Source organism: Aegilops tauschii, chromosome 1 (assembly GCF_002575655.3).
Source record: "Aegilops tauschii subsp. strangulata cultivar AL8/78 chromosome 1, Aet v6.0, whole genome shotgun sequence".
Classification (NCBI taxonomy): domain Eukaryota; kingdom Viridiplantae; phylum Streptophyta; class Magnoliopsida; order Poales; family Poaceae; genus Aegilops; species Aegilops tauschii.
Window position 1 is genome coordinate 401,778,630 of NC_053035.3, and position 72,089 is coordinate 401,850,718.

At 50.3% G+C, this 72,089-nt stretch overlaps 1 non-coding gene and 1 pseudogene across 1 annotated transcript; both read left to right on the top strand.

Annotated features, from left to right (window-relative positions):
* The first annotated feature begins 25,123 nt into the window (after window positions 1-25,123).
* LOC120972942 (small nucleolar RNA R71) lies at window positions 25,124-25,230 on the top strand. The gene has a single exon (XR_005767075.1). It is a non-coding gene; the product is annotated as a small nucleolar RNA R71 (small nucleolar RNA).
* Window positions 25,231-28,373: 3,143 nt separating this feature from the next.
* LOC109737883 (uncharacterized) lies at window positions 28,374-30,076 on the top strand (annotated as a pseudogene).
* The last annotated feature ends 42,013 nt before the right edge of the window (window positions 30,077-72,089 follow it).

Genomic DNA, 72,089 nt, shown 5'->3' on the forward strand with positions numbered 1-72,089 from the left:
ATGTTCATATGTATGTTTATATGCAAAGCATATGCAAAGAAAATGTATGAATGATCATATGCAAAGAAAAATGTATGTATGGTCATATGCAAAGAAAATGTATGTATGTATGTTCATATGAAAGAAAAATGTATGTATTATGTTCATATGCATATGCATATGCAAAGAAAATGTATGTTCATATGCATATGCAAAGAAAATGTATGTTCATATATATGATGATATGTTCATATAAAAAGGAAAATAAGAAGAGGAAGAAAGGAGAAGAAGAGGAGAGGAAGAAGTGGAGAAATAAATAAGAAGAGGAAAAAAGAAGAGGAGAAGAAGAAAGGAATAGAAGAGAAGAAGAAAAAATAGAAAAAATTCTACTTTTTCTTCTTCTCTCCTCTATTCCTTTCTTCTTCTCCTCTTTTTTTTCTTCTTTTTTTTCTTCGATCTTCTCCTCTATTCCATTTCTTCTTCATCTCTTTTTATTTCTTCTTCGTTTTCTTATGTTTTATTGGGTCTGTCGTCGTCGATATACCCCTCTCCCGATAACTTCAACACGAGGGGGGGTCGATATACCCACTCCCCGCCGATAATATTATTTTCCCATGTACGTATGTCGTCGTTGTCGATATAACCCCCTCCCGATAACTTCAACACGTGGGGGGGGGGGGTCGATATACCCCCTCCCCAATAACATTATTTTCCCATGTATGTATGTCGTCGTTGTCGATATATATAACTCCCTCCCAGATAACTTCGACATGATGGACGGTCGATATTTATACCCCTTCTCGACCGTGATAACTTATACCACGGGAGCACCCCCCGACCCTCTCGCTCGACCAAAACTCTCGAGGACACCCAAACCCTAGAAAAAAACGATGTCGGTACCCCCTCCCACCGCGCCCCTACCCTTGAAGTGTTGCCTAGGCCACCCCAAACCCGGAATAAGCTAGGTCTACGTTTGCACTAATATATCCACCTGCTGTCATGTTTGTGTAATAATTGCCATGTTGTAATATTTGCAGAAACAATGGAGCATGGACGAGACGAGCAAGCAGAAGAGGTGTTGGGGGACATAATCTTAGCCGGAGGTGATATCTTGTCGTATCTTAACGACAATGATGGTCTGGAAGAACAGGGTGAAGAAGCAGGCTACGGTGATCGAAGAGTGGAGGAGGAAAGACATGATTATGATGGCTCCGGTGACCCAATGCTGGTGCAAGAAGGAGCCCGTGGTGACGGCTCCGGTGACCGAATAGAGTCCGGCCAGGTAAATATATTAGTTAAGCCTGTGCTGACTAGCTAATTGATGCATTCATTGTTTTGGTATGTACACATATTAATTAACACTCGTGTTTCTTCTTTTTTCTAGCCCTCCGGATCGAGCACAACTGCGGTAAAGAGACGAGGCCCGAAGAGAAAGTTGCGCTCGGATGAAAGGTTTGAGATCACAGCAATCGCGCGCGACGGCCAACCGATTGAACCCATCCGGACAAAGGATGCATTTGCTGCTCAGTGCGGGGTTCTAGTTAGGGACAAGATCCCGATCAGCATTCACCAATGGTATAAGCCTAAGAAGGAAGACCCTGAGGTGTCTTATGCCAATGATATGCAGAAAGATGATCTTTGGACTGAGCTGAAGGCAAATTTCACCCTACCGCCAGAGGAGGATCCGGAGAAGCCAGTTATAGAGCAATTAATCAAGTCTCATGCTCTTAAGAAGATGGCAGACCTATTCAGGAGGTGGAAGAATGAGCTGAAAACGTTTGTCGACAAAGAAGAGACACCAGAATTCATCGGCCAGTATGAGAAGATCAGAGATCACTGGCCCGCATTTGTGGCCCACAAGACATCGGAAAAGAGTAAGAAGATGTCAGCGACAAACAAGAAGAATGCTGCAAAGAAGAAGCTTCACCACCGCACGGGGTCAGGTGGCTACCTCAAAGCCCGACCTAAGTGGGCCAAGGCTGAGAATGATCTGCTTGAAAAAGGGATCGAACCACAGACAATGAACTGGGCACACCGTTGCCGGACTTGGTTCTTCGAGGCTGGCGGAACCTTGGACCCTGTATCAGGGGGGTGCGTTTGGACGAACGAGCTTTTGAGAATACCAGTCACGAAGATTCAGCAATATATCGATGCAGCGCAGGAAGGGACGTTCGTTCCAAACAGAGAGAACGACGAGCTCACAATGGCCCTCGGGAATCCTGAGCACCCTGGACGGACACGAGGCACGCCAGGCTCCGTTCCGTGGAAGGCTGGTTTTCCGGACGCGGGCGGTTACAAAAGCCAGGAGAGGAGGAAAAAAGTGGAGCAGATGCAAATTCAGAAGCTGCACGAAAGGGTTCAAGCGCTAGAGGAACGAGACGGCAATCGACATGCCGAAACTGCCCCCGAAGCTACACCGCCATCTCAGCGGAGAAGCAGCGTGGCTTTCACCGAGCTGCTTCAGCTGGAGCATGCGGCTCCTGCTAGCTACCCCGTGGATGCTATCACGGAGTCTCAACATTGCCACCTTATGGCGGAATGGCAGAACTTCAAAGTCAAGGCGGCTGTTGGCTCTGTTTTACCTCATGAACCCGGCGCAACCTACCACTGCCGGCCGATTCCAGAAGGATATGCTAGGGTGATGGTGGATGAAATAACGGAGGGATTTGAGGAGCTCCAGCTTGACCACCCTACGGGTGAAGGGGAGGCTCTGCTGGGTTCTACTCTGAAGACTCCATGCCTATGGCGGAAGGAGCTCATCAAGCTTCCGAACTGGACGGCTCCGGTGAGTAAGGGCACTCCACCTCCTCCTCCGCCTCCTCCTCCGGCGAGTGATCAGGGCACTCAGCCTCCTTCTCCGGCGCGTGGCGGCACTCCGCCTCCTTCTCCGCCAGCGTCGGCGCGCCAGAGCAGCCAGCCTCCTTCTCCGCCTCGTCAGCAAGGGCGGAAGAGACCCGCCGCCGCTGTGGCTGCTCCGGCGCGTCGTAGTCCTTCTCCTCCGCCTCGTAAGCAAGGAAAGAAGACAGCCACGGCCGCTCCGTCTGCTCTGCCGGCGTCTAGCAGTACAGCTGCCAGAGGCGGGAGGCAATACAGATTCGGTCCTTCTCTGAAGACTCCAGAGAAGTTACCATACGAGAGGACCGAGGAGGAAACCAGGAAGATCGTGCGAGCCGAAGTGACAAACTTCTTTGAAGGGGTGAAAGCAAAGAAACATCCACCTCCGGAGGAGAAGGTAGATCCGGTGAAAGCAAAGCGCACTCTGGCTGCCCTGACAAAACCACCAAAGTCTCCGCCGAGAGGCAACTATGAGCGCATTCTTGCAAAGACATATGCCGAAGCGGAGCGGTCGGGAAGTACTGTCAGTGATCAAAGGTTAAAAGAACGACGAGCTGGGAAAAAAATTGCCCAGCTCGGCGAACAAGCGAACCAATCGTGCCCCCCGCTCAAGGTGTCAAAAGACATCGTCGCTAATGATCCGAGTATGGTGCCCGGTTATAACAATCTTGGAGATTACCTGCCCGACGATGTACATTATGAAATCATGGAGGTGGACGAACACAAATACCATTACGGGAAGCCTCTCGTCAAAGATGAAAGATCTCTAACAACGATGATGCGAAGACTACATGATTGGTACATGAAAACCTGCAGAGAGTCTGATGGGATGGATACTTTGACGCTGAGAGTTAAACCGGAGCATGACCTCGTTGGAATTGATCTGCTGAATGTTCCATTTGAGGATTTCTTCCAGTTTTACAATCAAAAGGCCCTCGATAAAACAACGATTACTTGCTACTGTCTGTAAGTAGTACTACTTCTGTCATTAAGTCTCTCTATATAGGTCAGCTCTTTCATTGCATGTATTTATAATTATCCTCACTATATTATGCAGATTGAAGGTCGCCGAATTGAAGAAAAGACAAATCGGTGATATTGGGTTCATTAACACAAATCTCATAGATGCATATACGGTTGAAAAACATCCCAAAGAAGCCGAGGCCAACTTGCTACAATCGTTGGTATTAAATCAAAACAAAGATATAATACTCTTTCCTTACAACTTCAAGTGAGTGTTACTGTCTTGTGCATATTCGGTTTCCCTTATTAGTCCAGGTTACGGTAATGTAATTGATGACTTATGCATGCATGCGCAGCTTCCACTATATTCTCCTAGAGATTAAGCTTGAGCAGGGAGTAGTAACCGTCTTAGACTCGAGACGAAAAGATCCCCAGGACTATGCGAACATGACTCAAATGCTCGAGAAGTAAGTTAAATCGATCATTATCCACCATATCAGCAACTTTGTTCATTTCCTGATATCAAGTAATTGTTTTCTTTGTCTGGCAGGGTTTGGAGAAAATTCACCTCAAAAGCTCAGGGACTGCCGAAGAAGCTGCAATTTAATCACCCGAAAGTAAGTACTATAGTAGCATGTTCCGCGCATCTCCTAGTGATTCAAGCGCTAGTTTCATCAATACCATTTAGCATGCTTGCTTATCAGTTAGATTGACCTCTATTTCTTGTAAAGTGGTTGTGGCAGGAACCCAGGAATAATTACTGTGGATACTATGTTTGCGAGTCCATCCGCTACATGACCTGTGAGCGGGGCTACACTGAAGAACAATATGAAGTGCGTAAGCAATAATATTCACAATTTTATTTGATTACCATCATTTGTGTTGAGTTTCATTTATTCATATATATATGTATTGACCCCCTTCTTCAAATTAGATGTTTCGGAAGCGGGATGAACTCCTAGCACCAGATCGTATGCGAGGAATTCAAGAGGAATTGGCGGCATTCTTCCTTGACCACGTGATCGCTGAAAACGGAGAATACTATGTGGACCCTGTGTTCCTACAATTTAATTAGGAGATTGTATTGTAAGAGATAATTATTGTATATATGTAGCCGGTAGTGTCGGATAGATATACGAGAACTTGTTGTTCGACCAATATCTCGGAGAAGGAGAGGTGGTCGATATCACTTCTCTCTGTATGCATATGTTCATGACGATCTTCTGTTTCCTTCATTTGATTAGTAGCTAGCGTGTCTACTCCTCTCCATACGTATATAGTACATAGCGTCGACCAAGCACGGAGATAAGAGAGGACACTTCTCTCTATTAATTAGCTAGCTAACACAATATATGAAACACCTAAATTAACCCCCCAAAACCCCTAAACCACCCCTTTCAAAAAAACAAAAACCTCAGCTCCTGCCAGCTGCTGACGCGTGGATGCCTATTGGTCCCGGTTGGTGACACCAACCGGGACAAAAGGCCCTGCCTATTGGTCCCGGTTGGTGGCACCAACCGGGACCAAAGGCCCCCCTGCCTGGGCTGGCAGCAGCGGCCACGTGGAGGACCTTCTGTCCCGGTTCATGTAAGAACCGGGACTAAAGGGTTAGGGTTTTAGTAACGACCCTTTAGTCCCGGTTCGAGAACCGGGACAAAAGACCCTTACAAACCGGGGTAAAAGCCCCTTTTGCTACTAGTGCACATATCCTTACCGACCATAATGGTCATGAATGGATTGACAATCTTGTCACCAGTAACACTCAGAACAACACCTCTAAACTCTAAGAGGGTGTCTGTAGCCTGGAAAGCTTGCTCCCGCTCAGCAGTTAGCTCTTCCTCTAGCTTGCCCTTGGAAGCATGAAAACAGTTCATGGTGGTAGGCCAAAGAACTGCCTTCGCACACCACCTCTTATAACTCACACCCTCAAACACAAAAGGCTTAAGAGTAGCAGCAAATGCAATTGGGGAAAATTGCCTACACACATTAGGTTTTTGGATTGTTGAAAAATTAGGCATTTTTTATTCAGTTTAATCCAGAAAAAATAGGTAAAACATTATCAACATGATAGAGAGAATAATTGATACATGCAACTGATTGTTTAAACTAGTCATCCAGTTGAGATCATAAGCAACAAGCAACATATCCAGGTCGATCACGAGTAGCAGTAAACCAAATGTCAACCCTAACATAGAGAATAAGATGACATATGGGACAACAACAGAAGATGCAGACGCGCCGTTTGTAATGTCGTCGAAGAGGTCGTCGACGTTGGGGAAGAAGTCGCCGTTGGGGAACTCGTCGTCGAGGATGTCGTCGTTCGCAGCCACGATGAACAAAAATCCAACAGTCGTGCGATGGTACTCCCCAAAAACCTAATCGCCCCTCTACCATACCGGATCACAAGAGGCAGGGTTTCGAAGGCCTGTTGTCTCACTCCCCGGTGCACGCCGGGAAGCAAGATGGGAAAAGATAGGCACCACAATGCTTTGGAATGAGACGAAGAGTTGTTTTCTTTGTGCCCGTAGAGGAGCGACCTCTTATATAGACGAGAAGAGCTAAAACCGACCTCTCATTAGTAGAAGAGTAGCGGGCGCAATAAAAACCATTAAGCTGATGCACTAAACACCTTTCAAGAGAGAAGAAACGAGCGCACTAAAAATCCCATGAATTGTTCAGTTTCTTCTCCAAGTTATGAGTCAATCGTTTCAACTTCTTTCTTGCATGACAGAAATAAAGCAGCGCATACACGTATTTTCCTCGCCACCTTGTCATGCATGAAACGGCTACATAAGCCTCTGGGATTTACCTTGAATTATTGAAAGAAAAATATGAATTATCATGTGGGCTAGACCCAATAATTCCAACAAAAACAACTAAACGTTAGTAGCATTAACATTTCACAAAGATAAGCACAACATATTGCAAGTAACATTGCATTTCCGAGGTTTGCTAAAACAAAAATGCCGCATATCTGAGATGGTTCCGTCTAACTTGCCGATGGAACGCACATCCAACTGGTTTGTGTTTTAGAAAGTTCCAAAGATATAGGAGAACATTCACCCGTCTCAAACAGAGCACCAACCAACAGAACAAGCCCAAAATTACCCCAGAATTTCCGAAGAGAGTCCATGTCCTTCAGGTATCATCAACTTTGGTGGCAGCCAATTTCAAGGAACCTGCAAGGCCAAAGAGTAATCTTAAGTAAGCAGAAACACTCTAACGGCTCCTCTCAGATACTTTAGGTTATGAAGTAGGAGTACTTGATAATATTTCGAATTTTCACGATAACAATCAATTTACAGCATGCTCACTTGGTAAGAGTTAGCAACATACTTCAGTTCAGTCTTCATTAGGTGATAACATTTCAGGATAGTAATTAGTGAAAGGCAAAAGCTTATCATGGTGAAAAGGGAAGCCAGGTAGTTGAGTAGATCACAAATTTTAGTGCCCCACCCCCTATAACCAAGAACTGACGATGGTACCAGAAAAGAACATATTCAGGCAGCATTACTTATTCCACTTAAACAAATGTAGCATGCTTTGAAAAAAGGAACAATCGGATGATGTGATCTTCAACAATTTATACAGTCCATAAACTAAACGACCATCATATTCTCAGAGCCATATATACGTAACTAAAAATAATAAAATCAAAAGAGTTTGAATCAAGGATGGCAATAGTATTTTAGTATAACTTGGACAATCAAGGTAACTAGTTCAACATAGTATCTAGGAAACATGGTCAGATTTACTTGCTTTTTCATGTAACATACAGCACGAGCCATGCAAGAGAAATGCATAATCATCGATAGAAGAAAGAATGAAACATGACCAATGTTGGAGAAAACAACAAGAGTACCCAAACAAGGAAGAATTAAGAGAAAGTGCCGCAGATAAGTAAGCTGGCGCACTTCAATTTTTCTGCACCCTGTCCGCATGAACCAGCGTCTCTGCCAAATTGTTCCTTTTGGAATTGGTCTTCTTGCTCGAAAGGGTTCCTTCAATTATGTTTGAACTTTCAAAAATAATGACAGAAAACAACAGAGAGTGATATATGTTCCTTAATTTCAGTAAGAGTTGAATTGGAAAATACAGTTTAGACATTTAACAGGACAATTGCATAGGTATACCTTGACAATAGAGGAGCAAAACACTTTTTACATCATACAAAGATCTCATACGAATGCAAAGAAAATCAGATTTTCTAGCAATTCGAAATTCCACCTTCAATGCTGCAGTACTATAGAAAGGCTTACTGATAATAATGGTCAATTAAATTGAGGAATGAGCCTACGGGCAATGAAACTCTCCACCACATTTAGGTTGCCACTGATGATAATTGAAACACTAGTTTCAGAAAATACAAATGCAGTTGGTTTGTATCGACAAAACATGATGCTATGCAGTATGCACAAGAGATTTCAAAGCGATGTTAAACAAAGATCTATGCAATCTGACAATTATAGTAGAGTAAACATCAGCACTTTGACATTCAATGATCAAACAAACATGTTAATGGAGCATAAATGTACCTGCACAGGGGATGTAGCTCGACTCTAGCCATGTTTCTTTTCTTCTTCTTTTTTGAGATCCATGGCAAACCGAATTACACCATGGTTGGGACGACCTCGTTCGTCAAAACATCTCTACAATTCGCCGGGACATCAGCTATGAGCAGGAAATCTCCAGTTCTTCGCGCACTAGAAGCCAGCTCATGGGCCAACTTGTTCAGCCCCCTGTTAACAATACTGAACTCCATACTTGCGAAGCTTGATGCAATGGTCTTCGCGTCGGCTATAGATGCGAAGCAGGCTGATCTGCATGTCTCTTCCACCTGTAGGGCTCACCCGATTCCCGCACAATCAGTTTCTAGGATCAAAGTACCCTGATGGTATTTGGCAAATTCAGTTAATCCCATCACCACCGCTGCTGCTTCAGCTTCTTCTACTGAGCTGCACTGGCCCAAACGTCGGCCTACTGATAGGAAGACATGGCCTCTATGATCTCTAGCTACCGCGCCCCCCCACGTGTCCCCTGATTCCACTAGAAAAGCGGCGTCCACATTCAGCTTAACTTTGCCGGCTGGGGGAGCCATCCAATACTTGGGATTTGCACTTGTTGGCAAGCATGCTCTCGTAGGAAACAGAGACTGTTTATTCTTTTCTCCCATCTCAGCAGTTTCGCTTGCCGCCATTAGGAACTCCTCATGTAGTCTGAGTAGGTATTGGACAGATCCTGAGACGGTATCTTTCCCATCCCCATGTATGGCATTGTTCCTTAAACTCCAGGCTTGCCACAGAATTAACATTACTTTGGTTCTGACCTCCTCAGGTTGGGCGATCAGCAGCAGTTGCAGCCAGTCTATCCCTGTATTTTTGAATTCAGATTCTCTAGGGATTTCCCAAAAGGCTCTCATAGAGTGGCGTAAAGCCACACTTCTGGTGCATGCGACAATGGCATGGTGCTCATCTTCCTCATCCCTTACGCATATTTCACATACACTGTCATCCGCAATAGTCCTTCTGAAGGCATTGTGTTTGGTGGCCAGGGAGTTTGTGGCCACTCTCCAGCCGAAGATTTTCACCTTCTCCGGGATCTTTGCTTTCCAGATGGCATCCCATATGCTGCGGTCACCCGGGTCCCTTGAGGATCTCGTAGCTTTTTCAGTACCTTTTCCCTTAAGCGAATATGCAAGTTTGTAAGCACTCCTGACAGTGAATGCGCCCGTTTTTTCATAGTGCCAAGCGATACAGTCGCCGACTCCCACCCGCGGAATTTTTAATTTGCAAATCTCATCCGCATCGAAGGAATGGAAAATTTGCTTCACTAGATCAACCTTCCACTCTTTTGTCTGGGGGTCGATCAACTGGTTAACCCACCTGAGTCTGGACCTCTTTATAAATGATGCCACCTTCAGCCCCTCTTTCCTTGGGATCCATTGATCTCTCACGATTTGAATGTTCCTTCCATCCCCGATTCGCCAGATGAGGCCCTTTTTCAAGAGTTCCAGGCCAAACTCAATTCCCCTCCACGTGGGTGATGCATCCGACGAGAAGACGGTGTCAAGCAGGTTACCATTGGGATAATATTTGGATTTTAGCACTCTAGCCATGTTGGGAGCATGCAGGGCACAAGGAAAGCCAGAGGGGCACAGGGTTTGATGCTCTTTCTGGAAGATAACGGCCCCCTAAGCTTTTCCCCTTAGCCATGTCCACAACAATAAGAAAGTGACCATAGATGAGGTACAGAAATTTGGCCCGGAATGGATCGATGGCGGCAATGCACGGTATGTGGTCTTCCAGATCTCTACACCTTTCAGGAAGAACAGGATTGAACGCTACCTTGTGCTCGAGCGTCCAGCAGCAGCCCTTCTCGTCGAGCGAGAAGGAGCTGCACACGAATGGCTTCCTGCTGTTAGACACCTCCACGTAGCACAGCTTCCCCTCGCTCACCCCCACACGGCGGTACCTGCCCAGCACAGGTGTCCCCGCCAGGTCAATCAGGTCAGGACGCACGCTGGCCGGGGGCAGCTCGGGCGGCGCCGGCGAGGCGTCGGAGCATTTCACTTGTGGGGGTGGAGGAGGAGAGGGGAGAGGGTTTTGGGATTCTGCTTTGCCCGTGAGCGAGCGGCCTGCGGTGGGGTTTGGTGCACATGGACTCGGTCCAGGCGGCTCTGACAGCTTCAGCCAAAAGGCAGAATCGTTCCAATCGTCTCGCAGAGAAGACGACAAGAGAAGATGAGTTCGAACTCCCAAAATTTCAAAATTTCAAAAGAGAGTATGTACAACCAAGTGTGCTCCTCCAACCCGCTATGAAATGTTCGTCAGGACAGCTCGATCACCGCAGGTAAAGAAATTGGCATTCAACAACCACTCGTATATAGCTCAAACATCTGGGTGCGTGTGGCATCCTTCAAGCTCGGTCCATATGTGACACTGATATGAGACGGGTCAGATACGTCTGGATGCACGTGTTATGTTGGATCGCCTCACGATGGTTCATCCATCCCCACATAAACCCCTATTTGGACCTAAATGTTAGCTCACTCTTGTCCGCTCCGTTTTGTGCTCACTCCACTCCGTATGTTCCTGTTCTCGTCCATCCCCTCCCCGCGACACCATGGCCGACTCCAGCAATGAGGCAGAACCCATCAATTGGGGCACGCTGTTGGCGGAGGAATCGAGCACCACCCCGAACGACGAGGAGCTTGCTCTCCGCATTGTCCTTTGTCGGTCATAGATGGATATGGGCGGAAGTTCAAGCTCCTCACCATCCCCGGTCGCTCGGCAAGCCTCCGTGCCCGACCGCGCCAGCCCGTCGTCCTCCGTGCTTGTCGGTGTACAAAAGTAGGGGCTCTCCTTTTGACCCCTTCACTTGTGCACGGGCAGTTAGAGCCACGCCCGCGGCCACACCAAGCAGAGCAGAAGAAGGGAGCCGGAGCACAAGACGGCCAAAGCAATGCCAAGACCAGAAACACCAAAAAAGCAGAGGGACGAGGCGGGTTCCCCCGGCAAGACCCTTGTCGGGGCAGCCTCAGCGGCCCCGGCAAGGGCCTTGCCGGGGCAGCTCGCCCCACACCAGCGGAGTGCGCCGCCCTTGAGCCCGCGGCTTCCAACGTAGTCAACCACGTTGGAGCAAAGGCTCGGGGGCACCTCCTTGATGGCATGCAGATCTTTGTCAAGATCATAAACATGTGAGATTACATGAGCACCAGAAGATGGCGGCTCTTGGCAGGATTCTAGCCAGGGAGATCCACACCCCGGCAAGCACCTTGCCGGGGACAACGACAACGCCACGGCAAGACCCTTGCCGGGCTCCCAGCAAGGCCCTTGCCGAGAACATCAGCGAGGCCACAGCCGGGCCCACGTCGACCAAGACTCCACCGACCGTCCCCAAGCAGCTGCTAGCTCAACCAGCTGGGCATGCACCTGCGTGGCAACGGGCGGCCTCTACGCCAACTCAGCAAGCACCTACGTGGTGGCATGCAAATCTTCGTGAAGGCTCCACCACCGCGCCACCTCAGCTGCCTGCCTGCCTACATGGTGCCACACGCATCGCTGGCCTGGGCTCGTGTAGAAGCCAGGCGAGGCGGCAAGATGGGACGGGCTCCGTTCCCGTCCCCGATAAAGCTAGGGGACAACTAAGCAATGCATTAAAAGCATCTTGTCCTGTAATACGGGCGATAAGCTCGCAACACTGTTACCTTTCCACCTCCTGTGTGCCACTGTGGCAACCACTTTTTCCTATAAAAGGAGGCCCGAGGTGACCAGGAGAAGGATTTCGGCTCTTTTGGGCACGTTACACCCCGTAGCTAGCTCAAGAACACTGAATACATCCACCAAAGCAGGACTAGGGTTTTATGCATCCTCGCGGCCCGAACCTGGGTAAACGAACCGCGTGCTTCCTGTTAGATCCGCTCTTCGCTCAACCCCGCGCCGCGCCAACCGTAGTAGGGATTCTTGTGATCCCATAGGTGTCATTTCCCCGACATCTTTGGCGCGCCAGGTAGGGGTGGCGCAGTTGTGAGAATCGGCTTTAGCAGCTAGTTTAGCGGTTCTTCATCGCCATGGCTCCTAAGAAGAAGACGACCACGGCGATCGGCTCATCAGGAGCCGAGCGGCCCGTCCCGAAGCAGGCGAGCAGCGGACCGGTCGCGGACAGGACCCGGGGCGCGGCCCGCGAGCACCAACACCGTTCTAGCAGCCAGAGCTTGGTGGACGGCGACGCTCGGGTGCCAGGCAACGAGCCGCACGTCGCCAAATCCAAAGACGGAGCTGGACCCCCCGCAGCCGGTGCGGGGCCCTCCAAGAGCATCGTCGCGCCACCTGTGGGCGGCGCGGCGGCTTCGAAGACACCCACGCCGACGCCCACGGCGCGCTCCTCGCAAGCTGCGCGTGATGAATGGCGTCACCACGCTGAAGACCCCGGGCGCCGCCGTGGGGAGAGTCTCGTACATCACTTGCGGGACGCAGAAGACCTGCACGCTTGCCGAGGTGCTGGCGAAAACGGCGTGCAACCGCAGGGCCGTGATAGAGCTCCTTCTAACGTGGTTAGAAGTCGGAGCGCGTCACGGTCCACGCAGGTTTCGCTGCCCGCAGAGGCCTTAGCGCGCGCGCAGTTGCTCCTCGACTTTCCTCCTGCTGCGGGGAAGCTCGACGAATGGAGAGATACCATCCAGAGCCTCGTCGGCGTCGCCAACAAGGACGAGCCGAGGCCAGCGGGGCCCTCGGGCCGACGCTCCGATGGAGCACCACACGCTATTGGCGGGAGGACCGGTGGTGCTGTGGTTACAGTACACTCTCCTCCTCCTCCTCGCCAAGTGCCGCGGGCGTCGGTCCGTCGTGACGATGCATGTGATAACATTTCCATAGCATCGTCCGACCCATGGACCCACCGCGACCAACGCCAAGTCCTTCGGGAGCGAACCCATGAAGATGCTCGAACCACCATCGAGCCCCGGCGCAAAGCGCGCCACCAGTCAGATAGGCGAGCAGGGCCCACTGTGGACCACCCAGCAATGGTAAGCCCTGGAGGTTTACCTTAGGTAGGCTGTCCGGCTTTCACCCGTGAGCTGCGGCGGTTCAAGTGGCCCACTCACCGCACGTTCAAGCCCGACATTGGCGAGAAGTACAACGGCAAGACCCACCCGTCAGAGTTCCTCAGCATCTAGACCATTGCGATGCGAGCCGTTGGAGCTCGTGACGATAAGGTGCTTGCCAATTACTTCCCGTTGGCACTTAAACCCAACGCCATGTCATGGTTGATGCACTTGCCAGTAGATTCTATTTCTTCCTGGTCGGATTTATGCCATGAGTTTGTTGCCGCCTTTACGGGAGGCCACCAAGCTCATGGCCAGCCAAGCGATTTGCATGTCATCCCCTAGAAAGAAGGTAAAAGCTTGCGGAAGTACATACAGAGGTTCAGCCGGGTACAGTACAATATCCCAGTTGTTCATCCTGCCGCTATCATCAGTGCGTTCCATCAGAACGTACGCACCCGCAAAATGCGCGAAGAGCTGGCAATGAACAAGGTGAAAGATTTGGCGGAACTCTATGTTCTGGCCGATAGATGTGCCCGGGCTGAAGAGGGAAGGAAGTACCCCGGCGAAGATGCCGCCGTGGAGACCGACTCTTCAGACGGAGATGCTGCCGCCCCGGCAAAGAAGAGCCGGCGCCGCAACAGGAAGCGTAAGGGTAAAGCCGTGCTTGCCGTCGAGGGATCTGACGACGCCGGCACCGCCAAGAAAATCAAGGCAGACGACCCCGGCAAGGAGATTGCCGGGTGCATCGCTTGCCGGGCCTTGGCATTTGCCGATAAGCCAGGAAACTCCGACAGGCAATACTGCAAGATCCATCGCACCAAGGGCCACGACCTCCAGAACTGCCGGCAAGTTGAGCTGCTTACAGAGAAGCAAAAAGCTGAATATGAGAGGCGAGACAAGGAGAAGGGCCAGGATGGTGCCGAGGGGTCCGACAAGAAGCGTGACAGCCAAACAGGCCGCCGCGGCAAGGATAAACAGCAAGAGAGGCCCGCCCGGGGCCGCGACAAGAAGCAGGAAGACGATGATCACGAAGAGGACGACGAGTCCGACGACCAAGAGTTTTAGAAAGCTACAGAGGCTATGTGCGTCGACGGCGGTGCCTCGCTGCATACCTCTCACCGCCATCTCAAGCAGTGGGCGCGTGAGATTACAGCAGTGGAACCGTCGTTCGGTGCCCAGAAACCACTGAAGTGGTCCAGCACGCCTATCATCTTTGACACTGAGGATCACCCTGATCGCACAACTGTGGTCGGGTGCTTGCTGTTGTTGGTTTCACCAACAATATGCAACCTCAAAGTGACAAAGATGCTGGTTGACGGTGGGGCCGGTCTGAACTTAATCTCGCCTGCTGTGATCAAGAGGCTGCAGATTCCCGGCGGGGACCTCGAAGAAACGGGCACGTTCCAGGGGATCAACCCGGTAAGGAGACAACCAAAGGGGAAAGTCACACTGCCCGTGACGTTTGGAAGCGATTTGAACTATAGGACGGAGAGGATCGTCTTTGATGTTGCCAAGATCCCCTTGCCTTACAATGGGATCCTTGGTCGCCCAGCGCTGGCCAAGTTCATGGCGGCATCACACTACGCCTACAACACGCTGAAGATGCCTGGGCCAGTGACGATCATCACCGTCCCCTCTGACAAGAAGGATGCGCTAATTTGCGCCGACCAACTTTACCAGGAAGCAGCTGCAGCAGCCGCTGCCGCCAAGGCACTTGCACCTGCCGCTAAAGCTTCGGGAGGGAAGAAGAAGACCGGTAAGACCTCTAGCACCCACTCCGGCAAGCGCACCTCTTCGGAGTGTAGTGCTCCCGTCGAGGACGTGCCAGAGAGCTCCACCGGCAAGAACAAGAAATCCAGAGCCACGCCGCCAGAGACCAAGAAGGTGTCCGTCAAGGAGGATGGCATGGGAGGAGCTTTCACCATAGGCTCCACCCTTGACAGCAAATAGGAAGACACGCTCGTCACCTTCCCGCGGGCGAATGTCGATGTGTTTGCATGACAAGCATCCGACATCCTCGGCGTTCCCAGGGAGGTGATTGAGCACCACCTTGCCGTCTGCCCTCATGCGCGACCCGTCAAACAGAAGGTCAGAAAGCAGGCTTTGGAACGGCAAGAGTTCATCACAGAGGAGATCCGGAAACTAGAAGCGGCAGGCTTGGTGAGAGGAGTGCTCCATCCAACATGGCTGGCCAATCCAGTGGTAGTGCGCAAAGCAAATGGGAAGTGGAGACTGTGTATTGACTACAAGGATATCAATAAGTCTTGCCCAAAAGATCCTTTCCCGTTGCCGCGCATCGACCAGATTGTAGACTCCACGGCCGGGTGTGATCTGTTATCGTTCCTCGACGCCTACTCGGGCTACCACCAGATCTTCATGACAAGAGAAGACGAAGAGAAGACAACATTTATCACCCCATGTGGTACGTATTGCTTTATACGGATGCCTTTCGGGTTGAAGAGTGCTGGCTCGACGTTTGCAAGGGCAGTCCAGATTGGTTTTGGACCCCAGCTCCATAGAAATATGGAGGCTTATATGGATGACATAGTGGTCAAAACAAAGGACAGGGCGACCCTCATACCAGATTTGGAAGAGACATTTGCGAACCTGCGCAAGATCAACCTCAAGCTGAACCCTGAGAAGTGTGTCTTTGCCGTTCCGTCCGGCAAGCTTCTCGGGTTCTTTGTGTCGCAGTGTGGGATCAAGGCGAACCCGGACAAGATCAAGGCTATCGAGCAGATTGAGGCGCCTAGACGGATCAAGGATGTGCGTCGGCTTGCTGGCTGCGTTGCCGCCATGAGCAGATTCATCTCCAAGTCTGCCGAGCGCGCCCTTCCCTTTTTTAAGATTTTGAAAAAGGCAGGCCCAATGGAGTGGACCCCAGAAGCCGAAGCAGCGCTACAAGATTTGAAGAAATACCTCTCTTCTACGCCAATACTAGTTGCGCCTAAACCACAAGAGCCGTTGCTGGTATACTTGGCGGCAACAAATCAAGTGGTCAGTGCTGCATTAGTGGCACAGAGAGAGGTCGACGCAGAGGTAATAGCAACAGTAGTGCCTGACGCCACTGGTGCCAAGACGACATAGCCAATTGAAGTGGTGCCGAAGAAGAAAATGATGCAGCACCCGGTCTACTTCGTCAGCTCCCTTTTACAGGGGGCTAGATCAAGGTACTCCGGTGTGCAGAAACTGCTCTTCGGCCTCCTTATGGCCTCGAGGAAGCTGCGTCATTACTTCCAAGCACATGAGATCACTGTCATCACCCGCCTCCCGTTGCAACGGATACTGTATAACCCAGATGCGGCTGGGAGGATTGTGGAATGGGCACTGGAGCTGTCTAGCTTTGGCCTTAAATTTGAGAGCACTTCGACGATTCAAAGCAGAGTCTTGGCGGAGTTCATCGCAGAATGGACCGCGACACCCGACGAAGAAGTTCAAGAGACTGCTCTCCCCGCCAAGGAGGCGAGTTGCGACTGGGTCATGTACTTTGATGGGGCTTTCTCGCTGCAAGGCGCTGGTGCTGGTGTACTGCTTGTCGCACCCATCGGAGAGCACCTCAAGTACGTGGTCCAAATGCACTTCCCCAAGGAGACGACGACGAACAACACTGCCAAGTACGAGGGATTGCTTGCCGGTCTCAGGATCTTGGCAGACCTCAGAATGAAGAAACCCATCGTCAGGGGTGACTCGCAGCTTGTCATCAAGAAAGTCAACAAGGATTACCAGAGCCCGTTGATGAAGGCCTACATAGATGAAGTGAGGAAGCTGGAAGAGCGTTTTGACGGTATACAGGCGGAGCACATTCCCAGAGCGGAGAACGACATCGCCGATTACCTGTCAGAACACGCTGCCCTCAAGCTGCCTGTGGAACCAGGTACCTTTGTGCTTCAACTAACTCAGCCATCCGTTGAACCATCAACAGTGCAGAACAACAGGAGGAAATCAGGGCCCGACAAGTACTTTCCCGCCGAGCTCCCTAGAGCCGCCGTCAAGGATGTTGCCGGAGACACTGAGCCGGCCGTAGGACGACTGGCTCCGGCAGGGCATCAAGCTCTTGCCGTAGAGGTGTCCGCTCCCATGGCGGAGGAAATGCCTTTAGTCCTTGCCGTCAAGCCTCAGGCTCCGGCATGGGCACAGCATACCGTCCGATTCCTCCAAACAGGGGAGCTTCCTGAGGAGCAGGAAGCAGCGGAGAAAGTAGCCCGTCGGTCTGCTATGTATCAGTTCGTCGATGACGTCCTATACAGAAAAAGACCGAACGGTATGAAATTGAAGTGTATTCCCCGGGAGGAAGGACTGGGGCTGTTGGCGGAGATACACGGAGCCATATGTGGATCCCACATAGGGTCAAGAGCCCTTGCCGGCAAGGCATTCCGGCAGGGTTTCTTCTGGCCCACTGCCCTCCAGGATGCAACGACACTAGTAACCAAGTGTGAAGCGTGTCAGTTCCATTCAAAAATACTTCATCAACCAGCTCAAGCCCTTCAAACAATTCCTCTCTCGTGGCCATTTTCGGTCTGGGGGCTCGACATACTGGGCCCCTTTCCCCGTGCTGTTGGGGGCTTTGAGTACTTGTACGTTATAATCGACAAGTTCACAAAGTGGCCGGAGGTGGAGGCAGTGAGAAAGGTGACAGCCCAGTCAGCCGTCAAGTTCTTTAAGGGACTAGTTTGTCGTTTTGGTGTACCCAATAGGGTCATCACCGACAACGGCACGCAGTTCACAAGCCGCACCTTCATGTAGTACATCCAAGACCTCGGCAGCAAGGTCTGTTTTGCTTCCGTTGCTCACCCACGAAGCAATGGCCAAGCTGAGAGGGAAAATGCTGAAGTGCTGCGAGGCCTGAGAACGAAGACTTTTGACAGGTTGCATAAGAGAGGAAGGCGTTGGATTGATGGGTTGCCGATGGTTATTTCGTCGATCAGAACGACGCCAAATCGAGCCACCGGCCAGACACCCTTTGCCCTGGTATACGGGGCAGAAGCAGTTCTCCCCACCAAACTCATATACGGGTCACCTCGAGTGCTCGCTTATGACGAGCTTGAGCAAGAGCAATTGCGGCAAGATGACGCAACGCTCCTTGAGGAAGATCGTCTTCGGGCGGCTATGAGAGCAGCGCGCTACCAGCAAGCCTTGCGCCGCTACCATAGCCGCAACGTTAATGCCCGAAGCTTTGAGGAAGGTGACCTTGTTCTTCGGTGCGTTCAATCGACCAAGAATTCCAACAAGTTGACACCGAAGTGGGAAGGCCCTTATCGGGTAATACGAGCCACCAGGCCCGGTGCAGTCCGCCTGGAGACCGAAGATGTTGTTCCAGTGAGAAACTCCTAGAACATCGAGCATCTTCGCAAGTTTTAACCATAAGGCGCGGCTTGCCGGGCCCCCCGGCAAGCCACCTTTTGTACCAGCTTTGCCTTCAAGGCATGTAACCCTCTGTACAAAGCCAGGTGCAGACCCTGAGCATAAATAAATGAAGCGCTGGCGCCCTAAGTCATAGCATGCATGCTAGGTTGAGTCTCCCCCTCGGTTAGGGTTGATAGTGCTTAGCAGCGACTAACCCCTGGCCTAGAGGTCGAGTATGCGTCTTTCTGTCCTCTTTGGTTCGCAGGGCACGTGGACACTTCTGCTGAGCCACTCGGAAAAAAAGAACGGACCGGCACTCCGGCCTCGGCAAGCCAAAACTATCGAGGGCTAAAGACACAAAGATCCGACCTCGGCAAGCCAAGGTTGTTGGGGGCTGCAAATTCAGATAAGTCCTTCATCTCCTGTCGTGCATTTCTGTATGAATTGGGACGTGCGAAAACCTCGTTTATTTTCCGGAATACCGTGCTCCCCTCTTTCCCGCACCCAAGAATAAACCCCTGGGCCGGAATTTGGTCGTAGCCGCGGTAGGAAGGTAACGAACGAGGGGCTTAACTCTACTTTGCCCCTGCCTCTGCCAAAAGCATGAGGATAGTCGGCTGAGGTAAGAGGATGGCAAGGCCTGTTGCCGGGCAACGATGTTATCTTAAAAATAACAAGGATTCGCTCCTTGGCATGGGCCTCGCCCACGCATAGAGAACCCGGCAAACACTCCTTTTCTTTAAAAACATCCCATACAGGTACAGTTCATACAGAATGAAAAACATGAGCAAGGAGATTACAAGCTTTGAATTCTACTAAGGCCCGAAGGCTTACAAACTAAAAAGAGATAAAGTGCCCATAATCCCTTTCTTGTCCCTCTCCTCAGGAGACAGAGCAAGATGGCTAAAGGGCAAAAGGGGCGCCTAGGCGAGGTACGAGCAGCAGAAGGCACCAGGAGAACATCCCGGTGGCCACTCCGAAGAGAGGCTGGTGATGATGATGACGGGGGAAGAGCTGGAAGACGAGGCGGCAGGACCGGCAATACGCTACGAAGGCGTCGGTGCCTGCATACTCTGAGTTGACAGCCCGCCACCCGCCTTCTTCACCTTCTCCGGGCCTCCTACGCCAGCCGCCCAAGGAGGCGACCCCAAGAAGTTCAAGGGGCCCGGTGCAGATGCTGCTGCTGCCGACGCCGCCCCGGGACGGCGGGTCCGACACCTAGTCGGACCCGTCATCCTCCCGCCTACTACCCTCGTCGTCGTTGTCACTGTCCTCCTCGTCACTCTCGCTCGAGGAGGAATCTTCATTGTCGGAGGAGCTCTCCACGCAGCACTTAAGGCGAGTTCCAAGATCTCCAAAGGCCTTGATGGAGAGCAGGCCGTCCTCCATTAACTTGAAGTAGAGGACAAGCCCCGCCGTCAGGCTATGGATGCGAGCGAACGTCTTCCACCCGCGCTGGAGGTACATGACCTGGGGAGCGGGGAAGTCGACGTCGACCCGCGTGCCACTATTCCCGCAGCCCCTCATGTGCAATCTGAGGGACCGGGGCCGGTCACGCTCCATCTCCTGAGCGAACGGGGTGGGAAGACGAAGATGACGACGCGGCGGCCAGCGCAGCCTGATGAAGAACTTGCAAGGCTGGTCCCCAACGTGGCCTTCCATTGGAAGAGGCATCGCTGGCGGAGGCGAGGCCGGTGCGCCACCTCGTCCCCCTATTCCCCGACCGCCACGACGACCTCGGCCTCGCCCCCTCCCCCTTCCTCTCGTGGTTGGCTCTGCCACTGCGAGCTCTTGGGAGGGAGGGATGCGATGTCGAGCAGCGACTCTCGCCGCCACCGTCGAAGAACCGGTGCCCCCTCTCGCCATGGCAAATGGAAGCTGAGACAGAAGGAGATGGATGATAGAAGAATGTGGAGTGCCGCCCCCTCCCCTTCTTATAAAGGGGCGGAGCCAGGGCTCGGCCGCCCTGTTCGACAAATCCGCCCATCGGGGGCGCGGGGAATCAGGACCGACCCGTTGCCCCAATCAGCGACGGCCCGGTTTTTCGCCTCCACCGCCTGCCACCTGCATGAGGGACACGTGGCGAGCGAGCAGAGCCGAGGGGACGGGTGAGGTGACCGTTCCCCACCCCGTGATTGTGGGGCACAGACGCCCTAAAGCCCACGACCCGAGTCATCCCAGGAAATGAGCCGCGCCTCCACGCCTCCCTCTTTTCATGGGGAAGACGCGAGCCGCCTCCTTTCCCATTAACTGCGACGTGACACATGCCTGCGGAAATCGCATCGCGCATGCCCCCCACGTCACGCACGATCCTCCATAGCGCGTGTTCAACGCGGGTCGTGGGGAAGCGCAACGGACGAGAAGTTACTGCGGTAAAAATTCGCGTCACCTGCCCGCGCACCATTCTGGGCCTGGCCCAACAACGCGTCGCGCTTATGTGTGGCCCAGGCCCAGGGGGCTCCTGTCGGTGTACAAAAGTAGGGGCTCTCCTTTTGACCCCTTTACTTGTGCACGGGCAGTTAGAGCCACGCCCGCGGCCACACCAAGCAGAGCAGAAGAAGGGAGCCGGAGCGCAAGACGGCCAAAGCAACGCCAAGACCAGAAACACCAAAAGAGCAGAGGGACGAGGCGGGTTCCCCCGGCAAGACCCTTGCCGGGGCAGCTCGCCCCACACCAGCGGAGAGCGCTGCCCTGGAGCCCGCGACTTCCAACGTAGTCAACCACATTGGAGCAAAGGCTCGGGGGGCACCTCCTTGATGGCATGCAGATCTTTGTCAAGATCATAAACATGTGAGATCAAATGAGGACCAGAAGACGGCGGCCCTTGGCAGGATTCTAGCCAAGGAGATCCACAAGACCCCCGGCAAGCACCTTGCCGGGGACAACGACAACGCCACGGCAAGACCCTTGCCGGGCTCCCGGAAAGGCCCTTGCCGAGAACATCAGCGAGGCCACAGCCGGGCCCACGTCGACCAAGACTCCACCGACCGTTCCCAAGCAGCTGCTAGCTCAACCAGCTGGGCATGCACCTGCGTGCCAACGGGCGGCCTCTACGCCAACTCAGCAAGCACCTACGTGGTGGCATGCAAATCTTCGTGAAGGCTCCACCACCGCGCCACCTCAGCTGCATGCCTGCCTACATGGCGCCACATGCATCGCTGGCCTGGGCGCGTGTCGAATCTAGGCGAGGCGGCAACAGACGGGACGGGCTCCGTTCCCGTCCCCGATAAAGCTAGGGGACACCTAAGCGATGCATTAAATGCATCTTGTCCTGTAATACGGGCGATAAGCTCGCAGCACTGTTACCTTTCCACCTCCTGTGTGCCACTGTGGCAACCCCTTTTCCTATAAAAGGAGGCCCGAGGCGACCAGGAGAAGAATTTCGGCTCTTTTGGGCACGTTACACCCCGTAGCTAGCTCAAGAACACTGAATACATCCACTAAAGCAGGACTAGGGTTTTACGCATCCTCGCGGCCCGAACCTGGGTAAACGAACCGCGTGCTTCTTGTTAGATCCGCTCTTCGCTCCACCCCGCACCCCGCCAACCGTAGTAGGGATTCTTGTGATCCCATAGGTGTCGTTTCCCCGACAGTGCTTGTCTAGGTCCATCGCCCTCTGCGCCCGCCCGCCCGCTCAGGACCTTTCCTCCCTGTCGGTGATGGGGTACTCGTGCCTGCACCACAGAGGCGGACGCCCAAATCGGAGGCACATGCCGCACACCACTCGAGGCAACAGGTGGCGTATATGGCGGCGGAGGCAGGTTGTAGCCGCTTTGGCTGCAGTCCACGTCCGCCGAGCAGGAAGACGACCTCCTCTGCGACGCCATGCGTTGGTCATTGACCTCGACGGAGATGGATGCCCACAGCCGCCGCTACAAGAAAGCCAAGACACTTCGGCTCGACAGCGAGGAGTCCAAGTGGCTCGCAAAGGAGAAGGCCACCGTGCCAGCAAAAGTCGCCTGCCTGGCGTCTTGCCAGGATCTGCTCGTCCGACAGCAGATGCACCACCAGCGACGATGACGACGACAACCCTCCTCTGGCCGTCAATGCCTACACCAAAGATTACTAAGAGCATCTGTAGTAGACCCCGCATCCCCCCCGACCCGCAAAATAACCACCAAAATGCGGGTCGGGGCGGGAAAACCTGCCCGATCAGACACCGCATCCGCGGCCGACCCAAATTTTTTTGCCGGGCGCGGCAAAACATCTCCCCCGGCCTCTAGATTCATGGGCTAGGAGGACAACCCGAGCTCCCCCACCCTCCGCCACCATTGCCCCGCCACCGCACGCTCCGGTGCATCTTCCCCGGCCGTCCTTCGCCGCCATGGATGACTCCCTGCTGTCCCCCATCACCGTCGAGGTAGCGCACGCTCAATCCCCTCAGGCGGATCTTGTCACTGGCCATGTTGGCCCCGCCGTCGCCCAAGGTACCGCCGCGCCTACCCGCAAGCGGCAGGGCAACGTGGTCGTGCAAGGCGGGAATCCGACTGCCCCCGCCGCGAAGGCCCACGCTTCGGGTGCCAACGCCGCTGCGCGATCCCGGCCGGCGGCGGAGAAGGTCGCCAAGGCCGCCGGCGTCAAGAGGAAGAGGATTTCGGCTACAAAGAAGCCGCCTCCTTCATCCACTCCCACCGCCTCGGAAAGAGGTTCCCCGACGATGCCGCTCAATGGTGTTGCTCCCCCCGCAAGTGAGGTGTTAGACGAAATGGCCGAAAGGTATGCGTCTTCAGTCATGGAAATTTTCTTTGCTTTTCGCCATTTTGTGATAGGTCGGGACTTGTTGTTGTTCACTATAGCGATGGTTCGAACAATGCAACTATCGAGTTCGTTAACTTGTTGGACACCAACGCCGTTGACATCGATCAAGCCCCGTTCGCCGCATTCGACTACAATGAAACGGAGGGCGGCGTGGATGATCATGCTTGTGAAGAAGAATTGGAGGAGATCGATGAGGTGCGTATGAGCAATTGCAAACAAAAATTGCGAGAAGTGGAAGTTGATCGACAAAGAATCCCCACCGATGAGAGGTTCACTTACAAACATGGATGAAGATGAGGATGATGATGGCCCAAGAAATTTGAACAAGCCCGATGGCGACAAGAAGACTAAGGAGAAGATGAAGAGAGAGCGCGAAGCATCGAGCTTGAGGGAGAAGATTGATGTGCCATGGTGCAATCAAATGAAGCAAGAAAAGTGGCAAGTGCTCAAGGAAGAGGGGATGCGCAAAGCGGCCATTGAGGCGAGAAGAGCACGTGCCACTGAAAACAAAGCCATGTCCAAGTTGCTCGCCGAAGAGAACAAGATCATGACAATGAACCGCAATGACATAGACGACCTCACCAAAGAATGACATGATATGGCAAGGAGAGAAATCTTGAAGAGGAGAATGGTTGCGTCGGCCAGTGCGTGTTATAGTGTCGGAGATGTTTTCTCTGCTCCATATGGTGGCAATGTCGACGATTTTGGTGCGGGAGTTGGAACAAGCGCCGAAGGTGGATTCGGTGGTGGCGATGAACTTCAAGATAGACTCGATGGCGCGGAGTGAAGATCGACCAAGATGATGCCGGACGTGGTCGTCACTTTTGCAAGACCCTCTTTTGCGTTTGTCCTACTAAACTTAAGCTTTTATTTGCACGTAAACTATGTTATGTTGTTTGAATTTGAACTTATTTTTGGGAACCTATGTCAAATTTGAGAATTGGGCATTTTCGGTTTGCGGGTCGATGCGGCGGTGCCCGAGCAGACCCCGCAAAAATCCGACCCGTAAAAAAGTATATTCCACGAATATCCTTTTATACGGGTCCGTTTGGGGGGTCTACATCTGTGGCTGTCCGAGCCATCCCTTAAAGGCCGTTTTCCGTGAACTGCAAACGCGTTTTGCGGGCCGGCCGGATGCGGGGTCTACTAGAGATGCTCTAATACTACCACAGTTGTAGATTGCCTACACCATCAAGTTTATATGAGTAATATCCTTCTTCTTCTTTGACTAAGCATGTGTACTTGTCATGTTGGGTGACACTATTATTGGTATAACTGAAAAGAGCTAACAACATGGCTGTCAAATATTTCATTGTGGTAATTGGTAAATGCATCATTTCAGGTCTGGATTGAAACCATCTTGATGGTGCTTAAACCTATTCATTATTGTCTCCCTGAGCTCGTCTTTATGCTGGTAGATACTAAATAGATCCATTTTTTCATGAATAACTTGTTCAACAGGTTTACCTCTTCAGCCACCTTCTTAAATTCCTCCATGTCTTCAACATGATACGTTTTCCCGTGTATTTAAATGGTTTCTCAATATTCCATTGCTCCCTGGCAGTCATAATTTTTCTATCAATTCTTTTCCTTCTTTAAGAGTAAGGGGCATAAAGCGTCGAGCTGCACTTAAATCAAGGATAGATTTAGATTCATCGTTGATCACACGATAGAATATATGAAGCATAACATATTCAGCAAAAACCATGATTAGGGCAAAGATTCAAGAGTTTAGAATATCTCCCCCAAGCTACATATAGGTTTTCTCTGATTTACTTGACAAAAGAAGTGAGATCACTTTGGAGTTTTTCTATTTTAGAGCAAGGGGAAATATTTAGCCATAAACTTCTCCAGACATTTTTCAGCTGGTTGTGTTGCAATAGTGTAATCTATTATACCATTCTTCTACCTTTTGAGAGAAGAGTTGAAGAGTTTCAATAAAACAAATTCTCTGGACACATCTTTGATTTTAAAAGTCGCACATAAAAGCATCAAAGAACATAAGATGTACTTGAGGGTCTTCTTCCTTAGTCCCTGAAAAGGCATGCTTTCCGACTTCCTGAATAAGATCGCGGTCAATCGAATACTTAGTAGCATAATTCGTAGGATAGACTATGGGAGATCTTGAACCCATATACGGAGCACAATATCCCCTCACAGATTTATTTTTCTTTCTGTGTAATCGTCGATTATGCAAATAAAAGTATTAAGCTTAGTAGTTTGATATTTTTGGTATTTTTCTAATAATGGATCTTGAAGCTCTTGTGGAAAACGTTGAATATAATCCGGAAAATAATTCTTCCTAGAAGGAGTTGAACCCTTGTCAGTAATAGGAAGTATCTACAATAACAACACCTTAGAACAGTTATGAAACAAATACTCTACACTTCACTACCCAGCCACAATGCGAGAAAATACTTGATGACCTGTAAGCCACACATGGTTGTGTAGAACTTCCATGTAACTATCCTAAAATAGTTATCATCCCAACTCAGAGCGGAGGAGAGTACTTATGAGCAACATTTCTTTCACACACAAGTTGTCATAGATCTTATGTGAAGTAACTCCTTGTGATTCTGTAGAAGCTATTAGTGTTCCAAGAGTCAAATAAACCAGAGTAGTGAATATTATGAGATGGTTGCAGCGAGAATAATAACGACTTGGAAGCAAAGAGCATAAAGTAAAGACCATAATAAAAGTGTTTTCCCACAGATGACAAATTAGGTGCGAAGAGATTTCAGATCATGGTATACCTCAAGTGTGCCACTTCAATGGTAATCCCAGTTACCTTGCATCGTGAGTTTAATATTTCATTTGTTTGTTCTGCAGGCGGATCACCCTAGAGTTATGGAACTCCTCGTGGGATTGCATTCCACACTATGGTCATGCTTTGACGTTGCCACAACGTGGTCGTCTTCATAATTAAGGTAGTTAAACTAGAACCATGCATTACGTTCGGTAGATAACCATCACATATTGTCTATGGCCCTCATAAATGTCTACACCTGTCATGTCAGAGGGTGCAAACTCTCTAAACCATATGTGTTACCTGTTTAGGTCTTTCGATCATGTTGTCTGGGTCCTTAAATTGGACAACACACATAGCGTTCATCATAGTATAACAACTTACTAGACAAACAATAAGACTACAAATACGAATGACAACATATAAGATAGGCACAAATGAATCTTACCGTTCACCTACATGCATCTCCCATGCTTGGAGGAATTGCTCACACATCGGAAGGGAATAACTAATCATCATAGAGAATAAGTCCATGAAAATCATATCGATAATAGCGTAAAGATCCACAATAAGACGAATGATTAAACAAGTCTCAATCTCCAGATGAGTATGAATAGAGTTATATAAACCAATCTTACAACTTGGAATTCCTCTTACAATGGCAATGATGAAATAAAAATGAGTATGGAGGTGAATGAACAAAACTAGAAGGATCTCCGGTGTGGTTCTTCTTCTCCGGATCTCTTCTCTCTCTGGATGCTTTAGCGCTAGTTATGTCTCTCTGGTGATGTGATGCCCTTTACGAATGGCGAGTACTGGCCGCCGGCGCACCGGCCGAAAGTTTCGGCCGGTCGGCTAGCAGCCGCCCGATTTGACCGAGGTGGGCTGCAGGATGTATTCCTTCTCCTTCCCCCCGCACGGGTCAAAATCCTCCCGCGTTGCTCCCTCCCCCGCAGCAAGCTCGCCCGCGCCACCATCCCTGCTCGCTGCGCTCGCCGTGGTGACCATCAAGCTCCCCGCGGTCACCAGTTCCGGCCAAAAACACGGCGTAGCTGCAGCACATCTGACACTAGGTTGTAGCCCCCGCGTAGTCGCCGCCACGCCACGCCGGTCGAGGTTGCAGCTCACCGCGAGCCCGTTGTAGCTCACCAGTGACCGGTTGCAGCATCCGCCCCTGCCCTCGTGCTGGATCTCGCCGCCGGGATTCACAGCAACCCACCGCCGGGCGCCGGCATCTCGGCATCGTGAAATATGGATGTAGCAAAAACCGTGGACGGTAGTAGCAAAAACTCACATGGTTGTAGCAAAAACGTCATCGCACCGTCGTTGCCGCCGCCTCGTGAAGAATGGATGTAGCAAAAATATCTTCGGTAGTAGCAAAAAACGACGATGGTTGCAATAAAAATGACTTCGCCGTCATCGTAGGGTCACAGCTACCATGAACGATTGCAGCAAAAAGAGTTGCCGGTAGTAACTTCATTCGTCGCTGGTTGTAGCTTCCATATTCGCTAGTTCCAGCAAAACGCTCGAGGCCGTCAACATAGTGTTCCAGCAAAATCTGTAGACGGTTCCAGCAAATGAAGTTGTTGGTTCGAGCAAAAAGTAATGCCAATGGCAATACACGGCCCACAACGGGAGTGCAGCTTCGTTAAAAAAACATGGCCTCCTCCATGAACAAGAGCTCGCAGCCATGGTCATGGATGCAACACGCAGTCAGCAGAGTTTCAGAGACATAACATTTTTTGGCCTGGTGGGAAAAAAGCTTGCTGGCCATGCCCATGGGGGAGGGTGGAGGAGAAGGCCATGGCGCGAGCATGGAGAAAGTGATTAGGAGAGGGTGTGGCCATGGCGACGAGTGTCGGAGAGAGAGAGAGGAGCGCAGGCTGCGCAGCCATGGTTGCACGGATCGGAAGAGAGAGAGATCGCGAGAGGGAGAAGAAGATAGAAAAAGGGGAACCGATGTGTGGGCCCGCAGGGACACGTGGCTCCCTAGCGTTGGTGGGTGGGAGACGCGCGTGCGAGCGAGCGAAGCGTCCGGCCGAAACTTAGGCCGGACTGCCGTGGGTGAACGTTTCCCTTTAGGAATTCCTGGATTTATTTCGGGCTTTCAGGCTTACATTATACTCCCTGTGTATCAAATACAAGACAGTTTTTGACATTGTCATAGCTTAAAAAAAACATCTTATGTTTTGATAAATCAAAAGAATGGGCGTTTCTCACCCGAGCTGCTGCAAAAGCAGAGGGGATGGCGTCTCAACCGATCATTGCTGGCTTCATGGAGCGAATTGGAGCAGACAGCCGGGTCAAAACTCAAAAGAAGGAAAGCAAAACACCACCAGCCCACAGACCGCAGGGCATTCGCTTCACTGGCACAAGTCCACGGCGGTCCTCGTGCACCGCAGTCCAAAACCAAAAGCCACAGCAAAATCCTCCTCGCTCCACCTCCACCGCACCAAATCGGCCCGCACCCCGCCACACGCAGAATGCTCCGCCGCCTCTCCGGCGCCGCCGCCTCTCCGGCGCCGCCGCTCCCTCTCCTCGTCCTCGGCCGCCTCGCGGCCCCCGTGGGCGCTCATCCAGCTCACCAACGTCGACAAGTCGGGGGCGCCGGCGCCGGGCGCGACCCTGCACCTCGACGCGCCCCCGTTCGTCACCGACCTCACCGTCCCCGCCCACTTCATCCACCCGCGGCCCCTCCCTGACCCCGCGACCGGCGTTCACGGCGACGTCCCGGGCCACGTCGCTGCCGTCAGCAGCGACGGCCTCCTCCTCGTGCGCTTCTGGGAGTCCCGCTTCCAGTTCGACGTCCCGCCAACGGCGACCACCGCGAAGCCCTGGTCTCCGCGATCCTCAACTTCTCCTTCACCGGCGTGGACACGAGCCCGGAGGTCACGCGCTTCGTCTGCAACCCGCTCAGCGGCGAGCTCTACCGCCTCCCGGACCTCGACGGCACCAAGCGAACCTCCCGCTACCGCCACATCGGCCTCCTCACCCAGTCCCAAGGCGGGCACGGCCCCCCTGACAGGTATGCCGTAGCTGAGATGTTCACTACCAGAGGCAGGGAGAGGCAAGAGGAGGGCTTCGTCTTGCGCCGGTTTCTCTCGGAGACGGGGAGGTGGGAAAAAATGGCGGGCTTGCCGTCCCCATTGCCTGCCGGTCGGCGGATGCACATCGACAGCGCCGTGGTGCCCTTCGGCGACCGCTTGTGGTGGGTCGACGAGAGCTGGGGCGCCGTCTCGGTGAACCCGCTCAGCGAGAGGCCGGAGCTCCGGTTCGTGGAGCTGCCCAGAGGGAGCGTGCTGCCTGACCTCGAAGGCGTGGTGTTCATGAGGAAACTTAAGCGCTACCGGCGCATGGGGGAGAGCGAGGGGAAGCTGCGCTACATCGAGGTGTCCAAAGAGAAGCCCTATGTGATCAGCTCCTTCACCCTCGACGACGGTGGGAGCTCCTGGACGCTGGACCACGAGGTGGCGTTTACCACAATTTGGGATGATGAACCCTTGAAGGAGATGCCGGCGATTGGCGCAATTGACCCACTGAACAGCCATGTTGTGTACCTTGTGTGCGGCGACCAGCTTCTTGGCGTGGACATGGAGAAGGAGAAGATAACAGGGAGCTCTCGTCTTGCTATACCCAGTGTCCCCATCCTACCATGTGTGCTCCCGACGTGGCTGGAATCAAGCCAGATTCCCTCTGCAGGTACCAACACTCTCATCTCCTTGATCAGTTGTTTGATTGACCTATATATGGAAGTGGTGAAAAGATAAGTATACTCTGCAATTGTTAAATTAGGCGCCTTTCGCCGTATCTTCTGAAATATTATGTGCTTGCAGTCCTCTCCTCTGTATACAAATTGTGCTAGAATTTGGGGGTAAATTGAGATGTTTTTGAGGAACTGTAATGCTCCCTTTCTATTCTGGTCAACTACAACTAGATATAAGAGGAGAAGTGCATGCATCCATGCTAGGAAGAATAGAGTATACTATACAATTGTCAGATTGGGCACATTTTGTTTTAACACATCTTCTGAAATTGTGTGCTTGGAAGCTTATGTAGGTCCTCCGTATATAAATTGTACAATAATTTTGTTGTAAATTGGGTGAATTTAAGGAACAATAGTAATTGTAGCCTTTCTATTGTGGTCCACCATTGCTAAATGGAAAGGGAAATAGCCGTAAAAAATAAATACTAAGAAGGGAGAAGTGCAGCCAAGACAGTGAAAGGCTGAATCTGTTCTAGTCTGTTCATTTGTACCTTCTTATTTTGCTGCCTTTTAAACCCCATCAGAATGGGCCAAGCTCATCCTAGTGGCAGGCACAGCTCCTGTCACTTGTAACTGCTTATTTTTGTTACTTTTTTTTTGTGACTGCTCGGCTGTGTGCATTACATATAGGGAGAAAAATACCAGCATATGAAGGTAGTGAAGATAATTACTATACAATTCTAAGATTGGGCACATATCTTCTGAAATTATGTGTATGTAGGGTCCTCTTATACAAATTGTACTAGAATTTTGTTGTAAATTGGGTGAATTTGAGTAACAATTGTGCTTGTAGCCTTTCTGTTGTGGCCCACAGAGAAGTGCAGTCAAGCTAGGAAGAATATGATTTTGAAGGAGTAGAGTAAAAGCTAGGTGACAGGCTGAGTCTGTCCAAGTGTATCTTCTTATTTTGCTGCCCTTTAAACCCAGCAGAATGGACCAAGCTCATCCTAGTGGCAGGCACAGCGCATGTCACTTGTGAGTTGTGACTGCCTATTTTTGTCACGACCGGTTTTTCAATAAAATAATTATTGAGAGACCAATCCCTTCTACGGACCAGTAAGGAAGAATTCCTTCTCACTGGTAGACAATATCTTGGTCACAGAAGAAAAATACCAGGAGTACTGAATATAATACAAGGTTGAGCGGAGACTGCCCAACAATTTATTACATGCACGCCGATAAAACAAGACTGCGGATGAGGTGGCATAACTACTAACTCACAATAATAACGGTGGTGGAAATATCACCGCGAAGCGAGTGATATGACTCCTGAAGACTACAGCTCTTCAAGCGTCGGAGTGAGGCTCGAGGAGACTTATTGCGGGTGGCGGAAGCGTATATAATACAAGTGACCAATATCCGGGATCGCGCAGGACTGACTGGGACTCCTCTAGGCGTCGGACGCGCTATCAAACTCTTCATCCAAGAGATCGCCTTCGTCAACATCTGGCCAAATCAACAAGCCAGGTGAGTACTATGAAAGTACTCGCAAGACAGTTCGGACATAAGATATAACAAATGTAAACATGAAGCATATGAACAAGTTAACCAGTGCGTTCAGACATAGAGATAATAAATACTGGGTGCCAAACGAGGGTTTGAATGACTCCTCGAGAGGAAACTGCAAGAATAGTAATACTGGTGCCAAACGAGGGTCCGAATGACTCCTCGAGAGGAAACTGCAAGAATAATAATGCCACAGTCGGGCGTTGGGGCGACACCACATAAAGGGCTTAGAACAGAAAATAAAGGCAGTGCATGCCACAGTCGGACGTCTGAGCGACATCTCATAAAGGGCTTATATTGTAAGTAATATACAAAACATGCCACAGTCGGACGTCTGAGCGACATCACATAAAGGGCTTATATTGTAGCTAAATAATACAGTAGCTCGAGAACATAAATTATCATCAATATGAACAAGAATAAGGTTAGTCCATCCGCAGGAATAACAATTAAATTGGGTTTACCACTTAAGCTTGTTCACCGGGAATATGTTTCCACGAGGATAGATATAGATGTACCGATTACCCTACTTGATCATGGATACGATGACTTGGAAGGATTTGACTCTGCAGAGTTTGTACTTAACCACAGCCAATGGATTTCAGTAGTCACGGGGACTAGTTCCGTTTACGGTGTTTTGGAAGAAACGCGTCTAACCAGTACACACCCATTCAACATTCCGAAGCCAGGGATCACCCTCGGCAACGTTCAAGAAAAACCTTGAGACGGGGAGGCTACAACCTCGCGTAGCATGGGATCAAATTTCTATACGCGCGCTCTAAGGGGGTGCCCCCCCCTCTCGGTCCCAACCGGAAACACCCATGCCCCCTGACCGGATGACTGGCTTTAATCCTGGGCCAAGGAACCATCATCCCGGCCCCTCTGTTTGGTGTGTACACGGAAAGAGGTTACCAACTTACTAAACCGCATCTTGGCAAAGAAACACGTGGTAGCACGGAAGGGAAACGAACGATAACGTGACTCCGTCCACGTTAACGTCGGAAATTGTCGGATGACGCAAGGCTGGTATGCTACAACAGTACCACCTTGCTGCCCTTCATGTCACCACATGATTAGGCCATCTCTCATCAGAGATCATCGCAACTTTGGAACATGCGGGTAGTTGCCTCACAAGCAACGAGGTACTCACCGACACTCATATGCCACGCACAAGCTTTCACGCAAACATGTAAAACACCTATCATATCAAAGGTTCAAACATGCTTGCCTGGTTCGGAGAAGTCGGAGTCTAGCTCGGCGAAGTTCGCGGCTCCGTCACCTCTTCCGGAACCTATGGCATAACGAAAACGGGCACTAACGTGAACACCAACGCGTGCACAGAAACTTCTCCAAATATTTTCCAAATAAATCCCATAAAAAACTAGACAAAATTTTAAGACTGTCAGAAAAAGAATCACTCAAAAATCCCTTTTTATTAAAAAGTTATAAAGGTTTCTGTCCAGGGACTCATCTGTAATGAAACAGAAAAGTTTCAGGGTTTAAACTGAGAAAACAGAAAACGCTTCAGACAGAATGCGCCAGCTCAAAAGGGAAAACGTATTTTGCCCGAAGGCGCCAACAGAAAACGGTTCGAGAGAGAATAGAACAGAGGCTGACATGGGGGTCCACATGTCAGGTTTAAAAAGCTCGCCGGCGCTCGAAGACTGCGGTGGACGCCGGCGTCGAACCACGGCGAGTTAGGGGGATCGGAGGGTACCAAGAGCTTCAGCGTGTCCTTCCGCGTTGGTGGGTGGTGGACTCGACCGTCGGAGAGCACCACGTCGACGGCGACACTTTCTCCGGCGGACGGCGGTTCGGGTGATGGTGGGGAACTCCGGTGGTGAGCTGCAAACCTCGAATTGAAGCGCGGGTCAGAAGGAGGGATGCAATAGAGGGCTACTGGCAAGAAATGGGAGGCAGGGGTGCACACACGGGAGCGAATCGAGCTGGATCCCGTGGCGGGTCACGGCGGCCGGAGTCGAGGAAGGAGACCTCCTCGGGGCTCTTCCAGTGGCTAGGCAGGGTCTTGGTGGAGTGCAGAGGTGGTGTGGGTTCGAGTTGAAGCTCGGGGCCTCTATTGATAGGCGGATCGAGGGGGTGGCCGTGAACGGAGAATCTCCGGCGAGCAATTACGGCGATGTCGTGGATTAGCAGGTGGTTTAGGTGGCAAGGCAGCATCAGTGAGGTGCACTGGTGCCGTTCCCCCGCAAATCTCGGTTGGTCTTGGCGTAATGGCGTCAGTCCACGGTGGGGCGGCCGCACGGGCACGACGGCGGCAGAGAGCGCGCTCCGCGCCCTGCGGTTCACGACGAGAGTGGCAGCGTGTTCTGGGGAGTGGAAGGCCACGCGGCGAGCTCCGGTGGTTTGGGCGGCGCTGGGTAGCGCCGTCTGCGCCGCACCTCCCTCTGGCGGCCGCAAAGCCGCCGCTGGCGTCGGTCACGGGGCGGCGCACCTCTTCCTGCTCGTCGCCGACGTCCGCAAGGCTCCAGGCGTTCGTGTGGTGCAGGGACAAGGGGGAGGGGACGGGGAGCAAGGTGACATCGGGGCACTGTCGAGATCGACAACAAGTTCTGAAGAAAACGACAGTAGCACTGAAATGTTCTCTGAACTTTTCTGAATCTGATTTTGACAATGCACTGCAGGTGTTCGACAGAATGATTTGGCAATGAGAAAAAATTTCCTGGGGCTGGGACTTGGTGAGGTGACCACTCAAAGCACCCAGAGGCTGCCTGATTTTACTTGGAATTTTTGGAGAAAGATTTGAATGAATTTCACCAAATTTGGCAAATCTGGTCCAAACTTGTAGCAAGTATAGTTTGAAAAATTTGAACTGAAGACGAGTGGATCTTCCTGGATCTTGGTCGAGGGTTCAAAGGACTAGGAAGGGGAATTGGTTTGAGGGCAAAAATCAAAGCAGAGATGGTAGCTCCTTTGTAAATCTCCAAGGGCTAGAATAGAAGGCAGAAATTTATTTGATAAGTTTTAAATGGAAAAATAATCATAGGGGGAGGTCCAACTTGCTGGATTTGATGCAAAACATGATCCAAAGATGAGGGGAGGGTTAGGAGAGGGGATATGCACTAAGGCCATGGCAAGAGAGAATTGTTGAAAGTGGTAAAGGTTTATTCCAAAAGCCATAGTGCATTTTCAAAGAGATTTTCAAAAGTCACTTTCCCCAAATGAAAAGCATTTTGTCTTGAGTCAAAATAAAAAGAAGGAACCTCCAAGACCAAAAACAGATCTTGGGTGAATCCAAATAAAACTCTTGCCATAAAAATATTTGAAAGGTAGAGTTCTTCTGAAAAATTTAAATCACCTCCCTCAAGTCAAATAAAATCTTTTGAAAAATCCAAATAAAAACTTGGGTGTCACAACACCTACCCCCTTTGAAAAATCTCGTCCTCGAGATTTCTGCTGATCCTCAAATAGATATGGATACTCTGTCTGGAGAAAATCTTCCCTTTCCCATGTAGCTTCATCCTCGGTGTGGTTGCTCCACTGAACCCTGAAAATTTTTGTCGTTTTCTGACGGGTCCTCCTTTCAGACTCTTCCAATATCTTTACTGGCCTCTCTCTGTAGGTGAGGTCTGGTTGCATATCAATGCTCTCATGAGGTACATGCTTCTCCGGGTTACTCACACATTTTCTCAACTGTGAGACGTGGAATACGTCATGGACGTCTGACAGCTCCTTGGGCAAGTCTAGTTGGTAGGCTACCGTGCCTCTTCGTGCCTTTATACAAAATGGTCCAATAAATCTCGGGGCTAGCTTCCCCTTAATTTTGAACCGTTGCAGACCCCTCATAGGAGATACTCGGAGGTATACGGAATCACCGGGTTCAAAGCTGACCTCTCGATGTTTTTGATCATAGTAGCTCTTTTGTCGGCTCTGTGCTGTCTTGAGTCGGTCCCTGATCTGCTTAACTTTCTCCTCGGCCTCTTTAAGCATGTCTGGGCCGAAGATACGGCTGTCACCTGTTTCTGACCAATTCAGTGGGGTACGACACCTCCGTCCGTACAATGCTTCAAAGGGTGCCATTTGCAAGCTGGCTTGGTAACTGTTGTTGTAAGCAAATTCGGCATACGGCAAACTCTCTTCCCAGCTGGATCCATAGGTGAGCACACAGGCTCTTAGCATATCCTCTAGGATTTGGTTTACACGTTCCTTTTGTCCATCAGTCTGAGGGTGGTACGCTGTACTGAAAGCTAGTTGCGTGCCCAGAGCTTGTTGTAGGTGATCCCAAAATTTGGAGACGAATTGTGTGCCTCGGTCGGATATTATAGTCTTTGGGACTCCATGCAAGCAAACTATACGGGAGAGATAAAGTTTTGCCAGTCTTTGGGTGGAGTAGGTAGTCTTCACGGGAATGAAATGAGCAACCTTGGTTAGTCGGTCTGTGATGACCCATATGGCGTCATTTCCGCGTTGTGATCGGGGTAATCCGACAATGAAATCCATTCCTATTTCATCCCATTTCCATTCCGGTATCCGGTTTGGCTGGAGTAGCCCCGCGGGCTTTTGATGCTCGGCCTTGATGCGCTGACATGAATCGCAACAAGCAATAAACGTGGCTATATCTCTTTTCATACCGTGCCACCAAAATCTTTCCTGAATGTCCTTGTACATTTTGGTCCCTCCAGGATGGATCGAGTATGGAGCGGTGTGGCTTTCGGTCAAGATTTGCTGCTTGAGTTCCTCAATGTTAGGTACGCAAAGTCTGTCTCCGTACCATAATGTTCCTTCACTGTCTGTGACGAACTCTGAAGCCTTACCAAGGTTCATTTTCTTCTTTATACCTTCGATGTTGGGATGTCCCTGTTGAGCCTTCTTAATTTGTTCCACCAGGGTGGGTTGTATCTCCAGATTTGATACGGTGCCCTCAGAGACTAACATCATGTTGAGCCTAGCAAACTCTTGCTGAAACTCAGGCCTCAAGTTTTGCGGACCGTCATTGTCCGGGCTGGGGTTTCGACTGAGGGCATCGGCCACTACATTTGCTTTCCCTGGATGGTAGTGAATGCCGACATCATAGTCCTTGACCAATTCCAACCAGCGTCGTTGACGTAAATTTAGTTCTGGCTGTGTGAAGATATATTTGAGGCTCTTATGGTCTGTATATACTTCACAGCGATTTCCCAACAGAAAGTGCCTCCACTCTTTGAGTGCATGAATGACTGCTGCTAGCTCCAAGTCATGTGTTGGGTAATTTTCCTCATGTTTTCGCAGCTGCCTGGAGGCATACGCGACCACTCTGCCATCCTGCATTAGCACACACCCGAGACCTTTTCGGGATGCGTCACAATACACTTCAAAACTCTTGTGTATGTCTGGCACAGTTAAGACCGGTGCGGTTGTCAGCTGCTTCTTAAGTTCTTGGAAGCTCTGCTCGCATGCTTCCGTCCATACAAATTTCTTGTCCTTCTTGAGTAACTGTGTTATAGGTTTTGCCACAGTGGAGAATCCTTCAATAAATCTCCTGTAATATCCGGCCATTCCTAGGAAACTCCGCACATCTGTAACATTGGCGGGTGGCTTCCAGTCAAGTATGGCTTTGACCTTTTCTGGGTCTACGGCCACGCCTTCTTGGTTCAATATGTGGCCTAGGAAACCAACTTGCCTTAGCCAAAATTCGCACTTGCTAAATTTGGCGTACAACTGGTGTTTTCTTAATTCTCCCAAAACAATTCTGAGGTGCTCAGCATGCTCTTCTGGTGTCCTTGAGTATACCAGAATATCGTCAATGAACACCACAACAAATTTGTCCATGAATTTCATGAACACTTTGTTCATGAGGTGGACAAAATATGCGGGGGCGTTTGTTAGACCAAAAGGCATCACTGTGAATTCATATAATCCGTATCTGGAAGTGAATGCTGTTTTGGGGATATCTTCTGTCCGTACTTTCAGTTGATGATATCCCGACCTCAAATCAATCTTTGAGAACACCTTGGCTTGTGCGAGCTGGTCAAACAAATCATTTATTCGTGGCATCGGATATTTGTTTTTGATAGTGACCATATTGAGGGCATGATAGTCTATACACAGTCTCAGCGTTCCATCCTTTTTCTTGGCGAACAACACAGGCGAACCCCATGGTGAGGAGCTGGCTCGAATAAATCCTTTGTCCAATAATTCCTTTATCTGCTTCTTCAACTCCACCAATTCTGAGGGTGCCATTCTATAAGGCTTCTTATAGATGGGAGCGGTGCCAGGTGCTAGTTCAATGCTGAATTCTATCTCTCGGTCTGGTGGCATGCCTGGTAGTTCTTCAGGGAACACATCAGGAAACTCGCATACCACTGGAACTCTTCTCAGTTCTGCAATGTCCATTTTGTTCAGTTTTGGTTGCTGTGATCGTGGCCTTTCTTGAGCGGAAACCCTTATTGTCTTGCCGTGATGGTGTGTGAGAATCACTGTCCGATTGAAACAGTCGATGAATCCTTTGTTGGTGGTCAACCAGTCCATCCCTAAAATGACATCCAGTCCTTTACTCTCTAACACGATGAGATTTGCTTGGAATTGTAGTCCTTCGAACTCAATGACCACTCCTTGGCAGTAACCCTGAGCGATTTGCTTATTTCCGGGGGACTTGATGATCATAAATTTTTCCAAGGGAAGTATCGGAAAACCATGTTGTAAAACAAAACTCTTTGAAACGAACGAATGGGAAGCTCCAGAATCAAACAAAACCGTGGCAGGTACTGTGTTGACAGGGAACGTACCGAGCACGATGTCTGGGGCATTCTGCGCTTCTTCCCTGGTCACATGGTTCAGGTGACCCTTCCTGTGGTTGTTGTTGGGATTGAAATTGTTGCGCTTGGGGGCTGGATTGTTTCCACCATTGTTTGGCTTGGGGGCCGAGTTCCTCGGCTTTGGGCACTGTTTAGCATAGTGGCCTTCTTCACCACAAGCATAGCAGGTGACCCCTGGACGGTACGTGTACTCCTTGTCTCTGGCATGAAATTGTCTGACGGGCCTTGGATCAGTAGTCGTGGATCTCCTTGTCTCTGTCCTTGGGACCTCAGTCTTGCTTCGGTTGCTGCGGGCAAGAGTCGTCTTGTCCCTCTTTCGCTTACGGATATCTTCCAGACTACGGCACTCATTCTCCAAGGTAATGGCCTTGTCCACCAGAGTCTTAAAATCCGGAAAGGTGTGTACAATCAGTTGGCATCTTAGTGCTGGTGCCAGGCCGTCCAGGAATTTTTCCATCTTCTTGTTTTCCGTCATGTGTTCGTCGTAGGCATAACGAGATAGCTGGGTAAATTGACCATTGTATTCTGTCACTGACATGCCTCTCTGCTTCAGGTCATCAAATTCTTTCTTCTTGATTTTTATGATGCTCCTGGGGATGTGTGCCCCACGGAAGCCTCCCTTGAACTCTTCCCAAGTGATGTTGTGTTCACTGGGATGCATGTGTGGGAAGTTTTCCCACCATGCTGCAGCTGCTCCAGTAAGGTAGTGCGGTGCATAAAGCACCTTCTCATGATCTGAACACTGAGCAATGATCAGTTTCCTTTCAATGTCACGGAGCCAATCATCGGCTTCCAGTGGCCTATCGGTGTGAGCAAAAGTTGAAGGGCGAGTCTTCTGTAGCTCAGATAACTTGGAATGTGGTTGATAGGGTTCGCGGTGGTTTCCCATATTGATGACATGATTCATCATCTCTTGGTGCTGTTGTTGGCTTTGTTCGAAGAGACGGCATACTTGAGACAGGGCTGCTTCGCTGTCCTGTTGACTGGACTGACCCTGAGTGAAATTGTTGCTAGTCTGTGTTCCATAAACCTCTTCTGGCTGATTGGGCATGGAGCGAGTCCACGGACGAGACATTTTTCCAGTCTGGGGTATTATTTTACAAAACCCATGAGAAAAACTGTGTAGCATAGGGAAAATCTTGCAAAGGAAACAATTTAAAAGACCTCAAGGTTTTCAAAGAAACATAAACGATTTTGCACGGAGAGGAACCGCTTAGCTTATATCTTACACGCGAAAAGCAAACACACGATACAGCACTCAGGATGTGCGTACACATTCCTGACATGTTATTTAGACTAGCGTACTCCTCCGGAAAGCAGCAAACACACCAATACAAACTAGCGTACAGAGGAAACACATCATACAAGCAGACATAACGCGCGGCTACTCGGCGCTCTCAGTCGGAGATGGTGAAGATTTCCTTCCCCTTGCCGATGGCAAGACTCAGCGGTCCAGGAGAATCAACCTCCACCTCCTCTTTAGCTGGCTCCTGGCGTGTAACGCTGCGCTGCGGTGATGGCGCGGGGGCGACCGGCGGTAGAGTGGGAGTGGCAGGCGGTGCAGCTCTGACTGGCGTAGGAGCGATGACTCGGTCGAACTCCTCAGTGGTAGGCAGACGACGAGCAGTGGCCAAAACGGCCGGTGCATAAGATGCTGAGGACGAGACGAATGTCAGAGGCGGTGCTGTGTGGAGAAGCTCCTTCCTGCTGGCAGGACCGCCCCGGACTAAGTCCATGCGGGCAGCCACAAGATCGTCCACGAGGTTGTCGAAAGACTCCTCCAGGGCCTTGAGATACTCCACAACCATCTCGATGGCTTCATCTCGCTCTCCCCGATGGCAGGCGAATGCATAGTGACTAGTGTATGGCACATGGCATGGGAGGTAGCGGTAGCGACGAGTCTTCATCATAGGAAGGATGTCCCGAAGACGAGATATCGCCTCACGGGCAGCTATCTGCATGGCATGCCTCTCCGTAGGCATGGCCCTTCCTACAAAACGGAAGTGGCGAGCTGCTGAACGTCCTCCTTTGAATTGCACCACAGCCTGGTGCATAGACACGTCGTCACTGAGCTTGTGCTGGTAGAGCGTGAACTCCGGGCGAGCCGCTGGCCCGATCGCGAGCTTGGTGATGGAGACGAGGAGCTTGACAAACCCCTCGGGCACGTTCGTGAACACTCGATTCTCACAGCTGCTGCCAGCCATCTACAAAAGTAGGCAAAAATTCTGAGTAGTCATGTCATAAATTTATGATGACCAACAGAAAATAGCTACAATTGCAAAATACTGAAAAAGCACAAAAGACGCTAATAACCGATTAGCAATCGCACCTAGTGGCCTCCTACAGTCAGCCTGGCTCTGATACCAAGCTTGTCACGACCGGTTTTTCAATAAAATAATTATTGAGAGACCAATCCCTTTTACGGACCAGTAAGGAAGAATTCCTTCTCACTGGTAGACAATATCTTGGTCATAGAAGAAAAATACCAGGAGTACTGAATATAATACAAGGTTGAGCGGAGACTGCCCAACAATTTATTACATGCACGCCGATAAAACAAGACGGCGGATGAGGTGGCATAACTACTAACTCACGATAATAACGGTGGTGGAAATATCACCGCGAAGCGAGTGATATGACTCCTGAAGACTACAGCTCTTCGAGCGTCGGAGTGAGGCTCGAGGAGACTTATTGCGGGTGGCGGAAGCGTATATAATACAAGTGACCAATATCCGGGATCGCGCAGGACTGACTGGGACTCCTCTAGGCGTCGGACGCGCTATCAAACTCTTCATCCAAGAGATCGCCTTCGTCAACATCTGGCCAAATCAACAAGCTAGGTGAGTACTATGAAAGTACTCGCAAGACAGTTCGGACATAAGATATAACAAATGTAAACATGAAGCATATGAACAAGTTAACCAGTGCGTTCACACATAGAGATAATAAATACTGGGTGCCAAACGAGGGTCTGAATGACTCCTCGAGAGGAAATTGCAAGAATAGTAATACTGGTGCCAAACGAGGGTCCGAATGACTCCTCGAGAGGAAACTGCAAGAATAATAATGCCACAGTCGGGCGTCGGGGCGACACCACATAAAGGGCTTAGAACAGAAAATAAAGGCAGTGCATGCCACAGTCGGACGTCTGAGCGACATCTCATAAAGGGCTTATATTGTAAGTAATATACAAAACATGCCACAGTCGGACGTCTGAGCGACATCACATAAAGGGCTCATATTGTAGCTTAATAATACAGTAGCTCGAGAACATAAATTATCATCAATATGAACAAAAATAAGGTTAGTCCATCGGCAGGAATAACAATTAAATTGGGTTTACCACTTAAGCTTGTTCACCGGGAATATGTTTCCACGAGGATAGATATAGATGTACCGATTACCCTACTTGATCATGGATACGATGACTTGGAAGGATTTGACTCTGCAGAGTTTGTACTTAACCACAGCCAACGGATTTCAGTAGTCACGGGGACTAGTTCCGTTTACGGTGTTTTGGAAGAAACGCGTCTAACCAGTACACACCCATTCAACATTCCGAAGCCAGGGATCATCCTCGGCAACGTTCAAGAAAAACCTTGAGACGGGGAGGCTACAACCTCGCGTAGCATGGGATCAAATTTCTATACGCGCGCTCTAAGGGGGTGCCCCCCCTCTCGGTCCCAACCGGAAACACCCATGCCCCCTGACCAGATGACTGGCTTTAATCCTGGGCCAAGGAACCATCATCCCGGCCCCTCTATTTGGTGTGTACACGGAAAGAGGTTACCAACTTACTAAACCGCGTCTTGGCAAAGAAACACGTGGTAGCACGGAAGGGAAAAGAACGATAACGTGACTCCGTCCATGTTAACGTCGGAAATTGTCGGATGACGCAAGGCTAGTATGCTACAACAGTACCACCTTGCTGCCCTTCATGTCACCACATGATTAGGCCATCTCTCATCAGAGATCATCGCAACTTTGGAACATGCGGGTAGTTGCCTCACAAGCAACGAGGTACTCACCGACACTCATATACCACGCACAAGCTTTCACGCAAACATGTAAAACACCTATCATATCAAAGGTTCAAACATGCTTGCCTGGTTCGGAGAAGTCGGGGTCTAGCTCGGCGAAGTTCGCGGCTCCGTCACCTCTTCCGGAACCTATGGCATAACGAAAACGGGCACTAACGTGAACACCAACGCGTGCACAGAAACTTCTCCAACTATTTTCCAAATAAATCCCATAAAAAACTAGACAAAATTTTAAGACTGTCAGAAAAAGAATCACTCAAAAATCCCTTTTTATTAAAAAGTTATAAAGGTTTCTGTCCAGGGACTCATCTGTAATGAAACAGAAAAGTTTCAGGGTTTAAACTGAGAAAACAGAAAACGCTTCGGACAGAATGCGCCAGCTCAAAAGGGAAAACGTATTTTGCCCGAAGGCGCCAACAGAAAACGGTTCGAGAGAGAATAGAACAGAGGCTGACATGGGGGTCCACATGTCAGGTTTAAAAAGCTCGCCGGCGCCCAAAGACTGCGGTGGACGCCGGCGTCGAACCACAGCGAGTTAGGGGGATCGGAGGGTACCAAGAGCTTCAGCGTGTCCTTCCGCGTCGGTGGGTGGTGGACTCGACCGTCGGAGAGCACCACGTCGACGGCGACACTTTCTCCGGCGGACGGCGGTTCGGGTGATGGTGGGGAACTCCGGTGGTGAGCTGCAAACCTCGAATTGAAGCGCGGGTCAGAAGGAGGGATGCAATAGAGGGCTACTGGCAAGAAATGGGAGGCAGGGGTGCACACACGGGAGCGAATCGAGCTGGATCCCGTGGCGGGTCGCGGCGGCCGGAGTCGAGGAAGGAGACCTCCTCGGGGCTCTTCCAGTGGCTAGGCAGGGTCTTGGTGGAGTGCAGAGGTGGTGTGGGTTCGAGTTGAAGCTCGGGGCCTCTACTGATAGGCGGATCGAGGGGGTGGCCGTGAACGGAGAATCTCCGGCGAGCACTTACGGCGATGTCATGGATGAGCAGGTGGTTTAGGTGGCCAGGCAGCATCAGTGAGGTGCACTGGTGCCGTTCCCCCGCAAATCTCGGTTGGTCTTGGCGTAATGGCGTCGGTCCATGGTGGGGCGGCCGCACGGGCACGACGGCGGCAGAGAGCGCGCTCCGCGCCCTGCGGTTCACGACGAGAGTGGCAGCGTGTTCTGGGGAGTGGAAGGCCACGCGGCGAGCTTCGGTGGTTTGGGCGGCGCTGGGTGGCGCCATCTGCGCCGCGCCTCCCTCTGGCGGCCGCAAAGCCGCCGCTGGCATCGGTCACGGGGCGGCGCACCTCTTCCTGCTCGTCGCCGACGTCCGCAAGGCTCCAGGCGTTCGTGCGGTGCAGGGACAAGGGGGAGGGGACGGGGAGCTAGGCGACATCGGGGCACTGTCGAGATCGACAACAAGTTCTGAAGAAAACGACAGTAGCACTGAAATGTTCTCTGAACTTTTCTGAATCTGATTTTGACAATGCACTGCAGGTGTTCGACAGAATGATTTGGCAATGAGAAAAAATTCCCTGGGGCTGGGACTTGGTGAGGTGACCACTCAAAGCACCCAGAGGCTGCCTGATTTTACTTGGAATTTTTGGAGAAAGATTTGAATGAATTTCACCAAATTTGACAAATCTGGTCAAAACTTGCAGCAAGTATAGTTTGAAAAATTTGAACTGAAGACCAGTGGATCTTCCTGGATCTTGGTTGAGGGTTCAAAGGACTAGGAAGGGGAATTGGTTTGGGGGCAAAAATCAAAGCAGAGATGGTAGCTCCTTTGTAAATCTCCAAGGGCTAGAATAGAAGGCAGAAATTTATTTGATAAGTTTTAAATGGAAAAATAATCATAGGGGGAGGTCCAACTTGCTGGATTTGATGCAAAACATGATCCAAAGATGAGGGGAGGGTTAGGAGAGGGGATTTGCACTAAGGCCATGGCAAGAGAGAATTGTTGAAAGTGGTAAAGGTTTATTCCAAAAGCCATAGTGCATTTTCAAAGAGATTTTCAAAAGTCACTTTCCCCAAATGAAAAGCATTTTGTCTTGAGTCAAAATAAAAAGCAAGAGCCTCCAAGACCAAAAACAGATCTTGGGTGAATCCAAATAAAACTCTTGCCATAAAAATATTTGAAAGGGAGAGTTCTTCTGAAAAATTTAAATCACCTCCCTCAAGTCAAATAAAATCTTTTGAAAAATCCAAATAAAAACTTGGGTGTCACATGTTCCTTTTTTTTTGTGACCGCTCGGCTGTGTGTATCCAAGGATGCAGAGGCCAGGAGGTTTGAACTTCTTTTTTGAAAAAAATATGGAGAAAATATCAGCCTGTTGATTTGTGATGGTAGGCATCCTATACCGATGATTCCATTATGTATTGCTCAGTATCTGAATCATGTCGATGCTTAAATATTTGAAACATACTTTACAATGTATACAAGCCTTCCTCTCACGCAGAATGTTGACATGATCCCCTACCATTTCTGCTGGGAGGTTGATGGCATCTTGCCGCGCGCTTCTTCCCTTATAATGCTGCTCCTTAAGAGACCGTACACCGCCTTGTATAATCATTTCGTACCAATGTATTGCTGTATCCTTGTTTCTGGAAGTTTCATGTCAGTTTACCCATATCGTGCACCAGAGCAGCATAGGGAACATGGTATTTTTTTATTGTTATTGATTTGATTTGATACTTATGCGTTTCAGTCATCTAATTACTTTAACCTGTTCAATGCCACATTCTCGTTTGCCATTTCAAGCCATGCATACTATTCAGACGAATGTATACATTGTTATTGACTGTTTATTCCTGTTTGCATGGTTGAAGATTGGAGCAAGAAGACCGCTGTGAAAAGGGAGACGCCGCCTGACATGGTCAAAAAGGAGACTTTGCGTGTAGAAGTAGAGCTGATGAAGTGAAGTGTACCAGCTAATTCCTATCTTGGTACTTTCTCATAACCTATCTTCATGTATTATCCATCACAGTCCATTTCTCTTGCAATGTCAGCATTGTGTTATTTAGAAAAGTAAGTACTACTTGGTGCATATGTCTGCCAGCTGCCAATTCTATTGAGTAACACTAGTTTTTAATTCACCTGAGCGATTTATTATTACAAAATTAAAGTTCAGAGTGTGAATACATGGCGATAACGGTAGTTGAGGTTAGCAGATGCCCAGATTTTTTGGTTATGATGAGCCATCTTCATTCATTATGGTGAAATGTTATCAGCAGCTGATCTTTGCTTCTTCTTTTTTTTGAAATGGAGGAGGACCCCCGGCCTCTGCATCTAGACGATGCATGCAGCCACTTTATTAATTATTCACACAAGACCTTACAAAGTTATACAACAGTAAGACTGAAGCCATCGTCTAGGCAACAAAAGTGTCGCTAAGATGAAGGGATGCTGATAGTCTGGGCCTAGTACCAAGCAGACCTCGCAGCTAAACCTAACATCTAAGACCTGAGGTCCCATCCAGGTCGCCTGCCGGGTATGGGTCACCTACCAGTCCGGCGCACTCCTCAACCAGAACGCCTGCCGGGTCTGAGGCCGCCGCAGCCACCTGCCACCAATCCATCTTCAGAGCTGTACTGCTGTATCTACCTTGCCCGGTCTAGCTGCCGTCGACGCCACCACGACGCCAGACCGCGTCACCCTCCTGCGCGAGTCCATCTCCGCGCATCGGACGCAGAGTCACCACAGCGCCATGCCGCCGAGACCCGCCGCCATCAATGAGTGAGATGTTGCACCGCTCCACCAAAGAATCCGTCCTCTGGTCCTGCATCCAGCCGCTGCTCAAAAAACGATGCCCCCATAAGGGAAAACGACGCCCCAAAAGCACTGCATCGTCCGATCCGGAAACTTCGGATCAAGATTTTCACCCAGAGCAGCGCAAGCAAGTCGACAGAAGCTGCAGAGGCGATGTCTTCAACAAGATAACAACGCGAAAACGCCGCCATCGCCCGCCATGTCCCGAGTCATAGCACAGTTTTCACCGGCAGCCCCGTCTCCCACTGTACGCCGGGACTAGATGCGAGAATCCACAACCATCTAGCCGACCACCTCCAGCAAAGAAGATGGCCACCACCTCCACGCCAAGGGCCGAAGCCCCCGACGTCCTCGTGTCGCATGCCTAGTCCAGAGGCCGCTTGCCGCGCCGGAACAAAGGATGCGCACGACGGCTCGAGGAACCACCATCCAGATCCGAATGGGATCCAGATCAGACACCCTAGCCGCCGACGTGATCTCTTCGTCGCCGCCACCAGCACGACAACCCTGGTCGCCACCGGCCTGCGCCATCGCCCTTGGATCGGCCGGAGTGGGTCGCCGCCACCCAGATCGCCGGCCGAGGAAGATTGCCGCCGCCGCCACTGCGGCCCGCAGGCTTAGCCTGCGATGCCCTCGGCAGCGGCGGCGGGAGGAGAGGGAGGCCCGACGGGGAGGCCCCGGTGCGGCGCGGCGCCGCCGCACGGGGGGAGGAGGTCAAGGGGGGGGGGGGAGGAGATTGGGAAAGATTGCTAAACTGTTCCAAAGATTATGGTGAACCCTCTTGCTTCATTTATTGTCGCAACAGAAAATAAACAAAGCATATTGCAGCTTTCATATGGCATCTCATTTTTGTAACTGTTCCAAAACAATGTGGATGGGAATGTGATTGTGCTGTTATTTATGTCTGAACTCATGTTTCTGTTTACTTGTACTTATATGGAGCTCAAAAAGAGAAGGGGGAAAACCAGTTGTTTCCATGTCACCCATTCTCTCCATAGCAGTATCCAGATGTCCCTAGTGTTTAATCCGTTTTCAAAGTTATTGCAAGAGATTGGCAAGGTTCATGTTTACAATTCGCTTTGCAGGTATCTCTATTGTCAGACAGACGTTGTTTTGGAGGCATAGGGTGGTAGTTTCCTGACATCTCATTTTGGGGACTGCTGTGAGGCTCGTGTTTACTACTTGCTCAACCACACTTTGGGCAAAATCTGATGGATGTCTTGCATTATTTGGTTGTTGTTTTTACATGGCTCAGTGTTATGTCCTTTTAACTTTGGATGGATCAGTATCTTTTAGAAGGTGTTGTCGGAACTACGAGTGCCTTGCCTTAGACTGTTGGGGGATCTTGTTATCATCAGCTATTACATGTACGCCGTTGCGGAATGTGGAGTTTAGCTTAATCCTTGGCATTGTAATGTTGGGAGGAACCTGTATATTGGATGGGTTTATTAAGCTGCTTGTAGTGTTGATGATCTTGGGGACTTGGAACCCTTGCGTGCTATGCAATGGATAACACAGTGCTGTATGCTCGCTCCGTGCCAGTTTTCTCCCCTTCGTCTAAAAAACTGTGAGTTCTGAGCTGTATAGATGGTAAGCTAATGCTCTTGCGTGGGCCCAAACTGTCCATTTTACTGCCCTTACCGCTACGTGATTTCTTCAGTTTTGGCATTTTATTTGGCAACTAGTATTACAAATGCCTTGCTGGAATTTCTTTCTGACAATTAGGTCGAACAGAGAAACTACAGTTGAGTATGGAAACAGGGAAGAGTAGGATGGATAGTACGGATGACACCTTGCTGGAGTTTCTTGCTAGACATTTTTTGGCAGGAATTACAAACGACTGCTGTATTTTCCTAGTACGCACATGATTGAGCGAACTAATTAAGCACAAGGTTGCTGACATTTGGCATTCAAAGCTGCCCTTACACCTCCACTGATTCATCAATATCCACCATTGTATCCGGCTCCGATTGCTCGATCCGTGAGATCTGAGCGAAGGGTGCGAATTCACCCTGTGAATTTGCACAAAGTTTATTGGGAACACCTCAGCAGGATGGTGCTTGGTACGTGCTGGGTGCGTACGAGATGGCCGCTGACGGGCGATATTGTGTTGAGGTCTTGGTGCATTTCCGTTGCCAGCGGGATGCGCCTGATCATCGGCTCTCAAGTCTCAGCGGGATGACACTTGAGAAACAGATGCTACAATATCCCGAATCCACATGCCTCGTCGACAACGCCTTTTCAGCTCAGCTCAAAGCGAGTGGAGTCGAATAAAAAATAAATGCAAGAAGCACATGCTACAGCATTCCAGAAGATGACATGTCTCAATCAATTTTGCCAGTACCTTTTTTTTTCTTTTGAAACGCCTTTCAACCAAATCTAGACATGCTATTTTGAAAAATACCAATACCCCCGCAGATCCATTGGGTTACCACCGAATTATTATCGACCCAAAGTCCACATCTCCACATCCAGGCATACTATCATTTCGGAAAAGAAAGCCCTCCCAGGATGAAAGCGAGCAAGATCCTCTCCCTGTCCGCCTCCACCGTGCGGCGGAGCACGTCGCCGACGACGAGCCGCAGCTTCCGCGCGCAGTAATCCACCGAGGCGAGTGCGCCCTCCCAGAAGCGCCGGAAGTCGGCGAGCGAGCAGGCCTTCAGCGCGCCTTCCATGGCGGCGACGTCGGCGCGCGCGAAGCCGTACATGTCCACGCAGGTTTGGTACACCGCCCGCACGTCCTCGGAGATCTTCCGGTCCTGCGCCAGCTTCTTGCCGGCGCCCTCGGTGGCCTCGGACGACTCAAGGGCGGCCCTCACGGCGACAATGCCGTAGGCGCTGGCCGTGAGGCCGTCCCGTGCGCCGCGCAGCGTCTGCCGGCAGAGCTCCAGCTCGCGCTGGCCCTGCCAGGCGCTCGTCTTGTGGCACGCGTCGGCAACGGACATGGACGGGTCGCCGGCGCATGTGGTGGCGTCGGTGCTGCCGGAAAGCAGGGCGATTGCCCCGAGAGAGACGGCGAGGGTGAAGATGATTGGTGTGTTCTTCATGTTTGCTCGATCTCTGTCTGCGCGCTCTGCAACCTCTGTGTGTATCAAAGGAACACAAGAATGGCTTTTATAGAACGGCCCTGCCAAGGAGTGGTAGCCAAACTGAAAACTGAAAATATACTGTGCATGCAGCATATCTTCAGAAATTAATGTGTATCATTATGCAGCAACCTGTAGAAGCCAATGAATCCTTAAAATCAATGTGTAGCATTAGTTTATGGGTGTGGATATCTCTGATCTAAATGAGAATTAAATCTCATCTAGTTCACATGAGTATATTTTTCTTTCCTCCTTTCCATTTTCTTTCTCTTATATATTTTTCTGGTCTTACGTTTATTTTCAACTATTTAAAAAATGCAAATGCAGTCCTGGACGGCTTGTGGACATCAGCGGGCAGTCATGCAAGTGTAGTTACGCGTGGCGTGAGAAAAATATAGAACCCAGATAAAATAATTCGGTAGAATAGGAAAAAAAACAAAAATCATTAATGTGTATCATTATGCAGCAACCTATAGAGCCCAATAAATCTTTATAATCAATGTGTAGCATTAGTTTATGGGTGTGGCTATCTTCGATCTAAATGAGAATTAAATCTCCTCTAGCTCACTTGAGTATATATTTTTCTTTCTTCCTTCCCATTTTCTTTCACTTTTATATTTATCTCATTTTACGTTTTATTCTAGACTTTTTATTGCATTTCTGTTTTAAAATATTATGCAAATGCAGTAGTGGACGGCCTGTGAACATACTTTGCACACAACTGGGAAGTCGTACAAGTGTAGTTACACGCCGCGTGAAAAAAAACCCAGATAAATTAATCCAGTAGAAAAGGAAAAAGATCATTCATGTGTATCATTATGCTGCAACCTATAGAGCCCAATAAATCCTTCAAATCATTGTGTAGCATTAGTTTTTGGGTGTGGCTATCTCTGATCTAAATGAGAATTAAATCTCATCTACCTCACTTGAGTATATACATCCCCCCCCCCCCCCCCCCCCCTTTAAAGTGTTTTTCACTTTTATCATTTTTTTTCATCCCATTTTATGTTTTATCCTCAACTTTTTTATTGCATTTCTATTTTAGAAAATATGCAAATGGAGTAGTGGATGGCATGTGGACACACTATTGCGCACATCTGGGCAGTCATGCAAAAGTAGTTAGGCGCGGTGTGTAAACAACAAAAATAGAACCCAGATAAAGTAATTCAAAAGAAAAGCAAAACCATTAATGTATATCGTTATGCAGCAACCTATAGAGACCAATAAATAAATCCTTAAAATCAATGTGTAGCATTAGTTTATGGGTGGGGCTATCTCTGATCTAAATGAGAATTAGACTCATCTAGCTTACTTGAGTATATTTTTTTCTTTCTTTCTTTTCCATTTTCTTTCCGTTCTATATTTTTCTCATTTTACGCTTTATTCTCACTTTTTTATTCCATTTCTATTTAGAAAATGTCCAAATGCAGTAGTGGATGGCTTGTGGACATAGAAAAATATTATTCATCCATAAACTTATGATTCTTTTGTTGGATCCATTTTAGGGAGTAATAGACCAAACACATGGATGCTTCCTAATAATGTGTTGGAAGGTTTATCTTTTGCGGACCAAAAGCTCAATAATGCGGAAAGATCACAGAAAACTAATTTACCATCCGAAACTTCCAAAGAAAAATCTATGGACACTTAGATTGAACGAACACACATTTGACGGAATACAACTACTTTCTTAAACATGTGCCAAAAACTATATCCAATGGTGTGTAAATAAATTTAAAGATGGTTTCGATCGACATCGGATAACATAGCATGTTTAAGTAGGCAACTATGCAGCTCGTCGTACCAGGCGAAGATATACACAGAACATTCACCATAAGATAAACATACGATGCGACTTCCACACAAGAAAAAAACTAAAGCTATTTCAAACTGAAAGGTAAATAAGTTCAGCATCCTATAAGGTTAAAAACAACAACAAAAACATGGTAATAACTGATCAGTTGCAATAAATACTGTTATGATCAGCAGAAGAGAATCTTTGCAATTAAGCAAAGATGTGGTGATAGATAGACGGACTAAGAAGGAGCTTAAGCAAGTTTTAATAAAATCATTCAACCAAGTAGTCTAACACAGTCAGGCACTGCGAGATGAAATGCAGCAGCATGTGCATCCAACTAAATCAAATGAGCAGAGTAGAGATTACACACTTAATTAAAGCTAGTTCGAAGGATGAGCCATTCAGCCTCCAGGCAACCAACTTAAACGGTTCGGTCAAAACACACAGTTGATCCTATGAGACCCAAGGCTGCACCATCCGGAGAGGTGCTTGATCATCCGGAGAGGGCCATCACCATTGTTGCAGGGCTTCACCTCCACGCCGGTGAGGACGACGAACTCGCGCTTCATGGCCTTACAGAAGGAAACGATGCAAAAGCTGCCTGCGCCCAGGCTCACCAGTTGGCGCTTGTACGGTGACCACTTCTCCTCCGGCAGGTCGAGACGATCAAAAGTATGCCGCAATGCAAGCGGCCCGCCATGGGCAGAGCGCATCGTAGTGCAGTCCAGAGCACACAGGCGGTGGGGGCTGTCAGCCGATAGAGCGAAAGAGAGGCCCAGCTCGGGAACATGCTCCGCTCTGCCGTGGAAGGGCAGCGCCCAGTCGCCGGCACGAGTCCATACCCCCGTCGCCGTGTCGAAGGCGTAGGTGCCGACGCCGTCGAAGGATATGCATATGGTCGTGCCATCGACGATCATGGAGGAACACGTGTCGATGTCGATGTCGACGTCGACGGCTCTTCTTCCACATGCATCATCATCATCGGCTAGAAACGGCGGCGGCGGGAGGCTTTCCCAGTAGAACGAATTGATGTAGTTGTGGTTCAGACTTTCAGCTTCACAGGCGGAGAAGAGATTCTTAGAGAAGTAGCTGAGGACCTCGAAAGAGAAACCGACGGCGGCGACAGGTCGAGGACATAGAGGCAGGGTCGACAGCCCAAGTAGTGACGGCCGGTGACCGCCGTGGTCGGCTTGGGGTGGCGCGGGGAAGCAGACGCAGTTGGCGCCCCTGAGAGGATGCATGGGGTGAATGGGTTGGACCGAGTTGAGGTCGACGTCGTAGAGGAATGGGCTGTTGGTATTGGCCGCCAGCAGGAGGCTGTTCTCTCTCAGCAGAGCCGAGAAGGAATGCGTCGGCTTGGCGTGGAGATTAGGTTCGAACCTGAACTTGGGCTTATGCAACCTCAGGCGACTCATCGACGCTCCTCGGTTTTCCTTCGCCGGTTGTGCGTCTTTTGCTGCTTCTCTTTTAGTTTTATCTGATGTTGATGGCTGGTGGAAGAGGTGCTTCCAGGGGTCGATGAGGTAGAGCGAGTTGACGCGGGTGTTCTTCAGGTCCTGCGCTATCACGTTCAGAAACCGACGATGCATCCTCCTCTTCAGAAAGTCCAGACTGAATAATAATCGAACCTTCTCCGGGATAGCCCTGGTCTGGTTGAAAAGAAGAGAATTTTTTTGACTATTGTGACTGAGATATCCGGATTACTGTGAGAACGAAGCTAGAAAAATAAGATGATACACAAAGATGGGGCCATACCAGCAGCAATTCCTACGTGCCTCCAGTTCCTGATTAGAGTAGTTATCGAGGGCCGTCAGAACGCGAATTACTTGGTGTATATGTCACCCCTGGCAACAGGGCAGCCGTCAAAGATGTGAATCGCGGAGGGAGAAGTGAGAAATCAATTCAAACAAGAGCAATACCTGAATGCATCTGCTGATCAACAGCGCGCGGGAGTATCTGGTCGACTGCTGCGCTTGGAGACTGACGGTAATGGAGGGGCGAGGCGAGAACGACGAGATGGAATAGGCACACGCGTGCAGGGAAGAAGCAGCCTCCTGCCTGCGCTTGGAGATCAGGAGATGGTAATGGAAGTCCGGCGGCGGCACCGGGCTGGATGAGGAGCCGCTTCTCTTTCTGTCTCGCCCTGCCAGCAGCCAGGTTTTTTACTAGATCCGGCAGCGTACGTGGGCGTGGCATAATCACGCCCCGTCCGGCCCGCTTTTCTTTCTTGGATTTTTTAGAAACACATTGCACGTACACTCACCACCCAATGAATGCATGTATACACGTTATCCTTTTTTACCGGAGAAACTTTCAATCTATTCATTTTCAATCTTGACAGTACAAAAACACTAAATGATGAATGTTCCGTGTATATCTTCGCCTGGTACGACGCGCTGCATCATGTCGTCCAAAAATTATGGGAAAAATTAGGATAATTTAGAGGGATTTGATGAACTCACTTCCGAAAAATGTCATTCCCTACTTAAACATGCTATGTTATCCGATGTTGATAGAAACAATCTTTAAATTTATTTACACACCATCGGATATAGCTTTCGGCACATGTTTAAGAAAAGGGAAATTATTCCCTTCAACCGGCAGATTCTACTTGCTCGTCGACCACATCCCTCCGTGTCCCTGTGGGACCCGCCACCACTTCATCTCCTTTGTGAGCTTATCTGCAGCTCTCTGCTCTTGAACAAACACCGGCCACTTGTCCACCTCATCCCGATCCCCTCTTCCTCTAGCCCAATGCAAGGAAGGACAGCTGTGCTGGATCCCGCTCCACCTGCAGCCGTCCTTTTTCGCCGGAGCTCGCTCCATCAGCCGCCGCAGCCTCCTTCCTCTCCCTTCGCTTCCTCTTACCCTCCAACGAGCTCCCGTCCTATTCCGCGGCCTCCTTCCTCTCTCTTCCCTTCCCCTTACCCTCCAATGAGAAAAAAAATGAAAGAAAATGGAAAAGGAGGAAATATATATATATATATATATATATATATATATATATATATATATATATATATATATATATATATATATATACTCAAGTAAGCTAGATAAGATTTAATTCAGATTTAGAACAAAGATAGTGGCACCCATAAACTAATGCTACACATTGATTTTAAAAATTTATTGGATTCTATAGTTTGTTGCATAATGATACACATTAATGATTGTTTTTCTTCTTTTTCCCTTTTATTGAATTACTTTATCTAGGTCTATTTTTGTTTTTTCCGCGTCGTGCGTAACTACACTTGCACAACTGCTCGGCCGTGCTCAACGGTATGCCCACATGCCACCCACTACTGCATTTGATATTTTCTAAAATAGAAATGCAAAAAAGGTCAAGAATAAACATAAAATGAGAAAAAATATAGAAGTGAAATAAAATGGAAAAGGGGGGAGAAAAATATATACTCAAGTGAGCTTGATGTGCTTTAATTCTCATTTAGACCAGAGATAGACACACCAATAAACTAATGCTACACATTGATTACCCTTAAAAAATGCTACACATTGATTTTAAGCATTTATTGGGCTCTATATGTTACTACATAATGATACACATTAATGGTTTTATTTTAATTTTTTCCATTTTGTACTAAATTAGTTTATTTGGGTTCTATTTATTTTTATGTCGCGTGTAACTACACTTGCATGACTGGCCGACTGTGCTCAACAGTATGTCCACATGCCACCCACTACTGCATTTGCATATTTTCTAAAATAGAAATGCAAAAGGAATCAAGAATATAACGTAAAACGAAAAAAAATAGAAGTGAAATAAAATGGGAAAGGGGGAAAGAAAAATATATACTCAAGTGAGCTAGATGAGATTTAATTCTCATTTAGATAAGAGATAGGCACACCCATAAACTAATGCTACACATTGATTTCAAGGATTTATTGGGCTCTATAGGTTACTGCATAATGATACACATTAATGATTCTTTTATTTTGTACTGAATTAGTTCATTTGGGTTCTATTTATTTTTACGCCGCATGTAACTACACTTGCATGACTGGCCGGCTGTCCGCAACAGTATGTCCACATGCCACCCACTACTGTATTCGCGTATTTTCTAAAATAGAAATGCAATAAAAATTCAAGAATAAAACGTAAAATGGGGAAAATATAAAAGTGAAAAAAATTGGAAGCAGGAAAGATAAATATGTACTCAAGTGAGCTAGATTAAGATTAATGCTACACATTTAGTTCTCATTTAGATTTGAGATACTCCCAAAAACTAATGATACACATTAATTGCTCTAGATATGCTGCATGTACAGTACTCCTTGGCAGGGCCGTTCTATAAAAGCCGTCCTTTGTTCCTTTCGATACACACAGGTCGAAGAACGCGCATAGCTTTAAACAGAGATCGAGCAAACATGAAGAACACACACATCATCTGCGCCCTCGCCGTATCTCTCGGGGCCATCGCCCTGCTCTCCGGCAGCACCGACGCCGCATGCGCCGGCGACCCGTCCATGTCCGTCGCCGACGCGTGCCACAAGACGAGCGCCTGGCAGGGCCAGCGCGAGCTGGAGCTCTGCCGGCAGACGCTGCGCGGCGCACGGGACGGCCTCACGGCCAGCGCCTACGGCATCATCGCCGTGAGGGCCGCCCTCGAGTCGTGCAAGGGCACCGAGAGCGCCGGCAAGAAGCTGGCGCAGGACCCGAAGATCTCGGAGGACGTGCGGGTGATGTACCAAACCTGCGTGGACATGTACGGCTTCGCGCAGGCGGACGTCGCCGCCATGGAAGGCGCGCTCAAGTCCTGCTCGCTCGCCGACTTCCGGCGCTTCTGGGAGGGCGCCCTCGCCTCGGTGGATCACTGCGCGGGGAAGCTGCGGCTCGTGGACGGCGACGTGCTGCAGCGCACGGTCTCGGCGGACAGGGAGAGGATCTTGCTCGTTTTCATCCTGGGAGGGCTTTCTTTTCCAAAATGGTAGTATGCGTGGATGTGGAGATGTGGATTTTGTGTCGATAATAATTCGGTGGAAACGCAATAATACATGGCTTATGCGGTGGTATTTCTAGCTGGCTAGATTTGGTTGAAAGGTGTTTCTTTAGAAAGAAAAACTACTGGCAAAATTGATTGAAACATGTCATCTTCTGGAATGCTGTAGCATTGTGTGCTTGTCACATTTATTTTTGATTCGACTCTGCTCATATTTTGAACTGAGCTGAGAAAAATCACCTGACACATGTGGTAATCAATCTTAAGAGAGGCCAACCCAAACGGATGACGTTTTTGTCCGTTTGGGTCGGCCAGGCGGACATGGATGTTCGCTTCCACGTTTGGGTCGGCGCGTGCGCCCAACGCTGGCCCGACCCATTTTGACGGCGCTAGAAAAATAAATAACGCATGCATATTGAAAAAGAAAAACAACATTAATTAAACAGTAAAGCCGGCCACGAAGGCCGGCGAGAGTCCACGCGTCCACATTTGCATTTTAAAAAAATAACAACAACCTAAACTACGAGGTGGCGCGCTGCCCTAGGCGGCGGCGTCGTCGTCCTCGGGGTCCGTGAGGTCGATGAGCGTCGGCGCCGGCCCGGCCCAGGGGAACACCGTGTTCCAGAGCGCGTTCATGTCGGGCGCAGGCGGTGCCGGCGCGGGGGGCTGTGCGGCCGCCTGTGCAGCCGCGGCCTGGCGCGCCTCCTCCTCGGCCTCGCGCTGCTCCTCCTCGAGGTCGCGCTCGAGCATCTCGAGGTACTCGCCGTCGCGGCGCTCCTCGGCCACCCGGATCTGGCGCCAGTGCTCGAGGTACGCCGCCTCCTGCGCCGGCGTGCGCTGGCGTCGCCCCCACCCAGACCAGCGGCGCGCGTACCCACTCGCGCACTACTCCCGTCCAGGAGTAGCGCTCGATGGGGGACGGCTCCGGCTGCGGCTCCGGCTTGACGCGGCATCGGGGAGGGGACGGCGGGGCCACCGGCGGCACCACGCAGTCGCCCGCCACGGAGAGGGCAAGTGCCTGCGCCATTGCCGCCCCGTACCGAGCCTCCTCTTCCTCCGCCGCCTCCGCCCTGCGCCGCTCGTCCTCCTCGCTCTCCCGGTAGACGGCCGCAAGGGCCGCCTGGTAGGCGTCCTCCGCCGCCTGGTCCTCCTCGCGGACGACGAGCGGCGGCGGCGGCACGCTCCGGTCGACCTCACGCACGCCCCGTCGCCTCGTCTCCTCGTGCTCAAAGGCGAACCACCTCGCCCAGTTGGGCGAGTCGAATGCGTAGGCGGCGTCGTGACGCTGCTCCGGCGTCAGCAGCGCCCGCCGGCGCCGCACCTCCTCCGCGTGAGCCCTAGCCGTCTGCGGCCCCGGCGGCACTGGGATCCTATCCGGATCCTGATGCCAGTCGTGCGGCAGGGTGGCGTCGGGGTACGGCAGAGGTACGCGGTGCTGCCAGTGCCACTTCGCCTGTTGCACTGGCACGTTCACGCGCTGCCTCTGCCGGCGAGGCGCCGGCGCCGGCGGAGGCGGAGGAACTCTGAGGGGAAAGGGGTGGCGGGGGCCTTGCCCTTGGCTTTGCTGCTGCTTGCGCCGGAGAAGAGCCCCATCTCGCTGTGGTTGTGGTGGCTATGGTTTGCCGGCGACGGGGGAGCAAGGCTTGCTAGATGTGGACGGCGAGTTTGGATGAGGACGGCCCCGCCGCACGGTCGGCGAGTTTGGTTGCTGACGTGTGGGCCCGTGGTCATAAATTAAGCTGACCGCGTGGGCAGCGGGTAGTTGGACGACCGCCATGTGGGGACGCGGCGGACAGCGAGAAGGCGCACGTAGCGTCCGTTCGGCGTCCACACCGACGCATTTGGGAAGCAAATTTGGGCCGCAAATGCGTCAGCGCGGACGCGATGCAGACGTGATTTGGGTTTGGGTCGGCGCGTTGGACCGCCATTTTTGTCCGTGACGATTCAAACGGACGCAGGCGAACGAAATGGGTCGGCCCTTTGGAGTTGCTCCAACTATTCAGAAAAAGAAAAAACTGAGATGAGAAAGGTGTCGTCGTCGAATGTTGTAGCGTCTGTTTTCTCACGTGTCATCCCATGGTACGTTCCAGGCCAGCACCAATAGCGAGAAACGCATTGAGAGACGATGATCAGGGGAGGGCTACCGAACATGCACTTTGTTTTCCTATGTGCTCCATCTTATTCGTGTTGACGATGGCGCTCTGGCTTGGTATGGGGCCAGACCATATGCAGCCTAGCTGGTCATCGAGCAAAGCATTTGAAGTACTTCCTCCGTTGACTCAATTTTATATTAACTTTAGTATAATATTGAGTCATCTATTTTGGAACGGAGGGAGGGAGTAGTTGACAAATAAAATGACAAAACTGATGAAGTCACATAGGAGCAAGAGCAGTAAAATGGACAGTTTGTGCCCACGCAAGAGCAGTAGCTTTACCATCTTTACAGCTCAAAACTCGCAGTTTCTTAAATGAAGGGGAGAAAACTGGCACGGAGCAAGCATACAGCTCTGAGTTATCCATTGCATATATAGCACGCGAGGATTCCAACTTTCCAAGATCTGCAACACCTCAAGCAGCTCAATAAACCTCTCCAAAATACAAGTTCATCTCGCCATCACAAATTCACAATGCCAGCGTTTAAGCTAAACTCCAGGAGTCCAGGTTCCGCAATGGAAGGTAATAGCTGATGAGAACAAGACACCAGAACATTCTAAGCCAACACACTAACAGTTATAGCTTCACCCTCTAAAAGATACTACTACTGATCCATCCAAAGTTAGAAGGACATAACACTGAGCCATGTAAAACAAAGCCAAAAATATGTAAAACATCCATCAGATTTTGCCCAAAGTGTGGTTGAGCAAGTTGTAAACATGGGTCTCACAGCAGTCCCCAAAATGACATGTCAGGAAACTACCACCCTACGCCTCCAAAACAACTCTGATATGACAATTTAGAGATACCTGCAAAGCAAATTGTAAACATGAGTCTCGCCCATCTCTTTGCAGTAATATTGAAAACTGTTTAAACACTAGGGACAGCTCTCCTATGGAGGGAATGAGTGACATGAAAACAGCTGTTTTTTCCCACCAGTTTCTTCTTGAGCTCCATTTAAGTACAAGTAGACAGAAACATGAGTTCAGACATAAATAACAGCACAAGCACATTCCCATCCACATTGTTTTGGTACAGTTACAAAAATGAGATGCCATATGAAAGCTGCACTATGCTTTGTTTATTTTCTGTTGCGACAATAAATGAAGCAAGAGGGTTCACCATAATCTTTGGAACAGTTTAGCAAAGATCAGCTGCTGATAACATTGCACCATAATGAATGAAGATGGCTCATCATAACCAAAAAATCTGGGCATCTGCTATTTTGTACTAAAGTTAGTATAAAGTTGAGACTGTTATTTTGGGATGGAGGGAATATGTTTTAAATATTTAAACATCGACATGATTCAGATACTGAGCAAAACATAATGGAATCATTGGTATAGGATGCAGCAGGTATGACAACTCACTGAAGTATCAGGGAAACCTTTACCTACCAACACAAGTTAATAGGCTGATATTTTCTCCATATTTTCATTGAAAAGGAAGTTCAAACCTCCTGGCCTCTGCGTTCTTGGATGCACACAGCCGAGCAGTCACAAAAAAACCAATAAATGTAATTAAAAATAAGCAGTCACAAGTGGCATGAGCTGTGCCTGCCACTAGGATGAGCGTGGCCCATTCTGATGAGGTTTAAAAGGCAGCAAAATAAGAAGGTACAAATGAACATGCTAGAACAGATTCAGCCTTTCACTATCTTGGTTGCACTTCTCCCTTCTTATTTATATTTTACGGCTATGTTCCTTTCTATTTGGCAATGGTGGACCACAATAGAAAGGCTACAATCAATATTGTTCCTCGAATTCACCCAATTTATAACAAAATTATAGTACGTAGAATTTATATGCAGAGGACCCTACATGAGCTTCCAAGCACACAATTTCAGAAGATGTGTTAAAACAAAATGTGCCCAATCTGACAATTGTATAGTATACACTATTCTTCCTAGCTTGGATGCACTTCTCCTCTTATATCTAGTTGTAGTTGACCACAAGAGAAAGGGAGCATTACAGTTCCTCAAAAACATCTCAATTTAATCCCAAATTCTAGCACAATTTGTATACAGAGGAGAGGACTGCAAGCACATAATATTTCAGAAGATACGGTGAAAGGCGCCTAATTTAACAATTGCAGAGTATACTCATCTTCACCACTTCCATAGGTCAATCAAACAACTGATCAAGGAGATGAGAGTGTTGGTACCTGCAGAGGGAATCTGGCTTGATTCAAGCCACGTCGGGAGGACACATGGTAGGATGGGGACACTGGGTATAGCTAGACGAGAGCTCCCTGTTATCCTCTCCTTCTCCATGTCCACGCCAAGAAGCTGGTTGCCGCTCAGCCTGGACGTGACGAGCGGGCTTCTGGCCCGGCTCGTGGCCCGTTATGGACCGGACCGTACGGTCCCGGCCCGGTAGAAAAAATGGTCGGGCCGAGCTCAGCAATTAGGCCCGACAAACTCTCGGTCCGGTCCGGATTTTGACCGAGCCCCCGAGGAGGACCGACAAAACGCAGTCACCACGGTTGTCGTTCCTCATCGTCACGGCCGGCAACCCCCGAGCGAACCACCGCGTCTCCGAGCACCGCCGCATCCCCATCTTCCTGCATGTGCGATGAATTGGTCCAGAACGCCGCCTACACGACGCACGCATCCTCTCTTCCCCGACCAAGGCCGCCGTCTGCCGCCATCAATTTTGTCGCAGTCGTCAAGTCCCGGCCTTACTGACGTGATGAAGCAGTGCAACCTGTGCACGCAGGCACGCAGGGCACGAACTGTATCTCATTCTTTGCCCGTCGTGTCGGCGAACACTCTTGAATAAATCCGAAGCTCCTGTCACGTTTTCAGTTAGTTCAGTTAGCACTTTGGATTTTCGTCAGGTTACGCTCGAACACTTTCCTTCTGTTAGCTAGTTTAGCTCGCGGGTCTAACTGCCTGGAGCCAGACTCGCGCCTCGTCGGTCTGCTCGTGGAACGGCACCAGTGTTGTGGATCACGACGACGCAAAGTCAGGGGCCACGAAGCCTTGTTTCCCGTTCTGTTAGTCTGACGAATAGAACAGAAAAGGTCTGAAGTTTGTGCAGCGCAAAACACCTGTATCTTCCTTTTTTTTCTTCAGCAATCTCTCGTTCGCGTGGGTTCGTTCCAAGGGCACCTCTGGTGCAGACAAACACGTTGGAGAACACACACACGTTGGTGTGCCCCGTCTTGTTCCCCATGAACTGGAAGTTGATCTCGTCATGATTGTCCCAATGTCTGAATTTGGCAATTAATTGATGCACATACAGTTAGAATTGCATGCAGTACAAGCTGATTAGCAATCTGAAACTGGAAGCGCCGATGTACATACCTCTTGAAAGCACCTACTTGACGCCGTCCTGCAGTACAAGCTGATTAGCAATCTGAAACTGGAAGCGCCGATGTACATACCTCTTGAAAGCACCTACTTGACGCCGTCCTGCAGTACAAGCTGATTAGCAATCTGAAACTGGAAGCGCCGATGTGCTGACGGTAACGGTGCCGACGGGCGGCGGAGTTCTCCAGGACGAGCTTGATGTTGGCAGAGATGCTACCATAGATGAACTGCCTCTTCGTCTGCAGCAAGCAGCCGGAGTAGTTGATCTTTACGACAGGGCACGACACAGACGAACGCAGACCGGCGCAAGGCACACACGCAGCTCACGTTCCCCCTCCATCGCTCGATCCCTCGGTCCTGACCGAGCTTTCTCCTCGCCGGTCCGGTCCAGGGAAACAGGCCCGCTGGGCACTTCGGTCCGGTCCGCTCCGGACCGGTCGCGGCCGGTCCAAAGCACGGCTCGGTCAGGGACCGGACCGGCTCGGACCGTATCCACCCTGAGTTGCCGCACACAAGGTACACAACATGGCTGTTCAGTGGGTCAATTGCGCCAATTGCCGGCATCTCCTTCAAGGGTTCATCATCCCAAATTGTGGTAAACGCCACTGTCGTCGAGGGAGAAGGAGCTGACCACGTAGGGCTTCTCTTTGGACACCTCGATGTAGCGCAGCTTCCCCTCGCTTTCCCCCATGCGCCGGTAGCGCTCGAGTTTCCTCATGAACACCACGCCTTCGAGGTCAGGCAGCACGCTCCCTCTGGGCAGCTCCACGAACCGGAGCTCCGGCCTCTCGCTGAGCGGGTCCACCGAGATGGCGCCCCAGCTCTCGTCGATCCACCACAAGCGGTCGCCGAAGGGCACCACGGCGCTGTCGATGTGCATCCGCCGACCGGCAGGCAATGGGGACGGCAAGCCCACCATTTTTTCCCACTTCCCCGTCTCCGAGAGAAACCGCCGACGAAGCCGTCCTCCTCCCTGCCGCTGCCGCCGATGGTAAACATGTCGGCTACCGCATACCTGTCAGGGGGTCCGTGCCCGCCCTGGGACTGGGTTAGGAGGCCGAGGTGCTGGTACATGGTGGTCCTCTTGGTGCCGTCGAGGTCCGGGAGGCGGTAGAGCTCGCCGCTGAGCGGGTTGAGGACGAAGCGCGTGACCTCCGGGTTGATGTCCATGCCTGAAGAAGGACATGTCACGGATCGCGCAGAGCAACGACTCGCCGGTGGCGGGGACGTCGAACTGGAAGCGGGACTCCCAGAAGCGCACGAGGAGGAGGCCGTGGCTGCTGGCGGCGGCGATGTGACCCGGGACGGAGCCGTACACGCCGGTCGCGGGGTCGGGGAGGGGCCGCGGGTGGATGAAGTGGGCGGGGACGGTGAGGCCGGTGACGAACGGGGGCGCGTCGAGGTGCAGGGTCGCGCCCGGCGCCGGCGCGCCCGACTTGTCGACGTTGGTGAGCTGGATGAGGGCCCACGGGGGCCGCGAGGCGGCCGAGGACGAGGAGAGCGAGCGGCGGAGCCCGCCCGCGGCGGCGCCGGAGAGGCGGCGGAGCATTCTGCGTGTGGCGGGGGGCGATTTGGTGCGGTGGAGGTGGAGCGAGGAGGATTTTGCTGCGGCTTTTGGTTCTGGACTGCGTTGCGGGAGGACTGCCGTGGACTGGTTCCAGCGAAGCGACTGCCCTGTGGTCTGTGGGCTGCTGCTGTTCTCCTTTTCTTCTTTTGAGTTTTGACCCGGCTGTCTGCTCCAATTCGCCATCCCCTCTGCTGCTACGGCAGCTTGGGTGAGAAACGTCCATTCTTTTGATTTATCAAAACATAAGATGTTTTTTTTTTTGACGCTATGACAATGTCAAAAACCGTCTTGTATTTGATAGAGGGAGTATAATGTAAGCCCGAAACAAATCCAGGAATTCGTTAAAGGCATCACATCACCAGAGAGATCTAGCCGGCGCTAATGCATCCAGAGAGAGAAGAGATCCGGAGAAGAACAACCACACCGGAGATCCTTCTAATTTTGTTCATCCACCTCCATACTCATTTTTATTTCATCATTGTCATTGTAAGAGAAATTCCAAGTTGTAAGATTTGGTGCATATAACTCTATTCATACTCATCTGAAGATTGAGACTTTTTTTGACGAAAAGATGGCCCTAGGGCCATATTTCATTGATTAATCAGAAGGAGAAATATAAATTGCAGTAGAGCTACAGTTAGGGAGATCGGCGTGTTTTGGAGCTGGTTTCCAGCCGGCACGACAACAACAAGAAGATGATCTGCAGCACTCAAGGTGGCTCAAAGAGCCTGTCTAACAGGTTTATACCAGCCACCGACTAGCTTCTCGCCTCATCCTTGATGCGTCCCATGAGCTGTGGAGCAGGGCAGTGAAGCGCAGAGTACTTATTTCATAACTGTTCTAAGGTGTTGTTATTGTAGATACTTCCTATTACTGACAGGGGTTCTACTCCTTCTAGGAAGACTTATTTGCCGGATTATATTCAATGTTTTCCACTAGAGCTTCAGGATCCATCATTAGAAAAATACCAAAATATCAAACTACTAAGCTTAATACTTTTATTTGCATAAATGATGGTTACCTAGAAAGAAAAATAAATCTGTGAAGGGATATTGTGCTCCGTGTATGGGTTCAAGATCTCCCATTGTCTATTCTACTAATTATGCTACTAAGTATTCGATTGACCGCGATCTTATTCAGGAAGTCGGAAAGCATGCCTTTTCAGGGACTAACGAAGACACTACTAGGAAAAGGCTAATTAGTGGCGCACCTGTTTTGACCATTAATGGCGCACTATAGGTGCGCCACTATCACCACGCCACTAGTAACAAATACTAATGGCGCATCTCTGGTGCGCCATTAGTATACCAGACAATAGTGGCGCACCACATAGCGCGCTATTACTATGTCCAACGATGCGCCATTACTATCTGACTTAGTAATGGCGCACCACATATCCAACCCAAGCACCACCTCACTTAACAGGCACTTGTTGGTATATCTATCATATCAATCCTATTAAACCTTGTTGATGTCTAGAACTTTGTTCATGTTCATGAGTGTGATGAAATTTTAAAAAATATTTCAAACTTCCCGGTCATATTACGTATCATATTTTGGAAAAAAATTCCAAAAAAAAATTTGAAACCAATTTTTTTTCTGTCACTAGTGGCACACCTAGCAAATGGTGCGCCACTACTAAGTTTGAATTTTTTTTCATTTTCTCCCCTCTAGATTTTAAAAGCCCCGTATCTTTCGTTCTAATCTTCAACGGGGTTCCCCCAGGTGAATTCGAAAGTAACTTTTTGAGTAGATGATTTTTCATATAAAAAACTTTTTAATCCGAGTTCGTATGCAAAAGTTATGCCTATTTTACTAAATTCCAGAGAGATTTTGCAAATAAAGTCGAAATTCATATTTGTAAATTTTCCCAACAACTAGACCACATATCACATGGGAAACTTATTTTTTTGACATTTTCATCATTTTCTTTTATTTTTTTTTTAAAACTGAAAAGGCGGTCCACACGGGAGGGGGGTGCAAAGAAAGTTAGTAATGGCGCACCTTCACAAAGTGCGCCATTACTATGTGTATGACTTGGTCAAAGTTAGTAATGACGCACTTTGTGTAGGTGCGCCATTACTAAGTTTGACATAGTAATGGCGCACCTATGCAAAGTGCGCCATTACTAAGTTTGACCAAGGTTTGACCCAGTCATACACATAGTAATGGCGCACCTTGTACAGGTGCGCCATTACTATGTCAACTAGTAATGGCGCACTATCCCCTGGTGCGCCACTGCTAACAATTTTTTATTTTTTTTCAAAACTAGTAATGGCGCACCACACACCAGGTGCGCCATTAGTAGTATGTCATTAATGGCGCACCTGTATCTGGTGCGTCACTGCTATATAGCAGTGGTGCACCACATATATGATGCGCCATTAATGTCCATATTAGCTATAGCTCTTTTCCTAGTAGTGAGAAGACCCTCAAGTACATCTTATGTTCTTTGATGCTTTATGTGCGACTTTTAAAATCAAAGATGTGTCCAGAGAATTTGTTTTATTGAAACTTTTCAACTCTTCTCTTAAAAGGTAGAAGAATGGTATAATAGATTACACTATTGCAACACAACCAGCTGAAAAATGTGTGGAGAAGTTTATGCCTAAATATTTCCCCTTGCTCTAAAGTAGCAAAACTCCAAAGTGATCTCACTTCTTTTGTCAAGTAAATCAGAGAAAACCGATATGCAGCTTGGGGGAGATATTCTAAACTCTTGAATCTTCGCCCTAATCATGGTTTTTGCAGAATATGTTATGCTTCATATATTCTATAGTGTGATCAACGATGAATCTAAATCTATCCTTGATTTAAGTGCAGCTCGACGCTTTATGTCCCTTACTCTTAAAGAAGGAAAAGAATTGATAGAAAAAATTATGACTGCCAGGGAGCAGGGGAATATTGAGAAACCAGTTAAATACATGGGAAAAAGTATCATGTTGAAGACATGGAGGAATTTAAGAAGGTGGCTGAAAAGGTAAACCTGCTGAACAAGTTATTCATGGAAAAATGGATCTATTTAGTATCTACCAGCATAAAGACGAGCTCAGGGAGACAATAATGAATAGGTTTAAGCACCATCAAGATGGTTTCAATCGAGACCTGAAATGATGCATTTACCAGTTTACCACAATGAAATATTTGACAACCATGTTGTTAGCTCTTTTCAGTTATACCAATAATACTGTCACCCGACAGGACAAGTACACATGCTTAGTCAAAGAAGAAGAAGGATATTACTCCTATAAACTCGATGGTGTAGGCAATCTACAACTATGGTAGTATTAGTAATCTTTGGTGTAGGCATCGACGACCAGAGGAGGGTTGTCGTCGTCATCGCCGCTGGTGGTTCCTCTGCTGTCGGACGAGCAGATCCTGGCAAGACGCTAGGCTGGCGGCTTTTGCTAGCGCGGTGGCCTTCTCCTTTGCGAGCCACTTGGACTCCTCGCTGACAAGCCGAAGTGGCTTGGTATTCTTGTAGCGGCGGCTGTGGGCATCCATCTCCCGCGAGGTCAATGACCAACGCATGGCGTCACAGAGGAGGTCGTCCTCTTGCTCGGCGGATGCAGACTGCAGCCAAAGCGGCTACAACCTGCCTCCGCCACCATATACGCCACCTGTTGCCTTGAGTGGTGCGCGTCATGTGCCTCCGATTTGGGCGTCGGCCTCTGTGGTGCAGACACGAGCACCCCATCACTGACAGGGAGGAAAGGTCCTGAGCAGGTGGGCGGGCGCAGAGGGCGATGGACCTAGACAAGCGCGGAGGACGACGGGCTGGCGCGGTCGGGCACGGAGGCTTGCCGAGCGCCGGGGATGGCGAGGAGCTCGAACTTCCGCCCATGTCCATCTATGACCGACAAAATAAAATGTGGAGAGCAAGCTTCTCGTCGCTCGGGGTGGTGCTCGATTCGTCCGCCAACAGTGCGCCCCAATCGATGGGTTCTGCCTCATTGCTGGAGTCGGCCATGGTGCCGCGGGGAGGGGAATGGACGAGGACAGAAACATATGGAGTGGAGTGAGCACAAAACGGAGCGGACAAGAGTGAGCTAACATTTAGGTCCCAATAGGGGTTTATGCGGACATGGATGAACAAGCGTGAGCCAATCTAACATAACACACGCATCCAGACGTATCCGATCTGTCTCATATCAGTCTCACATATGGACTGAGCTCGAAGGATGCCACACGCACCCAGATGTTTGAGTTGTATATGAGTGGTTGTTGAATGTCAATTTCTTTACCTGCGGTGATGGAGCTGTCCCGACGAACATTTCATAGCAGGTTGGAGGAGCCAACTTGGTTGTACATGCTCTCTTGGCAAATTTGACAATTTTGACCTCTCGACGAAATCAATTCACAGAATGAACTGCCCGTGAAACTATATCACGCCGATGACCTTTTTGTGTAGCGCCCGCCACGCAGGCACCACACCCTACGGTGCAGCGCCTACCTCTGGGGCGTTGCACACCAGTCCACCGTGGCAGCCCCTGGGCCCGCACCCAGCAGTGCAGCGCCTCCGAGCTAGGCGCCACACATTTAAAGTGCAGCGCCTAGCGCTCGGGCGCTGCACTGTGACTTATCCAGCCACTTGGCTGGCCCCCCCTCCCCCACTCCCCCACCCCACACACCCCAACCCGAGCTTTGCCCCCTCTCCCCCTCTCAAATCCTCTCCCAAATCTTGCAAATTTGAAGAATTTGTCCGTGGATTTTGAAGTCAAACCCTCCCTCAAGGTAATCTTCTCCGATCCCCTTGTTTTGATCCAAGTAATGTTATCAAATTGCTCATTTGTTGCTAGTTTGGGGAAACCCTAGTTTTGTTTGGATCTAGAGATTTGCATGGAGATGTGAGATGTTTGTTTGCCAATTTCCTATGATTAGGCTTTGTTAGTATGTTAGGGTTATTCTTATGGGTGTTCTTATGTTGGTGCTAGGGTTAGGTTTAGGGCTAGGGTTATGGTTAGGGTTAGGGTTATGGTTAGGGTTGTTGTTTGATATATATTTTAGGGTTTGTATTCCGTGTTAATCCTTGGATTAGTACTCATGGAAGCAATGTTACGTTGTGTTGTTTGAATGCTTATAGGGATGGAAAGAACATGTGTGTTTGTTCATCATGGGGACAAAGACACCTTCTGGAAAGGCAATATTGAACCGGACCCGGATGAGCTTGACATGGTGTTTGATAGTAGTCCTAGCTATGTGGAGCTCTTGCAACAAGTGAGGAAAGATTTGAATTGGATGGACCCTAGTGATATCGTTGAGTTGGAGGGAAGGCATAATGTTGGTTTTGGAATGCACGTCCGTTGGAAGACAATGCGTGTCAACTCGGAGCAACGTTGGGTTGCATACAAGGAGATGGTGGCCGAATCACTAGACATGGCTCTTGAGTTATTTGCAACGAAGAAGGTTGATTCAAGTTTGCATTTGGACTTGAACCGGAACCCCTCCCCTTTGGTTGCTAGTAGCCCCCCACCATTGAAGCGAGATGAAATTGTTGAACCTCTTTTGACCCAAGAAGTGAGGCCAACATTGAGCCCGTTTACAAACAACCAAGATGAAGCTTTGCAAGAGGACAATGATGAGTATGCGGACGATGACAATGAAGTTGATCTCCATGACAACAATGTGGGTGATCTCGACAAATATCATTTGCAAGAGACAATGGACCATTCCATCCCTTTTTCCCGTGCATATGCATCAGACTCGGATGACGATGGTCCCGATGAACAAGTTGATGCGGAGGGGTTCACGGTGAAGGAGGCCGAAGCTTTCGAGAAGGTATTCGGTCGGGATCATCGGACTACATTGTTTAAGGATGTTAGTCTCGCGGATGAAGCCGTGGTAGATGGTGGCCAATGTATATCTCTTGGCAAGCTCTCACCGTGATTTGGGAGACGAGAAGAACCGGATTGCTAAAGGGTCTAAGTAACCTTGTTGGAATTGAAGATGTGGCTCGACAACTACTTGGTTACGCATTATTGTCCACACAAGGTGGTGAACTCGGACGTCAATGTGCGCAACACGGTTGCATATGCATGTGAAGATGAAATATGTCCGTGGATTGTGCGTGCAAGACCATGGAAAGGAGGTCCCACTTGGCACGTAGTGAGTTGTCTGCCAACTCACATGTGCCGAGGCAAAAGGGTGGATGGCAAGATTGTGTCCTAAGACGACAGACAACTCACGTCCGAGTTCATCGCTTACAGGCTCTCCAACTCAATATCCACACTTCCAACAATGAGCGTCCAACATGTCATTGACCTTGTGAAATCCATCTTTCATTACAAGGTGAAGTACGGCAAGGCATGGAAGGCGAAGCAAGCCGCATTTAAGATGTTGTATGGTACTTGGGAGGAAGCATACAACCGAATCCCTAGGTTGTTGTTAGCCATGGCCGCGACAAACCCGGGCATGGTTCATGTGGTCGAGCCTCATGGGCACCAAACAACGGTTCATAAAGGAAGGAAAGTCCAAGTATTTGGCCGTGCATTTTGGGCGTTTGAGTAATGCGTGAGGGCTTTCGAACACTGTAGGTCGGTCATCACCATTGATGGCACGTTCTTGACCGGACAATACAAGGGCACCTTGTTTGTTGCGATAGCAAGTGATGCCAATAACTGGGTGTTGCCATTGGCATTTGCTTTGGTTGAGGTGGAGAACAATGACAACTGGGAGTGGTTTTTGCGTCTTTTGAGGACGAAGGTGTTACCTGCTCAAAGGGAAATTTGTGTCATATCGGACCGGCATCCAGGAATTCTTAACGCGGTGGAGATTGAAATTCCCGGGCATGCTCCGTTGCACCATCGATGGTGCATGAGGCGCTTTTGTTCGAACTTCTATAGTGCATGTGGCCTTAAGGAGTTGGCTGATGATCTTCAAGATTGTTGTCGGAGTAAATGGCCACGGGTAGCCTAACCGACTCCCCCTGGCCCTTCGAAAAATTACCAGGCCATTCAAGCCTTCAAGCATACAAAGCATAGGGCCGCCTTCCCCCGGCCGGCTATCCCCAGGCCGACTCCCAGAAGGCGACCCAGCCTCAGAAACCTCCCCCAAGAAAGATACGAGATAGCCGACTCCAGGGAGCCGGCCCCAAGAGGACTGACTCCCAGAAGCCGGCCATGAAGAAAGCCGACTCCCGGAAGCCGGCCATGAAGAAAGCCGGCTCCCAGAAGCCAACCAAGACTGCACCCACTAAGACTGTACCCACATAACGGCGATAGGATGGGGCGTGGCCGCAGTACAACCCACTACCCCGAATCCCGGAACAGGTATGGCCACAGGGCGCCGTACGGGCCAGCCATCCCCCGTCCGGCGCGGCACTGTAGCCGTGTTGGCCTCGATGTCACCCACGACAGGCGCCAGTACGGCCCGTAGGCGGCGGGCCCCTTTTGCCAGAGAGACACCCGAAGGTGGCCTGGCCTCCTCTAGTCGGCCAGGGGTGTGGCCGGCTCCCAATAGCCGGCTACCTCCCTCCCTCGAAACATGCGCCTCATTAAGGAGACAAGACGAGGTAAGGCTACAGTGAGAGCCCGCAAGGCGGCGACACTGTAGCCACGCTTACCTCAACAAAGCTCTCGTCATCAGAGGCGAGGCAACAGTAACTAGCCGTCGACAAAGCCCTCAAGCGGTGGGGCCGGCCTGTCGGCCAAGAGGCAGGCAGCCGGCGGGACCCACCAGTCGGCGGGCCCCAATGACCGGCGGAGAAGCAGGCGTGCATAGACGCTGACGGCTGGGACCCGCGCCCAGCCGGATTACCATTGTACCCCTGGGGGGTAGGCCTATATAAACCCCCCGGGACACACATGCAAAGGGTTGATCTCATAGAATTCCACACACCACATAGAGAGAAAAGGAGAGCTAGCCTTGCCCTTCTTCTTCCTCTAGCCAAACAGCTCAAGGAGCGCTTGTAGCTACTTGTATTGATCTAGTGATCATGCGGAGACCCCGCAGAGCAGGACTAGGGGTGTTATCTCCACGGAGAGCCCCGAACCTGGGTAAGATCCGCCGGCGTGCATGTCTTCGCCTCATCCCGTTTCGAGGCACCGGCGATGTTTTACTGGCTCCCACAATGATAAGCCACCCGTTGGCATATGTCGCACCTACCACCCGACATTGGTGCCCACCGTGGGGCCAGGTGCACCGTCGTCCGGAGACCTGTTTTGGACGGGAACCCTCTTCCTCCCCCGCGAGCGCAGCCAGCCTGCTGTGCCCGATGGCGCTTGCCCCGACGCGCTGCTAGGCGTCGACGACGCCTGCGCAGCGAGCTGCCTCACCGATCTTCTTGGCGAGACTCGCATCTCTGACGAGCGCGCATCCGACACGGGCACGGGCTACCCCGAGAGCCGCCTCGTCAGCCTCCTCGACCAGCTTCACGTCTCCAGCGAGCTTGCTGTGGACTTGGAGTCGGTCGGCTCCACCGACCCGATGCTTGTCGACTCCGACACGGCATCGCTCGATGCCTACCCCTCCGACGTGGTAGTCTTCAACGACCCTCTCCCTCGAGCTGACAGCGGCAGCAGCGCTGTCACTGAGGTGCTGGTCATCAGCCACGTCGCCGACTCGGGCGAGAACGCCCACGACGCCCTACAAGCGGCGATGCATGACTTGTCCGGCCCCATCCCGGCCGACGCCGACGCCGAGACCCTGGAGGCACGCCGCCTCGCCCTCATCACGGAGGGCCAGAAGATAGCCTCCATGAGACGCCTCACCGAGGCTCACCAGCGCGAAGTCGACCGCGCCGCCTTTGGTACGCCGCCTCATGGCGGGCCGAGCCGAGCCGGCCTCGTCAAGAACCGCGGCGCGGCCATCGCCAGCATGCTGGGGGCAGACCGCCCCGTCTACGCCACACCGCTCGAGAATCTGCGAGCCGCTCACGCGGCCGCAGAAGAGCTGAATGGGCTGGGGGCTGATGAGCTCCCCTACATGACAAGGCGCATCCAGCAGCTGATCGACACGGCCGCAGAACGGCACGACACCGGCGCCTGCGCTGAGAGTCCTCCCCCACTCCAAGAGCATGCCGCAACATCCCAGTCGCCGACTGCGAGCGGCGCCCGCGCAAGGAAAGACGGCTACTAGCCGCAGCCGGATTCGAATCACCATCGAGCGCGACGCGGAAGGCCGCCCTCAAGCAGTGGAGCGCCAAGGCAATCCGCCTCCTCCCCCACCTCGTGGGGAGAGATATCCCACCCCGCCGCCTGTCACACATCTGACTCTTGGTGGCCGACTAGGC